We start from the raw sequence: 72,089 nt of genomic DNA on the forward strand, positions 1-72,089 counted from the left end.
TTTAATTTCTTTAGCGAATGAGAGTGATTCGCTCATTTAATGTATTTAATACATTTTATACTTAAATATAGATACAAATATTATTTCGGGGAAAATGAAGGTTTGGGACTAGCAAAAGGAGACTAATAATAAATAAATGACGTTTTAGAGAATTTGACGTCTTTTAATGCTGTAAAATTGACTCGATTTATTAATCAGTGATATGTGATCAACGTCATGAATGCAGAATGGTCTGGCCTAAACCACTGGTCCTATCAGGTTGAGCATATTTTATGAAATATACCTTTGTGTCAACTTGGAACTGACTCCATTGGATCTCCATGGGATCTCCATTTTACTCCATGGGATCAAATCAATTTGATGATCCAAGCTCCCATATAAATATTTGAAATTTACAACATCAAATCGATTGAAAGTGTCGTATTTGGTATATTAATTTTAAGGGGAGCTTAGTTTAAGTTTATGCGGGTGAGATAGCTATTCCCAACTCGTTCTATTTTCAACTCGGATAACATTGTTCAAAGTTGGCGTGAAGCTGCAGGAGATATTCGGCTTGGCTTGATGGAAATTTTTCCAGTCCACTCTGTCACTTCCTTATTACTCAATCAAACTCTACGTAAAATATTCTTTATACCAGTTAGCTACCTACATGGCCTAGAAGACATTTAAGGCTCAGTACGGCATGGAACAGTATCCCATTCTAGAATACTAGTGGTTTGCTATCATTAATTTTGACATTTGTGAATTTACGGTCGATGGCAGCTTCATCTTTCCTGTGAAATTCATTATTTTTCATCAATAGAGATCGCGCGGTTCGGGTTATATTTACTTGTTTGCATTTCGCTGCCGTAGAGCGCGTGATAATTAACAACAAGCAGTGGTTCCCATCGATGAACCTTCGTGTAATTGGCTCATCTCCAATACCACCCTTGAGTAAACAATCTGCCCCCGAGTGAGCCGATAAAAATTGTTTCGCATACAAGATTCATGACTTCAAACTCATGATGCCCATAAAGCCTTAATTAATTGGATAATTGGTGCTGAAACATTTGCAGTAATGTTTTGATATTACCTCTGGAATGCGTATGATTAATATTTTTTACTATTTAATAAAATGTTACCATTGTTCACCATAAAATAACATCTAATTTACTTTTATATGTGAATCAGGCTATTTTAATTCTACAACTATCGAGTTTTTATCATCTCCTTGAAACTCTCAATGGCTCGCTGGTAAGGAATTCGTCGCTTTTGAACTGGATGAAGTCTGCATATTAATCAGTATTCTGCATTGAACGTAATAGTATTTAAAAACGAAATGGGTTTAAGATGAAAGCCCATGAAGCTAAATTTATGGCCTTATTTACTTGATCATTAATTTCGATTTCTTAATCTACCCATTATTGAAATGGGAATATGATTTAGCTTCTATAATTACAGTATGGCCTCAAAAATTATTTTTTTTCTTCTAAAACCGTCACATCTACCGGGTAGTGTGCGTCTATAACGCGCGTATGTAATCTATAATGCGTGTTGTAGCTCACCCGGCTTTTTCTGTGATTTTATTTCATGGGTTGTGTAATCATCGATTATATTAAATTAAGTCTTCCAATCCAATTTAAGATAAAAAAAATATAATACCTTATCATACTCAGTGAGTTTACGGGTGGTTTTGAGCATCCACAAAATACTTTTCAGGCTGTATTATTATCTTTTATTTTCAATTATCTATTTTTTTACTACCCGCTGCGGGAATTCGAAAAACAATCCATCCATCATCCATTTCTCTGCTGTCGGCGTATGTATTTCCTACTCTGCTAAAATTGTCCCCATTTGAAATTGAAATATCTATTATTACCGAACTTTAATTTAGAGATGGATAACAACTTATGTTTTAAATATCGTTATCATTATGGAAGTTTCTCTGCACTTTTATTTGCATATTTTACCTTGTTTCAATTAATAAATACCATCAGCTCCTTATGTCTACTCTTATTGGACATTTTTTGATAGAGGGGAATATTCGCGTTACTTAGGCAACGTTTACATATTATGATTACGGATTGAATTGAAGTTTGGAAAAATGTAAATCGTTTTAAAAGAGTAATTGCAGCAAACAAGGATGATGATCAACTGATGTCTCCATGGTGATCTATAATATTTGTTTCCCTATGCGTTCAGTCCAAATTTCAAATCTAGTGGTTTTGATTGCCCCTGAGGCCCATTTTAATGCGTGCGTATTTGAAAAAAATACCTCAATAAAAATCATGCGGTTATTTCATGCGTATTCCAGCTCGATTAATTCCCGATTCAATTATTAACCGTAACAATTGGCTGTACTCCTTTTTTTCAGGTGCTGCGAATCATCCGTGTGCAAGAATGATATTTTTAAACAGTGAAATCCGATTGGCAAAAGTTGGAAAAACTCGAACGATGACATAGGAACGAAATTAATTGCATTTACAACCGCATATTACCACTCAATTTTTATCATCATCCACTTCAATTTCAATAATTTCTAGTCTGAAACATTATATTAAATTGACATCAAAGTAACGGAATAGCTAATATCGATGGCTAAGTTCTAACAACACATACCTCAAAAATAACAACTTTTCAAGAGAACAAAAAAACGAATTATTTTTTCTAATTGTATGCTAAAATTAAAGACCAAAAATTCATAAAAATGAAAAAGAAACATACATTAGCCAAAAAAGGGTTGTTTTTTGCTTGAATTTTATTTTTTAATGTCATTACACTTTATTCATGATACCTGTGTCAAGCCGGCCAAATTTTGACATACGTGTTGTAAGAACTTAGCCATCGATATATTAAATCCTGTCGATAAGGTATATTAGTACTTTCCGTTATTTTAGGAAGGAGTATATATTAAGACTGAATGGAGTTATGTTAGGAGTCTTTTCTTAAGATTACAATTTATATTTATTATCAGCAACTGAAAACCAATAATGGTCCGGAGAAATTCAGCGATAGTATGAAATATTTGTGTCAACGGACGTCCTTTTTAAATGACTAATAGTTTTAATTCTCGACCACCAAGATAATATGGCAAAAACTGCTTGTCATGGGCGAATATAGTTCAAAGATTTTGTATCGAGGAAAACCTCGTGCAAAATAAACGGTCCTCTTAAACCAGATTTTTGATTGTTAAGTGTGAGTACTCCCTTTAACCAGTAAGTCATTGAGTTCACCGAATAACTGGGAAAATATGGAAAATATCACTCCTCACTCCGTCATCGGATAGCTATAATCCATGTGAAAGAGATTCTTGATAAATAGTATAAATGCCAGCTTGATTTTATTTAAATTTTAAGATTTGCTGATATACTTTGCTATCTCAAATTCAGTTCAGAGAAATAGATGCCCATTTATAGTAACTTAAGGATTAAATCTTGCTCTGTGAATAGCAACAGCATTTTAAACCTTGGAAAAGTCATCAAAAATGTTCATGGTGGTGTCAGTAAATATGATCTGTATGCCAAATAAATATACTAGCCTTTCATTGGTAAGAAGTCAATTTAAGTTCGCTTGAATTTAAGTAATTTATCCGATAATTTAACAGCGTTTTAATACCTATGTAATTGATCCAAATAAAATATGCATATACTAATTTAAACAACTCATTTCATAAGATCACCTTATATAAGGCCTTTAGAATCCAAGGGGAACTCCAAGGGAGTGCATTTTTTTGTTTTTGGAAGGAAGTACAGATATTGATTGGTGGGTTACACAATATTGTGGTGGCACAGGAATACAGGTGATTCACCGATAAGCAGGTACACATAGATTCAGTGATTTAAATATTTCTCTTTAGTACAACAATATTGTGTACCTCACCAACCATAATCTCTACTTATCCCCAAATATAAAAAATGCACTTATTCGCCCTCGCATCTATGGCCCTCAAATGTAATTATCTGTGACCGAAATTTAAAAATTTAGTTCCTTCGTTTCTTTTACGAAATGGGGTAGTAAAAGTTGTTATTGAGGAGCTCGAATCACAGTATTTTTTTGGAAAACTATTAAAAGTATGCAGAGAATTTTTTTAATACTCATTTCATAATATTGTGTAAAATACAGTTATAGGTATTTTAAAGGTGGAACCCTTTTCTCTTTGTTTTTTTCATGGAACGGGGGTTTGTTAGTACTTGTTTGTTTGCGTTTTCGGCGCAAAATTGAAATTAAGGAGTTGTGGCAGCGTCGCATTTCTCCATCCAAAGGAATCATTTCTCAAGAAATCCTCGAACCAAGCTGCATAAATTACATGCCACATAATGTTTTGTCTTATCGGCCAAGAGTCTAGTAGAGACTGCTTGACTTTAGTAAATTTATTCAATCAGTTACCTGAAATTTAATGCCTAATGTTAATTATCCAAAATAAAATATGCAAACATTTAATTGACCACCCATTTCATAAGATTGCGTGAAATGTAATAATCTGTGACCGAAAGTTTAAAGTTTAGTTTCTTTGCTTCTTTTTCAGTTAGAGCTATGGAATATTTTTATCATTGAGGAGCTAGAATTATAGTTATTTATTGGAAAACTATATTGAGTATGCAGGAAATTATTTGACCGCTAACATAATGCAAAATATCTTTATCTTTGCGAAATTTTGAAGTCTCTTCTCTTTGCTTCTTTCACGGAAGGCAGGTTCAAAATATTCTGTTACTAAGAAGCTCGAATCATAGTTATTTCGTGGAAAACTATTTTCCTTGGTTTGGAATTTAAAAATTTAAATTTAACTAACATGGCTGATTGAAAGAAATATTGATGGGCGTTGAATTTTGTGAGTTTTGCTTGAGAGGAAGATCGACTTATCGAGGATATTACTTTACGTTTTTCAACGCAAAATTGAAAGTTAGGACCGGTGGCAGCGTCACATTTCTCCATCGAAAGAGTCATTTCTCACGGCATCTTCGATTCCGCATCGCATAAATTCGAGCGATTTTCCTCCCGACTATCTCTCCCTTTCCGCGTGCTCTCTCTTCGTCTCTCCGCCACCGAAGTCATGCGTCTCGAGCATTCATCTTATCCCTCAATTGGCAGGAATTTATATAGATTACTTCCGGGAATAGAAGGGACTCAACTCACTTTTCCTTTCTCCTTGCTGATGGCCTACAAAAGTATAAAATATATTTTGCGGAGGTTCCTATGAACCTTAAAACCTTAACGTTTCCTTTAGGGGAACGAATTTTTTAGCACTTTGCGTGCCATGGACGTAATATTACGTCCTGCTAATCCTTCTGAGGATTGCCATGGACGTCTTTCCATTTAATTGGCTTTGTATGCGTGAAGCCGTAATATTTCGCCCTTGGTACTTTTCCAGTTTACTGGGGGTTCTGTTTTTTTTCAAAAATCAACTGCTCGAAGGAAAAAGAGTTCACTTTTTGTCTTGAGGACAAAAAGTCCTCTGTAGCTACCGGTATCCTCATCTTAGGCCACTTAGTGTGAAAATTCTTTGGGCCAATGAACCGTTCGTTGAGAGTGCATTGACCCTTTTTGTCATCCAGGATTTATAATGCTTTGCTTGGAACAATGCTTTTTTATGATTTCCATGCTTAAAATAGTTCAAATTGAGCGTATTAAAAATTATTATGCATGTTACGGCGGTACAGCATTTGTTGCAACTATTTTATTTTCAAAAATAGTAGGTTTTCATTGTTAAATTATATATTTAAAAATTAGCAATAAATGTTATTCAACACATTCATAAAGAAGAGCAAAGTCCATTTTTACTGAAACGCACATCGATATAAATATATTTTTGATGCTGTTTTAAAAAATGTACGAATTTAGTAAAAATGGCTGGATTTTTCAGCAGGGCTTTAAATTTAGCAGCCAGCACTCAAAGTGTTAAGAGCTCAAATTATAGTTATGTTTGTGAAAACTACTTTTCTAGATTAAATTTAAAGCTTAAATTTAACTAACTGGGCTGATTGAAAGCAACACGAAATATAACATATTAATAGGCATTGAATTCACAAGATCACGTAAAGTATAGTTATTGGTGACCAAAAGTTAATTGTCTAGTCTCTTTGTTTCTTTCATGGAAGGGAGGTTTGGAAGTTTTTGTAATGGAGAGGCCCGAATCATATTTATTTTTAGAAAACAATTTTTCTCGCCAAGCAGCACGTTTTTCGTTGGATATCTGTGAATCTATCTATCGCTCTATTGAAAAATGAGGAAAATAAATCACGATGTTTGGGGCAGAAATAATTGTCAGTACTAAAATTAAACGATTTAATAAAGAAATTACTTTCCCAAGATGTGGAATTCATGTAGGGCGTAAATTAGAATTCTAATCTTGGTGATCGTCATTTTTTTTAGCTCAAGCCTTCTCTCGCTTTATCCTGCCGTTTCATTGATAACGCTGCGGTGGATTTCAGTACGGGTTATTTTAAGGTGTGAAAGTGACGGGTATAAGTTGGGTGGTCTTTAATTTGTCCTAGGTTCACTTGGTCAAGTGTCACCCACTGAGAGATTGTTACTTTACGCTTCTGAAACGGGCTAAACGTGGGGACGGTGACCATTTCTTTGGGATTTTACTATCACGATCACGTCTAGGTTCACTTGTGGTGATTAATTCGGCGGGTGCGTTTAATATTGTGAAACATGTGATCTACACTTGAATAATTAATTTAGCCATGACGATTAAACAAGCAGTTTCTGAAAAATCATTATTATCGGAATAAATAGTGGCCCGCCGAAAAATAAGTAAGTGGTTTATAACCATAATTAATAAAATGTTAAATGTGATATAATTGGTGAAGAATTATGTTTGAAGGCAAAAAAAGTTCCACTTAAAAAAGTCAGAAGGTTTTTATCCGTGTTTTAGAATAAAAATTATAGATTCAGAATTTAGTTTTTCTGAAATATTTCCTTTGAAGAAGCCTCAGGCCATGAATATAACTAAAAATATCCAAGTAACACAAATGATTTGTGCTGTTTAGCAACTACTTCACCTATTACTATTTCCTACTGATTTCGAATAATTCGTGCCATTGGCCTTATCTTTTTTCTAATTTTCCAGTGTTAGCATTGCCTGTGATTTATCTTATTATTCTTTTAATAACATCGGTAAACGTGGTCATAAATGAAGTGCTATACCCAGCTCTAAATTATTATTATTAGGCCTATGACAATGCGTAGAAATACCAGTGAGGCGATAAAAATGAGACACTTAAGGTACTTACCTATTTATGCAGTGAATTTAATTCAACTCAAACTATCCGTAGTTGTATTTTCAACTCCTCTGGTCAGGTTGATGACTTCAATAACTATCATCATTACTTTGATATTTATCGTAAATTTTTACTCTCGATAGAAGAAACAGCTGGAAAAGAAAATTTACCAATGGATGAATATATTTTACTTTCTTTTTTAGCTTCCGAGAAAGCAACCCAGTTCTTTTTTTGACTTTCTTAGCAATCATTAGAATAACCTCCTACGCTATTAAGTTGTTAACAATGCTATCATTTTTTTATAAATTTAAACCATATATTTTATCGCCGCTCAAAAACTTTCAACCTTTGTGGGAACTTAAAAAAAATCACTTAATTTTTTCCAAACTAACTATGGATAGGTATTTTACATTGAAATGAAAACTCTGTGACAAGTGTCATGCTGAGTGCATGTCTGTGCAAAACGGCTTTAGTCGTATTCCTGTTTTCTTCACCACAAGCGAGTTACGTTTTGGAGACGAAGAGAGAATTTTTCACACGGAGTCGTATTCGAGGATAGTACTGGAAAAATATCTCGTCAAGGAGCACTTTTAAAGCAATAAAACAAGTACTTTGTTTTAAAGCAAGCCTCTCGAGCCCAAGGATTGATGAGTGACTCCACTTGCAGCTAGTAGGTACATTTGAGTGGCATCATTTTAAATGAGATATTCATCATAATCTTTCTCGTGGCCTTGGCACTTCAAACAAGCACTATGCACTCAACCACGTTGAGATTTTGTAGCCGCGGCTCTAAGTTAACCTCCAGTGCCATTTTGGAGGAGAACGTGATTTTCTGCCTACCCAGTGTCACGATTCCCCTGGCGAGAGGGTCAACTCCCTAACCAAGGGCGGGAGATCGTTTAATATGAAAGAATTAACTTGTGTATGTTGCAATTATATTTAAAGGTAACATCTTATATCATAATATCTGCCTGAGGGCCTTTGCTGGAGGCTGGTGTGTTTTATTTCAATTAAGAAAAATATTCTTTAATTAAAACAATTGTTCCTTCTTTTTCAAAAGTCTTATCAAGGGTTTGTTGTTCTATTTCGCAGATAACCATCATAATTTTTTTATCCTCATAGTCATTTTTGTATTCTTTCAACTCAACACTGGGTAGTAGCTATTTTCATATCTGTCATTGGATTATTTTAAGAATTTATTTTCAAATATTTACTGAAGCATTTTGAAAAGCGGTGGTTGTAACTGGCGAACACACCTGACCGGCAAACGTTATATCCGGGTTCGAATCCCGGCTAAGTCAAATATTTCTTCGTGGCGACTTTACCCGTTGGTGTATTTAATTGAACTGACAGAGTCAATTTTTACTCGCCTTTGTGTTCAATAAAAAGATTTTTCATGAGAGTAAACCGATGGATCAATGTAAAATCCGTTTGAGACACATGAAGGCCTATTGAGAACCATTATGTGACGATATTAATCAAATGTTCCTCGGTTTTGTCAGTGGCATCATATGAAAATTTTCATTTCTTGTTTTGCTGATCATTAAAGAAAGTATCCATATATTTTCTGTGCGTGTGAATCCTTTCTAACTCTAGCGTGAGAGTAATTGATCTAAGAGAGCTAAAATGTATCGTTAAAGTTGTCAAAGATTGAGAATCAATAACATAATTGATGAAATTTAGCGCATATTTTTCATATTTTCTTCGTAATTGGCAATTCTTTATTCTTCGTAATTCGTAATTCTTTATTGGCAAGGTTTCTTTTTTGAAATTCTATTTGCGTTTTTCTTAAATCTGTGATTTGTGAGAAAAGTATTGCTTTGGTGACTAATTTGCTGGGGTGGCTGGCAATATGGATGTATATTATTGCGTAATGATGAAATAAAACGATCATTAACGTTTATGGTGGACAATGTATACCTTGCGACGACGCAGCTCAGGTACAGGTTGTAGCACATTATTTTGAGCGTATAACCACTGTAGCGTTGAGTGTTGAGTGTATGACAGAGTTTTTGTAGCTGCATAATATGACTTAATCTGTGAGGTAGTCCATCAGATTTTATGAAATAAACTTGGGGACTTGATGTGAATTCGTATTATTTTTCTCGTTAATTTGGCATAATTTTGCTGCGTCTTCCTCGATGAACTTAGAGAATAGGGTAGAGCCTAAATTATTTTTGAGCCTCTCCTGCCCTCTGTTGAAGAAATTCAATAACTCGTGCGTTAGCCTCCAGCGACAATGCCGGCTACGGCTCCGTTGCCATGGAAACGCCTGGATACCATTGGCGCATGCGTAGTCGCGCAATGACGCAATTTTCATCCGGGCAAATCGATGACAAACTTTCAAACGAAAGAAAGAAATGAGGGTAGTCGAAACTTTTGCCGTACGCAAATTTTATTCATTTATTTGTCTACTCACCTTTATTTACGTGTGAAATCATACATCATATGCGCAAAACTGCAATGCTATGTGAATTTTTATTCATATGTAGTAAGCAATTCATTCTCGTTTGGAAAGCGTGCCAAATCCGCTCCAGGATATATCTTTTTTGTGGATTTATAACTAAAGAATTATTTTTTTCTGCTTCGCCTGCGCCAGATAAAGGTATCTTTAGTTTTAAATTTTCATACTAATTAGCTTAAATTCATATTCCGAGAGAGTGTATTAAATTTGAAAAGCTGACGTTTTATTCCAGCTTCAATATAGCCAGCCAGCAATATTATAATTATTTGACAAATTAAGAGGAAGCAGGTATAATTTTAGTTTACGAAGGTAAAATTAGTTTTGTGCCTTCCTTTTCCTTGCGTTAAAATAAAATGTAGGCAGTCTTTCTTACAAATTAGGCGTTTTTATCCTTTTCAGTTCCATGTGTAATATTTATCCGTAGCACGTAACATATTGTTGATGACGTAAAAGTCCAAAACGGAATGACTCATGTTTTGTGCACCCACGGAATTTTTGTGAACAATGGTCATTAATGATGAAATCAGATTGCCGTTATTGAATAAAATTTTAAAATACTTTATTTAGATAAATCGAACTGAAATATATCAGTCGAGCGGTACCTCTTACTTTTGACTGAAGCATGTTTTGTCTATTCATTTACAAAAATGTGGAAAATTATTAATGGTACCCTACGTTATTGCATTGGAAATAGTTATATTGCACATGTGCCGATCTCGTTATTAATTATCTGCTCTCCGTTTAAATAAGAAAATTTATTCAAGAGCCAGAAAATGTTTGTCTCAGTTTCGGGGTTATAAACTCTTCATTGAATTTTTACGATTGGAACTGTAATGATACGGAAAAAAACTCTTGTAAATCTTTGAAAATTGGCATCAGTGCTTTGAAAGTAGCCTTTTACGTCACATAAGTATTGGTCCATATTTTTTAATTGAATATTATTTGCGCCAATTTACATTAAGTTCCAGATATTATAACGTCACGTCATGCGCTTTCAATAAGCTGCTATTTCTATGACATGGAGATGCTAGGTTTTCCTTTTCTTCTCCTGGTGTTAGACAAGAATATCTGTATTATTATTTCGTATTTTCTGGAATTAGGAGTCTCTTAGATAGGAAATTGAAGCAATAGTAATGGATGGATCATTAAAGATGCTTCTTTCCCTTGGGGTTGGTTGTTCTTCTTATCTAATCAATCAGTCAAGTTTTCTAATCCATGCATGGGTTGGTAATCACTTCTCACTTAATATCCATTTCATCGAGTATTGTTATTCTTATATCACTAGTATTTTGATTATACATATTTTAACAAATATTTTCAAGTTTGAGTTTTTGAGATTATAATGTGGTAAGTGATATAATATATGTGCTATTTTTGGTCGCATGCTGCTCAAATAATTTAAACATATTTCGAACGTTTTGGTTATTAAATATGGATTTTTTTAGTACTTTTTTCTGAATGTAATATTGTAACGCCCCCTCTGGTCTCTATCAATAGTTCACTTCTCTCTGTGGAGCTCTGTAGCGTAAATACATTTATAACTCTTATAAAGGGCGCATAAAAGATGTGATACAGTTTAAAGTCAGTCATCCATTGAAAAGTAAAAGTGAGGAGGTAATGACATGGAATATTTGATTAAAACCTTATTTTTGCTGCTTAAAGCCTTGAGTGGTGCCTCAAGAAACGACATGGGTTAACTGTACTCAGCATTTTAGTTCCACGTTTTGGTTTTGAGTCGATATATACTGCGTACAATGTGGTGATACTCCGTGCCACAATCATGTGCGGATGATATGATTTTTTCCCAAGGTAAAACTTCTGCGACCCTTCCAGTCTCTATCGTTTCCCAACTCGTTTAATCCCGCAATTCAAATCGTGCTCACCTTCTGCATTGAGAATTTGCATTTCTGCTGCATACATAATTTCAGCATGTTCCACATCAAATTCAACGTGCGCAGTACTTCTATAAAAGTCATCTGTTCTGTCTGGGGAAAATACTCATCTCTCTGAATAGATAGGCTGGAATTGTCTTATTCATTCATACCATATCCAGTGAATGTAGCATGTTGATGGAATATTTCCATGCTTTGAAATACGATCGTCTAATACTCAAGAGCTTTTCAGTATTTGATGATGCATTGAGAGACTCTTGTGTATTTGGAGAAACTGTGAAAATAACTGTAAATTCTAATGTTATTTTTATTCTGTGAGTGATGTTTCATCTAAAAGTTCGAATATCCTTCGTAGAAGTGAGTCAAATATTCATCAAATTTATTTGAAAATATGTGGCGTCCTTAATTTTATATATATCACATACAACACTTTTCCTTCTCATAATTTCATGAATTTTCATTACTTTTTGAGGTAAAAAAATGTGTAAGCTTTCCAATCAATTCTCCTATCAGCCAACCCTTTCAAACTAGGAATTTCTCCTCTCTCACATCCTACTTTACTTGTCCCATATAATTTATTCATATATTTTATTCGAAGTAGTCCTTTTCCATCCTTGCCATCCACTCGTCCGTCGACGATTATCTTCATCAGGCCATCATGTCTCAAGTTATGGTATGTGAGGCTGTTCCGTCTTCTTGACAAGGTTTTTATGAGGCTTCTCTTCTTTCCTACTCTTCTTAGTACTTCCTCATTACTTGCTCGGTCGTTGTATTAAGCTTCAGGTATGCTTTACTTCTCTCGGTTGTAGCAGCAGGCAGAATTTTCGTTTGGCATATTAATTAATGCAATATTCGTAAAATTAAGGTATATAATTTCTATATGCTATAAAAAATGCACGCTGGCAATGTGATGATGAGTTTCAATGCGATTTTAGGCTACCAAATATTTTTTGTAAAGTGATATTTTATGTATGCTACAAAAGCTTCTCTACCAGTTAACTATATTCATTTGAGTTTGAGAGGTTAATGATTTTCACGAATACAGCGAGACACTGGGATTCGCTTTCATAAATAGGGGCATTGTGGCAAAATGGTGATTTTCAATGAGATTTTCAGTCACAAAATTTATTCTAAAAGTCTTACACATAGCACAAAAAATTCTGAACCAGTATTATGTATTCATTTGAGTACTCAAGTAAGCGTTTGGGTGTCATTTCTATTGTAACGCCTTTACTCACCCTACCTGGGTACAGGTACCCGTGTAAAGCGTGGATGGGCTAATATTGTGTTTCAGTCGACGAGGAGCGGACAGGGGACTGCGAGTTGGAATGGATGCCCCCCCGTGGACGGAACAGGGCCGGTGGAGGAAGTGATGGCTCGCTGCCACCCACTAAATTGCAGGAAGCCTCGTAAATATGAATAACGGTGAAGGGGAAATGGTGTGAGGACTCGCCGAGGTGATCAGATTATTAAATTGGAACGAAAATTTCACCAGGAAGAATGAAAATTGCGCACTGCCGAATTTACGGGTCACAAATATGGATTTTATTTCATTTGGGTTCCCATATTTTTATGTGGCTGAGTCGGGGCTATCTCATCTATAATTAATGAAATTCCGCGCAGTATTATAGCTATATTTTACGCAATTTATTTTCAGAAAATGCGTTCTTATTCTTTTCTCATTCGTACTTTTTCTGTAATTTATGATTTGATTCGGCTAAATTCCAGCGAGATATTTTATGTGCGATGGATTTAATTTAATTTATAATTTTATAACAAAGAAGAAAATATACAATTCCAGGAAACATCATGAAATGCCAATATCGGCAAATATTATTTCCTAGAGCAAGAAAATGTTTTTTTTTATATTAAACACGGTAAATATCATTCACGGCATGCTGAATCACTGAAAATAAGGTGTTTGGAAGCCTATCATACCTCTGGGGTGAATATTAAAATTTTAATTGTCAAGTAAGACATAAATATTTGCTTCTATGTTTTTTTCAGTAATTTATCATTTATCCAAATACCTCGAGTATAATTGGTATACATCACACTCTGAATATTTTTAAGTAGGCGAAAATTGTGGGGAATAATAAAGCACTGCAGTGTACCTGATGGTGACGCAATAGCGTTGAAATACAATGTACTCAATTGAAAGTCTAAAGGGACATTGCAAATTTTTTTCTTTATCATTCCGCGTAACATGTTCCAGTATGCCTCATCTGACACCTTTTAATCTAATCATCTCTAGGCATCAGCTCTAAGTTTGCATATAATAGCCATCATCTGTTGACATCGGAAGCTGGAAATGAAGTTGTCGCGGCCGCACTGAATACGTGGCAGCACGATTGAAATACGTTGCATTTCTTGAGATATTTTCTTCGGGTATTATATTTATCACTACTGCACCGGATTACTTATTACTGCGAATTCATTGGTCGTTAAAATTAAACTTTAAACTTTATCTATGTGGGGCATTGCATATCAAAATAAATCATTATCACCTTGGTAGGTTTTTTGGAATATTTAAACCGAAGCTTGGAAAAATCGGTAGGCTTAAATTTTTAGTTTTTACAGGTAGTGATTTATCAGTTGGGATTCGTATCTGTAGTCTGCGAACCAATATTCTGAACTGCTATGGTGAAATTTCTAAACGATGTGATTTCTTACTTATGAATTTACAAATTCTTTCGGAGATTATGGACTACAAATAATCAACATTTCTTTTTCGTTTTATGCCATCATTGAACTCTCTATTTTATAAACGGCGTTCACGACCCTGGATTTTATCTTCTAGTCTATAATACTTTTCCACAATACTTAACGTCCCACATCGTTGTAAATGACCTAATTACTGTAATTTACTAGGAAGTAAATACTAATTCCTCTAAATTGGAAGACGTTCGCTTATGAATAACAGTAAAAAAAATAGATGTATTTTAAATGACAGAAGTACATGTAGTGAGCATCGGGTTTTCTAAGGACGCTGATCTTTCCACAATAATTCATCTGAGCTAGGATGACCTCTAATATTCGTTCCACCCTCTTCTACACGGGATACACCAACTGCCAATTGAGTATTGCCAAAGTGGCTTGCTTTGTTTTTCGAGTCCTTGCGTCCTTAAATTCACCTGAGGTGCTCATAATCACGAGAGGCAAATTATGTCTCCATTACCACCCTGTCTCTTCCCTCCCTCTCTACCGTATTATTTGTAATGACGATCTGCGATATTTATTTTTCTCCTTGAGCGAAGACAACACTTTCCCTTCATCTCATTCTTCGCGAGAAATCTCCTTTGAAACCCGAGTCCTTTGTTCGGAAAATTCCTCCTTCTAGCCTTTCAAAAATCCCTCTTCTTGCTCCCCTGCTAACTTCCTTACCCACTCACGTCACCTCTTCAGCCCTCTCCTGCTTCGTATACCCCCTCCAATTCTCGCTCATTCTCCCAATTCCATTGTCACCTGATTCTTCTCCATGTTCCCTCATTTTCTCGCTCTTAATACCCTCTCTCTCTTCTCTCTTAATATTACCAGCCCCTTTTCCTATAATTCCCTTTCACTTTCTCAGCCAGCTCTCTTTCTCGCTTCACCTTCCGGCTCTCCTGATCTTTAGCCTCATTCATCTCACTCCCAAATGGATGCCAAGTACGTCGAAAATATTAGGGCTAATTAGTGATCAAAGGGACAGTTACATACTGTACGACCGTTGGAAGAATGGGTTTGTTGTTTCAGACCGGATGACGGATTTTATTGAAATAATTCAGTCGACGGAAGTGTAAAGATATGTTAAGATGGAAAATGAAATATTCCTCTTTCAGCCATTTTCTCGTAGCTTCTTAAATTTTAGACGTTTAGAATATATTTATGTATTTATTAAAGCATTCTACGGATTCAGGTAGGTTTGCATGGAGCATTTACTAAGCATTCCGGCAATTCCTCCTCCCCTCATGGACTTCCTTCGTCAAATTATGATAAGGCCTAGTCTCTTTCACTCATTATAAAAATCCTATTCTTTTCCTTCCTCTCCCTCGTTTACCCAACATTCTACCCTCTAACACTGTTTTAAACATCCCTTTTCCGGTAAGCTATCACTCTCTCCATACCTCCTGTCTCCTTCGTATCTCGTCTTAAAAGCTGCCCCTTCTCACCCACCACGTCCAGCACTTCGTCGTTTCTCTCCGTTCACTTCATCCTCTCTCACCCTCTTCACCCTCTCCTTTCCATACCCAAATTTTGATCGCTTTCAGTTTTTTTAAGAAAAAAAGATGAAATTGCTAGCCTCTTTTCACGACTTAGTGACGTTGCAATTCCGGTTCGTTTATCCGTTCAGAGAAAAAAGCTCATTGAGAGAAGGAATCGCTGTCAATAATACGAGCAACAACAAAATTGTGGCTGATGATAGTGTCAAATTTATTATTTTAAAAGCTGTTTCAGCACAACGCCAATTTGTATCTAGAAACACCACGAACCCACATATTGAATGATGCCAGAAGCACCTCCAACTGAATAAAGGAGTAAATGAGAATCGGTGATCCGCTCTGTAGGAGCATGTTGCCATAAATAACGAAAAACTCTAGCTAATCTACGAAAGTGTTAATCCATCAATTTTTCGCCAAATAACTACGAGTAGCAGGCGGCACTATGGATTAAAAAACGGGAAGTACGTCTCTCTGAATTTTTAAAATTCTCTCACAATCAACAAATCATCAACAAATTGTGCGTTGCAAAAGGTTGTCGCAATATAATTTCGAAATTCGATTTTGCATTTGCGTTGTATTTTCAAGAATGATTTGGTTATATGCCTTTATGTATTTATCATTCATCTTAGTACTAAGAAATGACTTCAGATGCTAATAGTTCATTTTATAATTGGGGGTTAATGGTCTACTTTTTGCGGCTATGTCAGATATCGTTGTCATACAGAAAAGTGGACTGTGGAAATTAGTTATCTTGTTGAAATTACTTCAATTTTTCTTGAAATTACTGCCTTTCAGTAGCAAAACCGTCTCTAAAGCATGCTAAATAGTTAGAAATAGTCAGTCATAAGTACAATGAATTTATTATAATGCCAGAATTTATGACCCTATAACGTAACCAAGGATATTTGCCCTTCATGAAAATGATTCATATTTTATCAGCCCTAGAGCCTCTGCTGTTAAACTTACTGGTGCACCAATACCGCAACTATGTTCTAGTGATTTATTACCTCTACTGATACCGTAACCAACCCCTGAATTAAGTTGTGCTCATATCAATTCCTTTCCGCTTTCAACTCTTCGTACACGCTTATAATCGAGTCAATATACACTGTCACCATGGGATGAAGGCGGAGACCTAGGACACGACGGAGTCTTCTTTCATTGAATGGAAAAAATTAATTGTTTCATGAGACGCTCAAATACTTACATTTGGTAAGCCACTCTCCTCCTCCCCAGGGATTTAAGGAATAACTAACAACGGAGAGAGATGAGCGGTCAACGCGCTTGTATCCGTATGACCAAAGAAGGCGTCTTTTAGGAACATAATCGTATGAGAACATAATGTGCATTGCTGGTCGCTAAAGTTTATTTCTTCTTTTTCTGGTGTGGCTATTGCCTACAATTTATGTGTACGTTTTAGTGGAGCGAAATGTGTCAGTAGTGACTCGGGTAATCGACCCTATAGTCATTTTCTGACGGTAATAGCATAAAATAGATCTGGGCACAGCAGAAACCGAAAACTAGTCCGCACTGCAGCGCCAACGCCGAGTCAGCTGACAATAAGGTCTTGAATCTCTCAGAATATATTCAATTCTTGGATGTATGAACTTTTTTACTCCTATTTTTACTATCCTAATTCTTGGAACTCAGTTCTAAATCCTTAATGGACGCCGCGCCGAAACGTACCGCAAGCAGCAAAGATATACGCCCAGACGCTTCCATTTAGTATGAGGTCTTTTCAACGGACATTTTTACTTGGCTCAAATTATGAACTTATATTTCCATGATTTATGATTTTGGACAGTACGCTAGGAAGTAATAAGCTATGAATACGCTAATAGTAATACGCTAGGAAGTAATTAGAATATTATGCGTGCTGTTGTTAATGAAGAATATTTTTCATTATTTAAAAAATTTTATTCTTGATAAAAGTTTCCACTAATGTAAAGCTTCGTTTTTTCTCGATGAATTATATTAATAAATAATTCTCGTGATTCTATCCGAGTAAGAAAAGTTGGCTTACTTTTAAATGGAACACACTTCCATCGTCCTCAGAGCAGCAAAGCAGTTAAGAATGATGGAAGAGTGTTTCAATGGAACATCAGTCAAGCATTATCTTACTCGGTCTACAATAATGCTTATAATTAATCATGAATTTTCTTGAAGTAAAATTTATTTTATTAATTGATCTTATTTCTTAATAAGTCATTCCTTTTTAGTATCAAATACTAAAATTGGAAAGACTGACTGTTCGGAATTCAATTTGCCTCTTTCAGTGAACAATTATTTTCTGTAACGTAATGTACGATTAAACTCAGGTGACGTGCTGAGATCCATTGATTGACATTAGTAAACATGTGCCCGTAAAAGGTGAAATTGTGCAAGGTCTTTCGTTTACTGCTCGTAGGTCATCTTTTAACCATAATTTTCTTTCTTCCTTTTTCGTAAGTTTCTCCGATGACTTCAATTACGCGGATCTCAATATTTACTATTGATCGTAAAACTTAGCTGTTACACACCTTTGATTTCTAAATTTTGACTAATTTAAATGTTTGCAATATGCTTCGTATTTTTGATAAAAATTATTGCTGGGACCATTCAGTCTTTTAGACCATGCGTGACCTTTAAACGGTTTACTAAGCGTATAAATTAATTCTTGTTATAGTAATAGACTATTTCTGAAGCATGCTAACTATCTCATTTGTCAAAGAAAATAGGTTCACAATTTTTAACTTCAATCCGAATAAATACTCGTAACGAAATAAATGTTACAAAGGAAAGCCTATCATTTATTTAATTATGTTGACCCAATTATGATCATCAGTAGCTAAATGGCCATGAATAACATACTCTTCCTAGACCAAGAACTTCAAACGGTTGATCACTCAGAAAAATTAAACGGCCATAAAATATACTCTACTGCAAACAGAGACAATAAAGCCTACCTACCTATAATTATTTTCAAACTTAAAAATTCTGTCCCGAAACTCTCCATGTGTGTAACGTACTATGTACGTCTGTGTGCACAATATTTACCAAAGATTTTTTGTGATGAAATAATTGTTACAACAGAATGCCAGCTATATCTTTATCTTGACACAATTGTGAACAGCGTTGGGGTTTGCAAGACGTTTTTTGTTTTTAGAAATTGTACTCAACGGGACTGAAAATCATATCCGGTCTTCAAATGGTTGATCACTCCAGTAAATTAAGTGGCCAGAACTATTCAACTACAAATAGCAGAATAAGTCTATAAAGCCTTCCAACTTGTTGTTATTTTCAAGAAACTAAAAAAAATTATCCCGAAATTCTCCATGAGTGTAACGCACGATGCGAGATGTTCGTCCGAGTGCCGTCGGCAAGGTTTTTTTCTCCTCGTCGCAACGGAGAGCGTCCGGAGTTATCCTCCACCCAAACCCCCGTTGGGCGGTTCGCTTTGCCACTCTCATTTGTCAGGACTCCATCTGTGCGAAAGGCCTCATCCAGCCACCTACTTCCCACCCGCGCGGTCATCACGCGGCGCGGGGTGTCCGGGTTAGCCAAGGACGACGCCAAATGGGTTTCTTCATTTGGAGGGCAGCAGCGCAGAGACATCTATGAGCGGTCCATCTTAATTTGTTCGCGAGCGCGGAATGAAGATGGCGGGTGTGGATGACTGGTGGGCTGGTGTTGGGTGGGGCAGTGGAATGTGATGAATAGAGAAATGTAGAATGAACTCCTAGGTACGCAAGAGATTTAAGATTTCAATAAATATATATAATTTTTTAAATAATTCTCCGTTTTCATAATTGAGAAGAAGCGTAGGTTTTCTATTTTGGAAAAATAAAACAGAGCAAACACTAGGCATCAAGAGGTCACTATGGGTTTTGCTATTATGCATTTTTGGTTCTTATTGTTGCAGTTTTCATCATAGGTTAAAGTTAATGTAGCTACCGTTCTGAATTACTCGTTAGATGGCGAATAATACCAATTAATTTTAACATCTACATCATTTTTCAGCGAAGTAATTATAAAATATCTCTAATGTAAATAAGTTTCATTCCATATCGATCTAGGACTAAAACGACGTTTATTTATCCATGTTTTTCCTGAAATATTTTTCGTTTGAACAGTTGAGAGGTCTACAATCAGTCTACAAAGGTACCACAATTCCTTCTCTACTTTGTCATTTTTCCGATGTTACTCGTTATCTAGTTTTTTACTATCTCTATCCTTTGGCTGTTGTTTGAATGGTGTTAAATGAATATAAATTCATACTGATATTTCCTATCTATGTGTCTATCAAAAGTTTCTGTTGATACATCAATTCGGCCAAAATTGGTCTTTGCACTTTCATATCCTGTCGTGGAACCTGGTGATAACGTGTATGTCAAGCTATCCAATCATTCCTTTCCGCTGTGGTCAAAGAATATAGATATCCTATCGTTCTTCCGTCTCCTTCCTAGTCAAATGCCGGCTCTGGGTAAACTAGTAAATACCAAATCTGGATAAACTCTTCTCTCTAAATGCCTCATCTGGGTAAAAAATTAAATTATGCATATTAGCCAACATTTTGTGCTCCTACTCGGGGCTCATCTCAGGAAGGCTGAATGTCGTATTTGTTCATGGTAAATACAATATTATGCCATTGTATTTTTTAAGGTATTTACTATAAACATATCCAACGAAATTCAGCAACCCTGACGATGAGCCCCGAGACGGAGTTCGAAACGTTGGATAATATGGATAATTTGACCCGGTGGTAATCTTAAGAAGAGTTTACCCACATCATTCGCCGGGAGAGAATCAAATCATATTTCATCATCTACCATATATCTTTAATTGTAATTGAAGTATTCAATGCACATAGTGCCTTAAAGTGAAATAATTTGAATATATGCTGAAAATAATTTGAAGATATTAATAAATCAATATTTTTGTGGTGAATTTAAAGAAAAATACTCAGCAAATTTTCATAAATTGGCCCATTTCAAATTGGAATCTAATCGTTGAGCAATGAGGAAATAGAATTCGTGATAGGATCAGTGTCAGTGAAAATATTACGTAGCTTAGCTTTCATACATTATTCCGTAGAGAAAATATAGATGAAGTACAAGAGTGAGGATTAGCTTCTACGTTTGGAACCAGGATTGAAATTAAATCCGAGTTCGCGTCACGCGTCTGAATGGCTGGCCTGGGAGATATCGTTTTTTATGTTTTTTTTTGTAGATGGGAATTTCATATCTATTCAATTAATATTACTCAGTAAGCAGATGAACCAATAGGAAAATGGTGTAATATGTTTCATTTTCACCGATCATGGTTTCGGCAACTTGTGCCTTGACAATGGCACAAGTTGCCGAAACCATGGTCGGTGAAAATAAAATAGTGTAGAAACAGACAAGTTGTTTTAATAAGCTGAATTTAATAAGCTTAATATGTTTAGATATAATTTACTTAATAGCCGTTTCCTTTAACAATACGAAAGCTGGAGTTTCCATGTTCAATTCTATTTTTTTGAAACGAAACCACCATGCGCTTTCTGTTTAATAATTCCTCTAAGATCTTAATGGTATCTCCTTATGAGAGAAAAAGAGTGATAGACGATAGGGCAGTGGTTGGGCTTGAGGTTTGGTGACCAGTTGCGATGTGCGATGTGCGATGGAGGGGAGCTGGAGAAAGGACACGTCAACATTCCGCGGAGGAACGGACTCGCTGAGACGGAAAATTACAGTGGCGAAGTAAGAGGAGTGTGAAGGAGTGCGGGAGAATGGGGAGGTGAGATGAGGGAGCGAAATGACTGACATCGGACAAAGAGAAAGGGAAAGGAGGTAGATGACTGATGGGTATTAGGAATGGGAGGAAAAGAGGAAAAACGAGTCTGGAGAAAGATGGGATGATAAGAAAAAAATTGTGACATGATTAGGTTGTCCTCATGGTGAACTTCTTGTGCATAGAGTTGTTCATCAATCTGGTTGGCGGTGGTGATGCATTCAAGTTACATCATCTTCGAAGAATACGTCAAAATCGAGAAAATGGGGGCGCTTCCTACGAATTCGGGATAGGGCAGGGAAACTAACCATTCGGAGATGCAATTTCTTATGTTTTTAGTATGGCTTATTTGGGTGTATTTGGTCTTTCTTTTAATATTTACAGTTATATAATAATTGTATGCCAAAACTTTCATGTTAAAACGGGTCATTAATGCATTTTTGTGGCAAGGCAAACATGAATGGTTTACTGCGATGTTACGTAGTATGATCTATGTACGAATTGTATTTTAATGTAAATGGTATCCATAAAGGCACAAAAATAGCGTTTTTTTAGGTATTAAAAGTTGCTAAATTTAAACGATCAAATCGATAATATTAGCTAATCATTTTTCGTTTATTTATTATTCATCCGCAATAAATAGGTCACTCTTTGCCTTGTATGATTTTTTCCTTAGGAAACACATTTTCCTATTACTATAGTTTTGACGCTAACGTCCTCGTCACTCCCATTGAAAAGTCAGAATTGTCGAATAGCATCTACATCTACGTCAATGAGGGACCGTACAAGCCACCACCAGAGTGTGTGATACGGGATGATTCAACACCAGGCATGCAGCACCATCCTAGCGTTAATAGCATTAATAGCGCTCTTTTACCGGACCCAGGACAAGAACTAAGAATAAGGACACCCGGTCAGACAAGGAACAAGAACTAGAGTGCCATGGACTCGAGTATACTATCATGCAGATAAAATTGCTAGGTAGAAAAACTACTCAAGATATCGCGTTTACTTGAAAGTGTCCTTCTCCATGAGAAAAAATGTCATGCAGGTAGGTAGAGAACTAGCTGAGCCTCGCACTACCTTTGTTTTCAGAATCCATGCTGATTTTGATTTAACAAGTTTTCACCATCTAAATACCTCGTTACTAAGCTAACGTATATGCGTGTCATTATTTTGCATGAGATAGACGTGGGGTAGATATGACTATAGTTAATATGATCTTGCTTATCACCACTCCTACAGATAGGGGTAACGTTCCCTATTTTCCAATCATAGGATACTTAATCTTAAGATTGGAAATTTAAGAGGCAATGCTCCATGAGAAAATTGTCGAATATTTGTTTAAAAAATGTTGCTATTTCATGTGCTAGATATTTATAAACTCTAGCGGGGATTTGATCGGAATCTGGGAATTTTTATTTTGGATTTGATTGATTAAAGATGACTTTCTATTCCGTGATATAAGATGTGAATTGACTGCATACGTTATATACAGGCTAGGTAGGTAGCGGCGTTTTTCTGAGGACAGGTGGTGAACACGCCTTGAAAGAAGGAGTTAAGAATATTCGCTTATACTAAGTTGTCGCTAGCTCTTTTATATGGCCTTGTATGAGTTACATTACCGTAGAGTTATTGCATTGAACCTCACTCACGGAGGACAAGAATACCTTCGGATTATCTTCCTAACTTTCACCAAATTTTGTACGGCTAAATTTTATGAATGCCTTTCTTAAAGCCGATTTTGTTAACTTTGCTTTCCTATATTTCTCAGATCATTACTTATGTTCTTCTTCGGAGAGATCCTGATTGGTGTTCTTAATTTTTGAATTCATGATTCTTTGTCTCCTCAGACTCTTACGGACATAACCATTGTACAACCTAGGTTCTGCATTAATTTCATTCTGTTCACTAAAAAATGCGTTATCTTCGTCTAGCTGAGTTGAACTACGAAGTGTCTCAGTGTTATGGTTTTCCCTAAAATCTTTAAACTTTTCATAATACTTTGCTAATTCTTGCCTTAAACCATCGAAATCTCTATTATGGCATAAACTCACTTTTCTCCCACTGACTACCTTTTTATGAGATTTTCTTTTTAAAATATCGCTCACAGCTTTCTGATCACTAATGCCATTTATAGTTGATATATTATGGACGCATTCAGGTATATCTGCCGGTACAAAATCTATAACTTTTTCCACTTGTCGGTGTTGCTCCAAATTCGGTGCAGATGATTTTTCATTGAATGCTTACATTTAACATTATTATAACAGACCAATTTATGTGCGCTTTTTCCTCGATGCCATATAAAATTTGGTACCAAAATAGCTTTGAGATTTGCTTTAATTCGAGTTTCCGCTATGGCATTTCAAGAATTCCTCCATTCTTTGGGTAACCCCATATGATCTCTTTGTATTCTGCGTATTCCTGGTGCCACTGCGTATATTTGTTTTTGTTTGGAGGCTATTCGCTGTTGTATCCGAATACACGGAGAAATGCGAGAGTGGCTTTTTCCTTCTTCTCTTTAGTCATGTCACTCCTTTGTACCTCTAACACAACGTTTCCTTTCGGAGAACCTGAGGCTATTGGATTACGTCCCGCTACTTTGGAAATGGAGACGTGCTGGAATTTACAAAGAGGTGTAAATCAACGTAAATATTAATTAGGGACGGGAAAAGTGGGATAGCGCTGGAAAGACATGCTTCCCTAATCCGCTTTATGAGTAAATATTACACATGCATGCAAATGAGATGAGCTCAGTGGACTAACAGTACCTACTTGCTTTAACGATAAACCTACGAATGTGGAATTGACAACCTCTCTTTTTACATTGCATGTTGATTTCTTTCATGCTTCTAAGTCCACAGCTATTAGCTTATCAACTTCCCAGAAGTCGATGATCATGGTCATCATCAATTCTCTTGCTGAAAATGTTTTAAATAAGGTTATAATTTTTTTCAATTACAGCAAGTACGTAAGTTATAGTATACTCACAAATATTTAGCTGCATAAAATTTAATTCAATAAAAAACAAGGAATTAGGCTTTCCATAGGTTGAAATCTGTTTGGCACCAACCGACTCTGGGAACAGGCAGCTACACTCAAGTATAAAAAAAATGCACAATTAAGAAGCAACAAATATCGGTTCAAATATTGCAAATACCACATCATATCAAATGTCGAATATTTGTATGCACGAAAGGATAATTATCTGCGTATATAAATTTTAATATATGTAAACAAAAGAAGCATATTGTGAAAATTATTGCCTAAAAAAATTATTAACATTAGCACAATATATGACACTCCTGGAAACATATCCTTTCAAACGGGGGAAAAAGCCATCACACAGTCTTTCCGAGGTAATACTTCACATCCTATATTCTAAATAACCAACCCATCATTAGCTTGCGGAATTTTCTTTCCTCCAAAGTACTAGATATCTAAGAAAGTAGGGTAATATTCATTTTTGAGACCTAGCACTGAAATTATCTCAGAAATATTTCATTTCATTAGAATTTTCATTATCATATGAGCGGACGTGAGCTTCTTCTCATACGAAATAGCAGATTTTGAGGTTGAAATGTCTTTATTAGTTGAATGGAACATGTGCGTATGGAATGTGAGTGTATTATTGGTTATCACGTTTTCTCTGAAGACACTTAACAAGTCCTATTAATATAATAGACCCATTTAGGTGGGGATCATTGAATTTCTCTTTCATATTGAAAGTATAATTGCTGAACCAAGGAATTCTATACTTTATTTTATGAGTTAAATTGGTCTCTACGTTGCAGCTGTCCAAGGATTGTGGTAGTCAAATGTATTTTCGACAATAACCAAAAATGGTTAAAAATGTTATTTCTAAATTAACTGAGCCAGAGTATCTTCACGCTCCATTGAGAAAAACACTTGGCTTTGTCGTAGCAGTTTAAAAATTCCTTAATAATAGAGAAATATATGCGTTGATGTCAAATTACTTTTTTCTTCTTCATTATATTATGAATTTGCCGTATCACCAATTTAATATAGATTTTACGTTCAAATAAAAAAAAATTCCAGAAACTGTGCGCATATTTATAATTTTCTGGTTGGTTTATAAAATAATATATATTATAAGACACGGTCTCAGGTGTTACTTTGTGGAACTGCTTCATCATAAAATCAATTAAATAAATTTATTAGTTCCATTCCACACTTTATTTTAAATAGCACGACCCGGGTTTCAGCATCTTATGCTATCATCAGGTATGTCCTGATTCTGATGATAGCATAAGATGCTGAAACCCGGGTCGTGATTATTAAAATAAAGTGTCAAATAGAACCAAGTAATTTATTTTATTTATTTTATGATAATATATATTGACTAAGGTGATCAGAATCATCAAGTAAAATTAAAACAATTATAGAAGATAATTGGGTATATTTGAATCCTTGATGTCTGATATATATAACCCGTTTTAGTGATTCACTGAGATTTTTTACCTGGCCAACAACTTCTTCACTCTCTTCACCTGTCATTCTGTGCATGACATAATCATTTACTCGTTAAATTTGGCTTTATACGTAATTAGATTGGAAATTGATTTACTAAAAAAATTCATTTGCATCGAACTTAAATGAGCTTTGAGGTAGACCTGAGACAGTTTATTTCTGAAATAATTGTTTTCATGGAACGGTTTGCTAAATAATTGAGCGGGGTATAATTTTGATGAAGGTTTTTTAATAGTGGAAGCTCGTAAGTTATAATCTGAATCCGGATGAAATACAGCGAGAGGCTACAAAGAGAGGCCATATATAGAGGTGCGAGAGAAACATATTCCGCCTCCTCTCAAAATTTCGAACTTGAGGTGAGTCCCGTGACGCCCTTTATAAGAGATTGAAGGAGAAGTTTTTGTAACTAGACTAGCTCCTTAGAAAGCCATTACTTATGAATGGGTAAGTTACACAAATTCAAATATGTGATTAAAAAGCTACTACCAGCAGCTATTTATCATTAAAAGTAAAATATTTATAATTTTATTTAGTTTATTTGGTTGTTTATTTTGTTATTACTTAAAATCGTTTACATGAGTAGCATGTTCGATTACTCTCTTTGGTTAGTCCTTCCCTCACAAGGTCATTATTGACTACTTTCATTGAACAGGGGTAAATCGATTGGAAGTCGTATTATGTACCACACGATGCTGTCTCCCTATCATAAATTGACTTAAAAGCGTTATTCGCTATTTAATTATTATTACATTTCAAATCACTTTTATACCCTAAATTTTGTGTAGTGGCTGATAATGGATTTTTTCCCATTTGAGGTAATTTGCTCCATGAAATCTTCTAAATAGCATTGTTTAAATAGGTTATTAAACAAGTTTCCTCTTAATTAAAGGTGCAATAACTCAGCACGGTAATATATATTTGAAAAATAGATTTTTAATGAATTCAATTGGATTTCCCACCACTTTATGCCACAAACTATGTATAAAAACTCAGTCACAAGGTTTCAAAACTTGCAGAATTTACTGGAACCTTTTTTCAGCTACATAGGAAAACATAGGTTAAGATTGGACGCTTGTGTTCAAGGGAGCCAAAAGCAGCGTGATAGATGAAGAAATATGAGCAGAGGGTAATACGAGTTCTAGTAACCCTGTGCACTTTAATATTTTTTTTATATTATATGATTAAAATATACCCAATTATGATGCAAATATTCTGATACAAATTATGCCAGATCTATGTGCTTGTAGTATAAAAAACGAAACTATTTCATACAGACTAAAATGCTCTTCTATTCACCTAAGCCCCGGGAAAAATCGATATAGAGTCCTACATTAAAATTAAAATAATCTAAATAGGTTAAAGAAATTCTTGGATTTTTTAAATCAGAAACATCTGAATTAATTGCGCCTCCGAAAAGTTTCTAGTACTTCGATCCTTCATGAATTCTGATTGAAGCTGTTTTTTCAAACCGGAACTCACAGTTCGTGTCTCCTTGACTCTCTGAAAATAAAAGAAGATAAAGAATTAGTTCGCGGAGTGAATGTAAGATTATTTGTATGCGAAGGCTAAACGGGAATATGAGAGTTGGACAAGTGAGGGCAAGAGAGGGAAGCGAAGGCCTTTGAAGAACGAAGGAAAAGAGAGACTGGGGTGAGGGAGCTGAAGAGGTGCTGAAGAGAGGAGCCTTGAGAGGAAGGAGGAGGGTGGCAGGGGGTGTATTAGTCGGCGAGCGGTTAGAGGAGATTTCAAGTTGGTGTTGAGAGGGGTCCTGTATATAAGTAAAGCAGCTCTTGGTTTTTTATGAAGCACGTCCTCAGAGCCGGCATCTCAAGGGCGAGGGTGGGAGATGGATGGAAGGGGGAAACGGTTCTGCTTTAAAAAATAAGAGAGGGATAGGTGGAACGTGGACGTCATCCAATGCAAGGGGTGATGCGGGAGCACGGAGTTCGCTCTGGACAGGGCTCGAGGTCAGGAAAGGATATCTATGACGGAGTCAGGGCAGCCCATGAAGAAGTCTGCATTGATGAGTATTTAATTTTTTTTAAACCACTCTCTCGTTACATTTTTTCCTCGATGTCTAGTTTACACTAGTAAATCATATGGGAAGTTTCTAATATAATTATGAGAAACATCTTCCTTCGTCAAAATCTACTAATTATTGAAAAATATTACAAATTAGTTCGATGGCAAGCATTGATGAGGCACTGAATTTTTAAAATCTCTCTTTCATTATATCTTCGATGGCCATTTAATATAAGTAAATCTAATGGAATGGTTCCAATACTACCGTGAGAAACATCTCGATTTCTGAGAGTCTCTAACTTTGAATCTCTTGAGAAATATTTCAAATTAGTTCTACGGCAATCAATGTGTTCGAGAAGAACGGGAAAATATAGGCCTCAGTTAGAATGTGTGGAGAATGGAGATTTGGAGAATTGATATGGAGAATTTGGAAGAATCAAATTCCGTAGATAAGTAGGTTTTGAGCTTTTACTTCGTTCTGGATAAGCCAGGATACCTAAGGCAGAGTCAGGTCAGCCCATAAAGAAGGCTGCATTAATGAGATTATGTCTTTTTTTAAATCTCTTTTTCATTATATTTTCCCGCAATGACAGGTAAACGCCAGGATATCATATGAGATTATTCCAATATAATTATGAGAAACATCTTCATTTCTAAGTTTGACACTCTTGGAAAATATATCAAACTAGCTGACCCGGCGAACTTCGAACCCCCTAACAATCAATGAACTTACAGTTTACTTACACCATTTATAAATCAAGAGCGGCGGTATCGTTTTTAATCGTTTAATTTATTATAATAAAATAAGGATACAAATTCAATAAAACTACGTAAATGAGTACCAAAATTGCTTGTCAGAAAGACATTTTCTTTATTGAATCTACATGGGGTGGATCGGAGCACGTTTACGCGGATTTTTTTCAACAAATTTTCTTACGTTTTGGCTTAAGAAATTTTGGGCATTGTGGTTTAATAAAGCCGTTTATGAAATAAAAATTATACGCATTCAGTTGTTGGCTATTTGCGTTATTAGCTGTAAAAAAATGTTTTTAGGTCCAAGTCTGTTGCATACACTTGGCCCTTTCAGAGGGCAGGTTGACACAACCCCAGACCGACGCTTGACTGATGCTCAAAATCGTGCAAGAAAAGCCCCTATGAAGCAGCATTCGCATTAAATGACTTAAGGCGCGCCAGTTTTAGTATCTCTGTTTGGAAAAAATGCACTGCGTAAACGTACTGCATGCGTAAACGCACCACGGTGAGCCCTACACATTCGGGTTTAATGTCTTGCGTCAACCACCTTCTGATAAACAACAGTTTTTGTTTTGTATCAGGCGCAAGATGAAGCGGATGAAGCTAAATAAATATAGCGAAGCTAAGCAGTGACGCAGCGAGGGGAGGTTTTGGGGGATAAACCCCCCCCCCAAGAGCTTAGAGATTTTTTATGAAAGATTTTGTTATTAATATTAGGGGAACGGATGACTAACAAACAAAACATATTTAACTATTCACACAGCCACAAAACCCACTATTTTGAACCATTTATCTTAAAAAATGTCTGGGGGAAGTGTCCCCACACTTCCCGCTTACCTTAGCGAGTTTTCTATACCCTGCAGACCCGTGGTATTAGCTGGGCCCAAAACCCCCTATCCTACCTACGCACTTGAAGCGAAGGAAGAAATACAGAGGATGGTTTATCGACTCGTGAACATAGCACGCTAAATTGACCATGAGAAAATCATGGGTTTTCATTAGCACATGATCACAAACAACACAAAAACTGAAAGAATGACCATGCGATTTTTTAATCGTTATCACGAATGCATAACGAATTTGAAATTGGATACGTTTAAGCTCAAAAGGGCATATGAGTTGAGATCATGGAATCTACCAAATGAGGACTTCCTAACCTTTGAATTTTCCTTTGACAATGAGTAAAGTTGCGTGAATCACATTCATCACCAATTTTTTAATGATCACACACGTTTCGTTGGATAGTTATGGTTGGTTTAGGCTTCGAAAGACCATGAGCACAGAAACTACATTTTTATGTAAATCGTGCCTTGGTAAGCCAGGTACGTCCAAGGACTTAAAATATTCAGATAGATAGTTGGTGATTTCGTCTTCGTTTGTTACACATTTAAAAGATTCGAATCCATGCAGAGTACGAACTGTTTGAATTTTCCTCGTTTTAGTCATCCACATATTCGTTCTTGCTCGCTAAATCAACCATCTTTGATTCGGAACACGGAAATTACCGTTTGTCAACAATTGCTTGGAGATTTGTTTACAAACACGGTTGTGAAGAGTCAACTCGAGCTGGGATTACAATTAGCTCGAATCTAATTTTTTAAATACAATATCAATATTTTGAATATATTTAGTATTTTTAGTAATGAAAGTGTTATATTGCTACGAAGTTTAGTTAATAAATTGGTAAAAACAAAACAAATTATTTAATTTGTAGTTTTGACCGACTTATAAATTGTTGTGTTACTATAACTCCTAAAAGCATGTCCATAGGAAAGAGATGAATTTTTTTTGTGAAATTATCCTTTTTTTAATGGCCTATATGTTAACCCCGCCTGAGACGAATCCAAAGAACCAAATCTCATTGAAATCGGTGCAGCCGTTCTCGAGTTATAAGTGTTCTAACTAACACGATTTTCGACTTTCTTTTATATATATAGATTATATCTACGGTAAACAATTTTTTGACAAGTACGGAAAAAGATAGGCCTGAGATACATTGCGCGGCACGTGAAATGGACAATTGGGAAGATGTGAATTTTTAATATTAAATCGTTTTGGAGCAGGCAATAAGTGAAGACCTTGTCTTTTTAACATTGGAAATGTCGATGAATAGCAATGGTGGGTAGTTGTTATAGATAAACATATCATTGTGAATTTTTTTTGTCAATCGCTGGGTTTTTAGCTAAAAGATCCTGGGTTGATAATTGGAAAAAGCTTTTAAAAATTCGTAGACTAAAGTTTTGATGGTCCAACTTCAGGATATTGCGTATTTTCAGTCTCTCCAAGGAAAAGACTTGGAACTCATGTCTCGAATTTTTAAAGTTCACAGGCTGTCGTCCGAAAAAAAATTTAATGATGTGACTAGACAAGATTTTAACTTGTCCATCAAACACTATGGCATATAAATAAGTATTTTTATTCTCGTGGAGAAAAACTTCTGGTGGTAAGGGGAGGTCAATCGAAATTTCCTTATTTTAAGCTTATAATCTTCTATTTTTGGAGATTTTTAAGCTATATTCTTTCCTTGGATCAGGAAAACGGAAATTTTATATTTTCATTTCTGTTGCGAGGGCCTCAAAATTGGCTTCCGATATTTATAATTAAATTCTAATATGAATAGAAAAGTCATACGATATTTTGTACTTCTAGCTATTTTCACTCCAATCATCATCTAATCAAGCGAAAATTTAATTACCATAGCTTAATTATCGAGAAAATAACATTATGACTTCCATATGATAATAGACTCTCATTGGAGATGTGGCGTTATAAACAGCGGTGAGCTGATGAATTAATTTCAAATTTGTTATTAGAGCCAATTTATTTACATCATACTTATTTTGAAAACAATGTTTGATATCGCTATTGTACAAAATTTTAATTTATAAGTCGCTCAGTTCTCCGAAATCCCCTATGAATAAATTATTCTGATCCATAGGCAAATAACCTGCTTTCAGTGTGTAAATTGAATACAGGAATGCAAAAGTGTTTACCTAACACAGTGTTATTTAGCGATGTTTATAAAGGTTTGTTTTCGGATAGTATTGGTGAATAATATTTTGCTATGCGTCTACTTAAAAAATACTACATTTGGAATGGATTGAATTTTTCTAAATAAGTAATAAAAGAAGATATCTTCGCCAGTCACGACTGAAGGTTACATATAGCTGAAATATACATTATAGCTTCATTTTGTTACCACTCCGTGATTCAAATATAAAGTCGTAGAAAAGATATTAGAGCCCTTCTTAAATTAAGCGTGAATTAAGATGGGATTTCTAAAAATCAAGTCAGAAAATCTAAGGGATAGAGGACTTTTCTTGAGGTGTGCTAAAACTGACTTTCTTCTAAAATGTATAATTATTTCTTGAATAGAAATCATTATAGGGAGATATGAAGAAGTTAGGATTCGTGCTTGAGAGAGATTATTGGTTAGTAGCATGGAAAGGCGTCACTCTGAATTTGAACCACGCTCCAAGCTCTCAACTCAAGATGCTCATATGCAAGGCAAGCATGTTAGGCTACCCTCTATACTAAATTATATAAAATTTCCATCCTGTTTTGCTAGCCGACATCTATCTTGCCTCTTCCAATCTTATCTACAATAGCTACTTCTTTTGTCTTTGCCAGCTTCCCATCATTTTATGTTGTTGTTAAATCTGATCTCAACTTTCTTCGTTAAAAATTTCGCGGGTGCTCGTCATTATGATTAAAAACTTTTGGGCTATGTCGCCGCGTCAATGCTTTGGGTGGCCCCAACGTTTCCCGACCGATGCTGGTCGCTTTTTCAAGGGATGTTGACTTGAATCCCTTGAAAAAGCGACCAGCATCGGTCGGGAAACGTTGGGGCCACCCAAAGCATTGACGTGGCGACATAGCCCAAAAGTTTTCAATCATACTGATCTCAACTGTCTATGAATCTCAGTGTCTCCCTCTTATATGCACCCTGACTTCCTCATATCTCCCTATTCAAGCGAAAATTATAAATTCTAGGTGAAGACGCTAGGTGCATGCATTAATTTTAATAGGCCAGTTTTATCAGAATCTGGCAAGTATTTTTTTTTCGATTATTTGCTATGTGAAGATTCAGGGACGCAATGTTTTCACATGATGAAATTTTTCTATGATCAAGTGGATTGAGTGAGTTATTGGCATTCCTATAGAGCGAACTCATGAATATTTACATTATTGAATCCATTTTGTTATACAGCCAAAATACCATATCAGTTGATACACACATAATATCGCTTGAAACAGTAATATATATATAATTTTCTAAGACCTTCCCTCATTTTACAAATAATCTTTACCAAGTTTTGAATGTATCCTTAAGGAAAACACACAAAACTGTGAGGACACCACGAAGAAAATTCCCTTTGCCGCTTGATACCTTTTATAGTTATAAGGTGGTCTGTTGCCTTAAAAATAAAATGCTCATTCTAGACCCTCGCCCGAAACCCTGCACCAACCTTCCGCTGCATCCATTTCGCTATGTAGGCGTGACTTCGACGCGTTAAGGCAGGCACGGAGGTCAAGACGTATTCCCAAGGGATACTGACGATTGGGTTGCATAAGCGCCAGACCCAAGACGTCACCAGATAGATTCTATGGCGGCGGCGGCGGCTGCAGACCCTGCGCGGGAATGTAAAAGGATTTCAGTTGTGGGGCGGTGGGAATGGGTAATTATTCCTTGCACGATGGAAGGAGTGAGGCCTGGCGAAGGTTTCACACCGCGTCGTAGGGACGGGAATAAAAAAGGGTCTTTGTGAGGCTGGCCACTTGACCCCCTCGGGTTAAGGGCGCGAAAGGGTTAGCGAATGAAAAAAAAGGCAGTGAGAGACAGGAGGAATCCTGTGTTGAGTGGGGTAAGAGCCTTTGGAATATAGGGTGTGAGGGGCTGCTTAAGAAGCTGGGCGTGAGGAGGGGTGCTGTACCGGGACCAGCAGGGGTTCCAGGGTATACGGTCGGAGTCCGACGAGGGTCGGGCACGAGGGATACTTATTAGCAAGACCCTTAAAATAAGGCGACGGGGTGTGTACAACCTGCCTTGCACGTTAAAACCGCGGTCACTCCGCCCCTACCTATGCAGACTCGTGGTCTAGCCCCAGAATCTCATTTCTTTCGCAGGAGGAATAAAAGAGAAGAGGTTTGGTCAAGTTATTTCTTTTTTTCATTTTCAGGTGAATGTAAAAGATTTCGTACTGCTTCCTTTTATGTCTTGATGATATTCACGTTGCAAAAGTCTCACTCCAGTTTTTATTTTATTATTTCTTTAGTGAAAAATTGCTTCACTTTTATTCTAGTCCCCATTGTGGCTATGCCAGGTCCTTTTTGGGTACAGAGAGAAAGAGAAATAAAAGCTTTCCCCTTCCGTGATAAATTAAACCCTGAAAAAAATTTAAGTCCATCCACTACTTGTTTAATTTTCATAAATTTACTAGGCCCAGTTCCCGCAAAGAAATTCTTTCACATTCGGTGCACCGCGAGGAAGGTCCGCCTCTCGTCCGGCCCCGGTCTTGACCAGGTGGCTGGGTGATTACCATGACAGATTTTTTGAACCACAAAAGGGTGTTTACATTCGCACCTTACTTGGCATACGTTTGAGGGAAGCTTTTTTCCCCTTATCAGACAATGGAAAGAATTCATTATTGTCTTTTCTTTCAAGGCTTCCTTGTTTCAGTACTGCTGCTTCTATAGACTAATTTTTTACGGGATAAAAATCTTTTCGATCCTTTATTATCAATTACTGGACGTGCATATTTATTAGGGATGTGAGAGTAGCACTTTTTGATGTCGAGTCGACTTGTCCTATAAGGTAATTTCTGGACAAGGCAGTACAACAATGCATGCTTCAACATATTCTCATTTATCCAATTTCGTTGTGAATTTTCTACTCCGAATCCTTATCCTGATGTAATAAGAAAATGATTATGAGGAACGTTGATGGTGATTGTGTCAAAATCGGGAAAAACTAACATTGTTCACCAAAACCTTAAAGTTACATATATTCTTTCTTTAAGAAAACTTAACAAATTTTACCTATTTTCTCGGCTCTTGAATAAAAACAGAAGTATGGGTATAACAGTATCGCATAAGAAAGTTTGAGCAATGCAGCGGTCCACTCAGATTACTCCGAATACGCCGCCGGGGCGGAAGATGGTAGGCCGCCGCGGCTGACGAAAAGGCCCAAGTCTACGACTACATATAGTGGTTGATTGCTGCGCATATAGCAAGTTGAAATTCCTATGCCAGGGCATTAAAACGACGTATCGACTTGAAAAACGATGTTGTTACATGTATTTCGTGATACCGCTTCCTGCCGGTAAATTTTGGAACTTACTGGCCACGACAGCTCTGTAACCGAAACTACTCGACTCGACATCTGTAATGCAACTCGAAACTTTCGAGTCGAGTTCCAACTACTCGACTCGACTCGAATTTTCGAGTACTCGCACATCCCTAATATTTATATTTACCTCACACGAGATGTGTTCTCCATTCAGTGAGGCATCTATTCATTATGTATAGGAGTGTGACTTATGTTAAATCATAGAGATGCATCATAATCAATTTTTGCCATATGGGAAATTAATATTTGAAAACGCACTTACTCAACGTAAAGGCAAAGGCAGTGTAAGATAGAGGCTACTTAGCCTTGACTAAGAAAGTGGACAAAAAAGTTTCTTTTTCATTTTCCTTGGAAAGAATTCCTTCTTTTCATATTGAACAATGCCCTCAATTCCCTTGAAGGCTCATAAGTAAGACAGCATTTTTCAGTATGTCAATATTGAGAGTTAATATTTTCTCCAAGAGGCATTAAAGAATTCTTATGTATAGTTGATTCCATTGAATTCATATATTAACGCACAATCCTCCTTACTTGAAAAAATACCTTATTTTTCAGCCAAAGTGAGAAATGTTTCGTACAAAATAGCTACTGGCAATGATAAAACCTCAGCAACTATTTAAAATTTCCTTTTATAATCAGATGATTACGGAGTTTACATATCATATTTTACATATTATATATTAGGTATATTAATTTTTTATTTAGTTTACATATTATATTTATTCGCTACATGTTGAAACTATCTGTGGCAATTAATTGTTATTAAAATTAATTGACATTAATTTTCATTCAACAGCCCAATTTTACGTTATTTTAGAGGTGGAAAGATTAAGAAAAGTTATTACCAAAATGTAATATATAATGTAATGTAATGTAAATGTAATATATAAATAAAAAAAATTTTGTAATCCTTCGTCTTTCCGGCTCACTGAAAACAGGAATATTTTCAATGTAATTGCGTTGTTGACCAATTAATTGGACCTGTTGATAGAAAAATACTGGAAAAATTAATCTAGACGTCACATTTGTTTCTTAGAATTTTAATTTTTTTATAGGGATGAGAGAAAGAGGGACGCGTGGAAATGATTGCCTATCACTTTGATAACCAGATTCTCGCTGCAAGCTCACAGCCATCTCGAATGCTGACCACCTCCCGGCCGCGTTCACCCCCAGCGGGGCTACCCGTCTTCCCCCTTCGTCCCCAGACTAATTTTCCAGCCCTCATTTGCGTCCTTGATTTGCTAAATCTGTCCATATCTCATTTTTTCCATCAAATTTTCGAACCAATGAAATCTGAATTCTCATTTCCGCACCACCACTTCGTCTTCACGAAGATATTGAGGTTTTTATCCTGGAGCAGGATGAACGCCGGGATCGCTCGAGTACTGAAGGAAAGAGACGGCTTTAGCATTCATTTGCAATTATTTTTCACTCGAAGAAGGTTACTCTCGGAGAAGGATGATGTTATAATATACCCTGTGACTCAAGACTTCTCATCACAAAGCCTTAGTGACTTAATTTCCCGGCTCAGGAGTGACCATGATGTTACGCCTTTGGAAAATTATCAATGTATTCATAATCACTAAATATAATGCAATGTACAAATAACTAACCTAGGAAAGGTTTGACTCATTGGTTTCGTCTCTTAATATTTTCAGTATTAGGATTTTTTTTACTTGTATGACCTTTATTTGGCCAGCATTTTACTTTGCCGTTCTTCCATTCACTTATTTCTCCAAGATTGTGTTCATTTAGATTTCATTTATTTATTTATTTATTTATTTTTATTTATTTCTAAGCTAAACAGAATCATTGGCCTTTTACATCGGGGATTTTAACTTAATTGTTAAACGTACTCGAACGTTCATGTCTTGGATCGGGGCAACCTAACTAGGCGGGACTCGAACCTGCGGCCTCTTGTGTGATAAGCAATGACATTATCCCGCCGCTACCGAGGCCGGCATGCCTTATGTTACGGCTGATTTAGTTTTGCCATTCCTTTTTATAGTTTTCATGAGGCATCTGTTACCTCTCATTGTCCTAAACACCTATGTCTTCATTGCCATCCATTTAACTTTCGTAATTATTTTGTAGTCCCATATTTCAAACTTTCCGCTCTTTTTTTGCAGTTTACGTCGTCCAGGAACATCACTTCTATAGAAAAGCCTACTACTGTGGGTATAAGTTCGGCTAAAGAGTTTTCTTACCTCCATGTATTTCCTAATTTAAGGAATCACCTTTGCTTTGGCTAACTAATATATTATAAAGGCTAACCTGAGCCTTTATAATATATTGATAGTATTGCATAAACAAGTATGCTTTCGTTTCTCATGCTCTCTCGGTATGTATTTTTTACATCAATGTGCTTAAACCCTCAACAATTGCTCTTTCCGGTCTTACCTTCGAAAAACGCGTTGGTGTTTGCTCTGTAATAGATGCAGGTAATCTATATATACAATACTATATTTTATATATGATCGATCGATGACACTGATAAGGTTCATTTACTAAGCATCAATGTTTAGCAGATAAAGTTTTTCGATGGTAAATTTTTAAGTCAATAGAGCTTCGGAACTAAGGAATAATTTTTATGTTTTATTATTTTGACAAATGAGTTAATTTAGGCCAAGTTTTAAAAGTATCTTGGGCTTGATCTTGGGATCCCTTCATCGTAGAATTTCCTACCCACGCTGTATATAACACGCTTGCCCTGCTTTCATGAACGTATGTTTTCAATTAAATAAGTGCGTTCAAAACATTTATTCTTGAGTGGAAATGATAAACAAAAAAATAAATTTCTCAATTACCATTCTACAAATTATTTTTTTAATGATGACTACCAAAAAATAAATTACTTGCTTTTTCAGATAGGAGAATTTGATAAAAGCAAATTTCGGGATGAATATTTACTATTTTATATTATCTTGCGTGGATATAATAGGAGCGTTGAATAGTATGACATGCAGAAAAAAACCTTATGTGATTATATTGGAAAATATTTTAATTCCTACTTTCTCAAAATGCTATTAATTAAAACGCTATGCTAAACATTTTTAAGAGCATAGTTTTTACTGAATTCCTTCAAAGTTATCCAACCATAACTAATGAAAATATCGGAAAATTAAATAAATATTAGCGGTAATCATGAATAAATTTCAATCTTAGAAAATATTTTCGGTTGAAAAATGCGGATATTTTTCTTCATCTTTTAATTCGATTCCGAGGAATAATCCTTAAAATTTTGGAACACCCGTTTGAGTGACAAATATCTCTTTCCCGGAGCATAAACCGCTATCTCAATTATACAATCGCTACGTTTTAGCGGTGGGATGGCTTTTGTGATTTATCGATAACCAATAAGCACTCATTTGTCCGCACCTAAAAGACATTGTAAGGAATTAGGTGGCTTTTCCCAGGGAAGCGTTCAGCTGAAAAAAAAACCTACTTTCCTTAGGGTCAACTCAATGTGGCTTTTTATTCTTTCCCCCTACTGCAATTGCCGCACGGGATCAGGATTGCCAACTTTTGAGAGCCAAACTGGACATATTGAAAACGGACGACCGATTTGAACCAAAAATAAAAAGAATATAATGGAGGAAAATAAGGAAATTGAAGAATTAGAGGAAGGGTTTTCTTTTCTGGAATCATTTTTCTAGTTCACGGTCCTCGTGATTCACTGAGGGGGTAATGAAATTTGTTTGACCATTTTCCTTTTCAGCGTATATTTCCGATAACAGGGAAGACAAGGAATGACTGGATCATAGAGCGAACTTCGCCGTGCTGAAAATCGTGAAGGGGAGGGTATTGAGTGACGGGTGTTTTTCTGGGAAAACCTTGGTGAGATAGAAAGTGGTTATTTGAAAGGAGTACGAAGTAAGAAGAGAGCTGCCTTGGACTGTGACGTTTCTTTTGAAATTCGAAAGGAAGGAAAACATTCTTGCCAGTCGTGCGCTTTGTTTTAGGATAGGAGTAATCTTAATCATTCATTCAACCCGAAGTTTGTGTTTGATAGGCGAGGGTAGAGCTCACCCCAGACTAAGTCACAGGCGTGTTAAACTTACACATGAAAGGTAGGGGGGCGCTGTTTCTTTCACTGGGCCAGTTCGCACTTCAAAGCCATGCGCTCTATCTACTAGCCGACCATTCTCGCCTATCAAGAATTATAAAGCACGTAATGTTCTTAAATACTTGTTCATAAACTAGTGCATAATGGTACGAAATAACACATTCTGGTACACATCATTTTGTCCGTTATAGTAAAAAAAATCTTTTTAAAGATATTTGGCGTCTCGGTAGCTTAACTGGAAAAAGCACTCGGCTGGAAGTAATGGTATAAGGGTTCGAATACCGGAGAAATAGAATGATATTTCTTCTGTGGAATTTTATGCATAATTTTCAATCAACGGTTCATAGAAAATGAACATTTCACATTAGTAAGATATCTGTTTATAATTTATGTGGCTTTTTATTTTCCTGCGACTCTGTTCTGAATTTAGACCCATATATAATGTTACGCACCAACAAAATGAACCGTTATAATTAACCTTCCTCCACCCCCATCAAGCCTTCACTATTCTCTGGGAGATGTAATTACCATCTCCGCTGACTCTTTTGCTGGAAGAACAACCCATCTTTGCAAAGCCTTTCATTTACCCTACCAGTTGTGATGGTCCCAGTGGTGCAGAGCCCTCTGAAGCTCTGGACACAAAGCCCGATCGAGGCCAGCTACGATGATGACCTCGTGTCTTGCTGAATATATAGCTCCTCCTACGCACTGTACTCTCTGTAGACATGCTGAGCTGCTATCTTATTGTAGGTGCTGTAATAACCCTTTTGTTCCCATCTTATCGACGAACTGCGTCTTTGTGCTATAGCGTCTCTATCACGCTTCTTTTTATCAGGCGAAACCGATTAATTCATCGAATTCCAAAGAGTTGATAATCACTAAAAGTAGAACCATACTGTACAAGTAGGATTCTTACTATTGGGACAAAAAAATTGTTTCTTGATGGTCACCTTCCAATTGGTAGTTCAGCTTTATAACTTTTATGAAGATATCTTATTCCATGCTAAATTTAACTCCAGAAATATGTGTTGCAGGAATTTGTTAATTCATTGTTCCCAATAAGTTTGGAAATGTATTTACAACTTTACAAACTTCGGATGAATTCACCTTTTCAATACCACCGGCAAAATAATTTCTTGAAGGGACGATCAATAGCACTCGAAATATTTTACTTCTCTCTAAAAAAACGTGGCATAAATAATTATTATAATAATTATTAATCCATAATTATCAAATATAATCCACATAGTTTTGTTAAATGGATTTTTCAAAAGTAATTTGAAATTTACCTACCCTCTAAGAACACTTATGCCTTAAGTTATAGTGTTCAATGAACGCACAAAAATTTAATGAAAAGGTTTTGTTTTATGCGCTTCATCGTCATCACCAAGCTAATCTATCCTAGTTCCCAATCCAGAGTGAAATCTGTTTCCTTGTCTATCACTTATTTATATTTCCAAGATTCTCTGCGAAATTCCTATGGGATATGAATGCAGGATGTACACTAACATTGATATTTTGCCACCATTGGCATGGTAATTTTTTGGAAGGCTAAGAGGTAATGCTTTACTGTATCTTGGTTTTTATCGGGGATAAGCCCCTCCCCTCTTACTAGAAGTGTAAAATATTGCAAATGCTGCCTTATCATTCATATTAGACTCTTTCCAAAATTAAAGTGATGAAACGCCTTGTCGTTTCAAGTGTCCTCTTTTTTCCTAGTTTATACCCAGTCAATAATATTTATAAAATATTTCTTGTAATGTAGTAACCGTTTCATTCAAAAAGTAGAACATGCCTCTTTTAGTTACCCTAAAATAGCCAATAGGATATATCACTAATTTTTAAGGCGGAGGGTTTATCCAACCAGTTCTCCCCAGATGTGGCGCAATGTGGTGGTTAAGAGATGGCTCTGGGGATCGTTCTCGCCGCCAGAAAAGAAGTATACGGAAGAGGATATGAAATGAAAGACTGACACACTGACAAGACAGTAGGATAATAACAAATGCGTATTGGGGGACGCGATCCCAACAGAAGAAATTAACCATTCTGGTCCCGTGCATATCAAATTTACATTCACAAAGTTTGCCATAAGCGAGTATACAAACATGAATACAATTAGAAGAGGGAGCTGATGGATGGAAACATAAACTCATAACATTGACACGGTGGTGGTGGTGAGATAGATTTATAGCTGAAAACAGGGAAAAATTTCACCTCAAACGCAGTGTGCTAGAAATTATAAGGACCATTAATTGGACTCCTTTTGCTCTATCATCTCTAATTAATATATCAAATAGGTCCCGGGTTCAGATCTTGGCTAAAGCCTTCTGGCACTATGAAACAAACTATTTCAAGCATGAGGTGGTCCACGGAAGTAACTGGCCCGCCAACACTGAATGCGTAAAATTCATTATCCTGAGGCTTAGTTCGAGGTGAGCTCAAACTTGGCCTTTGTTGTTTTTATTTTGATAGATAAATATACTAAGGAAACGATACAATTATCCCCTGTCTATCAGTAGACTTTGAATTTTCACGGGGCTTGCTAAAAATCAATTGATACGGTAATTGCACTCTCTTTCCTCCAAGCGAGGCTATTTCACCTCTATTTAAAAAAATATCAAAAGATTTTAATTGCTTTCACACTTGATTAAACATGGATGTATGCATTGTCGTGGTGATTTATGACTAACGCATTTTATTAAACGATAAGTCTAAAATATTATACCTGTTCTCTGCAGAAGTTAATCAAAAACAGAATTCGAATTCTTTTTCCGTAACTTTAATGGCTATTTTGTTGCGTTGGTCGAGCTCGCTTCGATTCAGAAAGAAAATAACCCCGGCGGTGGCGGACGCATCAAATGAATTAATTGCTTGTATCAGCATGAATAATTGTAAATATTTGAGCGTTTATTGATTGTAAAAATAAAAAAAAGGTTGATGGCATTGATAAACTATCACAAGCCTCTGATTTATTCGTAAAAATTTTCGATACGGAACGTGACATTCGATAACGAATTATGACTCATGCGATGGACCCCATCCCTAAACTTGGATTTGAGATTATGGATTGCTTTCACTGAAATTGCACGTTCATTGCTGACAATAAATATGACCAGATATTATTTTAATGGAAGTTAAAGTAAAAATTATCCAATGATCGTTTAGGATATATGACCAAAAGAAAAAATATATATATATCCACGTATAGAGGTCCTGTATTTTTGGTAATATTGTGTCAGGGATGGCCCTGTTTTACGTCAAATGGAGGTTTGATACGAGAGTGACAGTAAATCGGACGCCTCCCTATTGCTCGAATGTAAACTAGTATAATGGACTTCTTTTCCATTACCTATGATTGTTTTCTCCTGCAGTTTACTGCGATGAACATTTACGAGGGCAAGTCAATTAATACCCACTATTTAGTTATATCTTTGTTTATCTTGATAGCACTGTCGTCTTACATTGATGACGCATGCTTTAATTATTTATTGTTGTGTCTTTCCAAGTTTCAAGCTGCTAGGTTACTTTCTTTATCGCTGTCGTGCTGTTAATCATGGCTGCTCCGCTTTCTTTTTGTACCAAAGAAGAACACGTTAATTGATCCGTTTATTGGGGTCGGAAGGCGTATCAGGGGCCGAAATTCATCGAAGACTTACAGTGCAGTACGGAAACAGTGTTTTTCCATTTGTCCAGATCTCCTTATTTGCCATAGCCAATGCATTCTTATTTCCTATTTCACAGTTGAAATTCGAAAACATGATTGGATGTAGGAAAAATTATCAAGGTTCCTAAAAGTATGTCCGCCTTGAATATCATCTGGAATTTCCACCCTTTTTTATGATATGATTTATGATGTACTGTGCCAAACGAGAAAGGTCACCCCTTTATGAGCATATAATTTTTTATCGTCTTACATAAAATTTAACACGGAAATAGTTACCGAGCTCATTGTAAAGAATCATGAATACGTGCTTCATTTACTGATTTTGCAGTAATTGTACAGAGGATTCCGATCTTGAATCGTGTAATTAATCTAAGTATTTGTAGTAATTTTGACGTTGGACTCCCGTATTGAAACCATTGTGTGAATCATTCATTTTCGCCACTCATTTTGTGTTGAGAAAACTTAATTGCTCCAAGAGAAAGTAACATTTTTTTTCCTCGCCGTGGTATTATATTAAGCAATCATATTCCATTCAATCATGGTTTAAACCCATGGTGCTGTTTCCACTTCATCATCTATGTGGACAGTACGAGTGCGTACTTAAAAAAATTCACCTTTTTGAAATTTGATGGTAATTGGAGCATGATAATTAATATTTATTGAGTATCATACAGTTTTAAGCTCTAAATTCATCACTTTTGATGGTTAAAAAAAGATATTTTTATTGTTTTAAATTGTATTTTGGAGAGGTTAAAGGGGCCGCATTGGTGAATGCTCGTCACCGCAATGCAAAGCTTGAAAAATTTTACCAGAGGATAATTTCCGTCACGGTGAAGCTCGAAAAAAACTTATACGGTATTTTTTTATTTTAGTGAAAATTTCGACGAGGTCACAGGACATGCGAGGCAAGCTATTTCAATGCATCAGAACATTATTTCGCGTACACTCGCTGAGCATTTAAAGCCGGCGTGGTTGCCTTGTCCACTAGGCTCCGTTAAAAACAGCGAATATTACCGTCGAGCAGCCAAATACCGAGAATGGCCATCCACTAAATAAAATAAAATTATCCTTTCATGTGAAACAAGAACACACACTCCCCAGCACAATTTTGGCCGGAAAAAGTTCTCATACTAATTTCGTCAGCAAAATAAATACGTTCTCCGGAAAGTTTAAGGAAATTAAAGCTGTGGGTCTTGTTTTTGCGTTGATTTTAGCGGACATGCGGTGGGATCAAGGGGGATGGGTGATTATAGGGGTAGGGTTCGGGTCAGGGTTTTGAGCTCCGTCCCTGAGCATCATGTTCCTTTTACCAATCACCATTTCCTCATCCCTTTGCACCCCTAGGGAATATTCTCTCCTTCACATGTGTTTCAGCGTCCCACCCCCACGCCGCCCATGAATTTCACAACACTGTCTTTCTCCAACCCCCTCATGCCCTTTTGGGGTTTTGGTTTTTTCGCCGAAAAATGGAAAAAAATAAGGAAAGAATGAAAAGGCATCTCCTCCCTCGAAAAACGTTTGTACGGCCTCTTTGATCAGCGAATGGGAATTAAAAGTGGAATGGACCGTCCGACCTTTTCCAATCAATCAAGTCATCGCTATGGGACAGATGGAAGGGACGCTGGATGTGGGGATTATTATTTTTTGGCTTTTTCCCACCCCCTTCCAAACTCCCCCAAAGCTAAAACCACCCCCTTCCTCTGATTTCCTCTCCCCTCCTCCAAACCTCCTCCAGATATTCATATCACCCTTTGCTCCCTAACCTTTCCCACCCTTACACAATTCCTTTCTTTTTTTTAAATACGCGTGTGTGATGATGGTGTGCGAAAATGTGGAGGTTATTTTGGGCATAGTTCCTCGGGTTTGGAACGAAAGCTCAGTGCAAAGGAAGGATTTCAAAATGGTATCCAAGGAAATCGATATTGGATGAGTATAATGTGTGATTTGCTGTCGTTTGTCTATAACTATCTTAAACTGAAAAACCACCAATTGCCAAAGGTTAATGCAGGAAAAATATCCCTGCATTAACCTTTGGTAACTGGTGCAACAAATGCTTCTGCATGATTGGCGACGCTGGTCGAGGGAGTACCTGCAGTCTCTACAGCAACGTCAGAGATGGGCAACATCAAATCTGGGAGTCATGTGATTATGGGCAACGACAGTACTCCCTTATTTCCTTATTCTTTTGTTGTCTAATTAAGCCAAATTTTGGCACTATTTCACGTGTTCCGGTGCTGTGGGCAGGCAATCAGCTTATATCTTATAGAATGGTTATATGGCAGAGTTATCCCTTTTTTCGTTATAAAGCATCAATCTGAAGTGTGTGTTTCAATTATCGTGGTCCTCCTGATCCTATGGATACGAATTTAGTATCTTTCACCTATAGAAGGATTTGATAAATGGGAGACTAGGAAATTGATGTTGGATGAGTGTAATACCGTAAAACAGCCTGACATTGCCCCAAATATTTTGACTCCTCACATTATTTTTTGTTTAAACTGCTTGAAATGTTTTTTAAAATTTTTTTATTTCTTTCAGGTTAGATTGTTGATACTTTACAGTTACTGAAAATCACCTTTTTAGATCAGTCAAGTATTCAAAATATTTTTTTTTGTTTTTCAATGTCGTTGGAGCAAAGTCAGGCGGAAATCGGGTGACTTTTCCCCAACATTTTATTCCTATTGTAACACACACAAGAAAAGGTTTTTGGAGAAATGAATCATCATAGGTGTATTTTTAGGAGTTTATATGTTAGAAAGTATCAACTTTAAGACTAGGCCACTAATACTCATAAATTTTTTGCAGCTGCTACAAATGACAAAATGTACAAATATCATAATGAAAAAATTACAAATACTTGAGTTTGAATTATAAGTCGAATTTGAGTGAACAAATATCACAAAAAAGAAGATTTAAGAACTTCACTATTTGGGATGATCATTGCCGCATTGAAAATGAAATTATTCAATTAATATTGAAACTAAAATTATTCTCCCCATCCTCCTTCCAATTCCTTGACCCTGAAGAATCCCCTTCTATTGATGGGCTTTGGAGGATCAATAGCCCAAATCACTTCCTCCCACTTATATGCAATGGCATCAGGGGGGCATGGCCATTTCCACGCTTTAAGACCTTTAGACATTGTTGAGACAATAACTCTATTTTAATAAATCTTTTTTACTGTCCCCGGAAACAATGACCCTTCATAGTTCACCAAAACGTGGTCCCCTGGAAGTTTTTGGAGTGGTTTGAATTTTTCTTCTCCCTCCTTATTTGAATCAATGACTTTTTCAAATGTTTCTTCTTTTCTATCCCGTTCATATGGTGCATCCATCTGCATTGTCTCGTCTTCATGTATGGGCTCATCCTCATCAACCTTTTCCTCACTCTCCAAATTTTGGGGGGGCTTGACTGTACCTCGCGTCTGCCTTTTTGCTTGAGACGATTGGGTGCTTGTGGCTCCGTTGCCGTCTTCTATGAATAAATGATTACCATCTTTAGTATGTGCTTTGCTGCCGTTCAGCAACGAGTCCTTTCACAGGGTCCAAATTAACATGTGGTAATCTCACACCCCGCCTGATAAATTTTCATATACTGTTAATTTTTCATAATATATATAAATTTGGTATAGTTAGTAATGCGCGCTCAACTTTGGCCTATGTTTAAAGTCGAGATTTATTTGGAAAGGCTTAAAAAAACCCGGTACTTTTTTAGTCCCAGGAGGCGTCGTCGGGCTCCTATCGCGGCGGCGCCTCCTTCCTTGTTCCTTCCTGTCCTTCCCCTCCTGCGGGCAGAGGAAAAAAGCTAGCGCTTAGAATCCCTGCCCCAGGAGTGTAACCCGCGAGCCCGCCCTAGGTGTCTCGTTTCCACTGTAGATTTTAACCCTTCGTTGGTTGCGTGGCGTCTATCAGACGCCAAACCATTTTACTTTCTCTACCCACTTCGTGTTTTCAAAGTGAGGTAACTCTCCTTACTTTTATCTCATTATTTTATGTCTCTGAATTAATCACCAATATGATTTTATGTTTCGTCACATTTCTGGAATTAATACGAATATTTCGATGCTTTTTGCGTCCGTTAGACGCCGCGTGACAACTTGAGGTACAATACATTATATGCTATTTCCTTCGCGATATTCATAGCAAAGTTTTTAAATGCGTTTAATAATTTAAGAAAACATTATTAACAACTATTTAAAGCAGTAAATTTGGGTTACGCGACTATTTGCCCCCCTCAGTCGAATTGGTAGCTTACGCCATTATATACAGCTACTAGCGATGAATTGCATTTCGCGGAGGATGGAGTCCGCGTTACATAGAGGAAATGTTTTGGTAACTGCGTGGGTGCAACACCAAATGTACTTTCTCCTTGAATACGATTGCGGCATTCCCCCTTGTTCATGCATCACAACTAATATATCACTTCTTAATACTTTAAAGAAATACTTGGAATGTCTTGCTCCAGTCCTCGAAAAATTTATTATGATAAGAATATCTTTTTCTCCATTTTTTCTCAACTTTACCTTAATAAACTGATGAATACGGTCGTGTTCTGGTGAATTCATAACACAGTTATATTTTAGCTGAGATGATCTTAATTTTGTGTTTCATTCGATGCATAAGGAGTACGATTATCTTTGCGGTGATCGATGAAATAAAATGTATGATATAGAAAAAAGGGCATTGTCAACATATGATTTTGTTATTTTACATTTACCACTCTTATTCCTTGACGAATACTTAAAGAAAATATAAGTTGCAGAGGTACAAATAATAAATTTTCCGTATTGTAGTAATATTTGTGCATTTTAGACGTTTATTTATGTTCTGGCACTAAAATTGTGGATGGTGAAATAATAAGCGCAAATTAACTATCGTTGGTCATTTCCTAAATTGATTGAATTGATGTGAAATAATTTTTATGCTATAGTAATCACCAGTCGGAGTTACTGCTTTCCCTGAGCCATCCTTTCCGGAGGGAATTATATCGTGACTCACTTTGCAAATAGAAGCTGAGGTTATTGAAATTTATGGTAAGTAATATTTATTGATCTATTTCTCACATTAATGGATATCAATTCAACCCGCTCTCTTGCGCTCTACGAAAACATTGTGCATGTAATATACCTAACTTTGCAAATGTCTGCCTGAATAATTATTAAGTTTAAGTTCTGATTATTATATAAAAAAACGTGATTTAAGAAAATGGATACTTGTGAGAAATCTGCTAAGATTCTATATGATGGCAGGATGGTGTGGCATCTCCTTTAAAATGATGGTGCCAGTGAAAGTTAAACGTATCTGAAATAATAAATGAAAATACAAAATCCGTACACTACCCTTCTTTTGAGCAAGAAGAATTTTAATTGAATCAAATGATAATATGATTATATAAGGCTGAATTCGGCGGTGAATTTAACCAAAATAAGGAATAAATAAGCTATATACTATAAATAAGCACCAAAACCTGTCATTTAAGTATTTTCTGATTAAAGGAATGAAGAATTTATTTTTATCCCTACCGTAGTTAGGGAAATTATTTGAATGCCCTTAGTGTTTACAATGGTATCTTCGAAAATGGAGTGGTGAAATGCTATTCTAAAAAAAGGAATGTTTTTTCTGGAGAAGTTAGTTCCGTGCACAAGAACGTGAAGGAATATGCCCTGTTTAGCAAGATTTGGCATTGAAGCGATGGGTCTTTTATATTTATTAGAAAATAATTGGATTATCCAAAGATTTAGTCCAAGTAATTGTATCTGATTGTATATTTTTAATAGATGTATAAAATTTTCTTGATGGTTTCACGTAATTCGTCCATTACGTTTCTAATGTTAAACATAGGATGCGCTCTTTGGAATGATGAATTATGTGTTGCGTATGTCTCAGGAAGTTTGATAATATATGCAATGAGATGGCTAAATTTTTGCAAATTTTCTTTTTTTCAATTTTCAGCATTTGAAAGTAGACCAGTCGGACGTTATTCGCAAAGTTCACCATTATTAATTGATAAAGTTTTTATAATTGAACTTAGGCACCACACCGATTATTTTTCTCAGCATAACCGAGGAGGTGACTTTATCAGAAGACTAGATATTATGATTTTTCATGTGACATTTGGCATTATGCGTTGGTTTATTTTGCATCCCGATTGATAAATTAGCCTAATGTAAAAATCAGTGTATCAAAATGCTGGTTGTAATTCAAGTGGTTTGGTATAGTTATTGCGAATGAGTTAGCTAGCCCAATGCTCAAGCCTGAATTGCTTCATCTTGCAGGCTCAAATGTAATGAAGAAATTCTTCATCTGTCAAACATAGTTGTACGGGGGAGTCTCAAAAATATGTATGGAAATTGCTTAATCTTTTCGGACTCTGGCAATGTTTTTTTAAAGGTGCACGAGCAACTCTTGCTCTGATTAGCACCCTTAAATGTCACCTTTTCTCCCAGCCAAGAGTCAGGCGAGCGCGTGTGGTGTTGCCATATCAAAGCATTCCCTCATTTTTAACCTTCTTTCTCTCTTATTTTTTATCCGCCTAAGAATCAAGAAGTGGTAACGGACGCTTCCTCGAAGTGGCAAACCCTTGTACCGAGTGTATTTTCCGCGGGGACGCGTCTTATATTACAGGAAGCAAACACGGAAAACACAACGTTGTTTAGTCGGAGTCGAGGACTTGGAAGAGGGGCATAGCACAGCGTCGGAAGGTGGTGTGGGACATCCCTTACTTGCACTATGGACGCAGAAGATCTCAGCAAGTAGGAAGGATTGGCAGCAGGACAAGGGGAACGGGGAAGGGTGAAGTGGTTGCAGACGGACTCTGAATAAAATATGTCCCGGGACAGAGGAGGAGGTTTGGTGTAGTAAGATGGAAAAGCGCTGATAAGGATGCTTGCGAAATTGAGCGAGCCTGTTTTTAAGGGGACGCGAGGGTACGGTGGAGTGGGGATCTGGTTGAGGATAGGGAGGGTAAGGGAACTGTACGGGTCGCCAGGGTATCTGAGAGAGAGTGGGGTCGCGGGTAAAAGGGATACTGTGTCTCCGGGCATGGCAGAGTGGGCTGGGGATGCTGGTTGGGCTGGAAATTGCCTGAGCCATGTGGGATGAGAATGTTTGGTGGGGTGGGAGAGCGCGGATGCCTCCAGAAAGCCGATAGGAGAACGGAGAGTTGGACGGTACAGAGGGGGTGGACATTGAAGAAGGTTAGCTCCGATATAGGAAGCTGGAAACGATATTTAGATTGACATGGCCGAAATGGCCCCGGACGACGTACTCAACAGACTGAAGGGATAACTCTCCCCTATTCTCTATTCCGCCCCCAGCTCCGTTCACTGCTTCTACTAGATTCGCTGGAGATAAGGCTTTTGGAAGGAAGGACGGGGATGGGATGGAATGAGTTCTCTTTAAGTCACAATAAGTCTCTTGGACGAGGGAAATAATGTATAAATATATATTTAAAAGACGATGTCTGTTTGTCTGTCCGCTATACATATCCAAACAACTTCTCGGATTGCAAAAAAAATCAGTACTTATGTGCATCCTATGTTCCCAAAGCCCCCAGTGCTAATTTCGGTTGCGTCTGACGCGTCCTTTGCATCTTTTTCTAATATCCGAACTCCGAAAGTGAACTCAGCATCACCTAGCACCCATTACTTACCCCCTGCTTACTCTTCTATCTTCCGATAACACCCCCAATCAATCCGCCATGTTTTTATATCTTTGTGCAAGTGAAGGCCGATTTGGCGAATTCCAGTTCCAATACCGTCTTTTTTCGCAACTTCACCGTTCAGAGGTAAATGGTACACGAATAACCTCACCGTCCTTTTAATCGTGCAATCCGACAAATCGTGCCTCCTCTCACGTTCTTTCATATTTTTCTATCGAGAGTTCAATAGGACCATGATTTCCAAGTTCTAAGTTCTTCCCTCTCCGGGTACTATCCTTCCCGAGCAACTCCGGGTGGCCTGCTAATAAATTATAAGCCTGTTCCTCCCCTTCTATTGAGGTCTTCTGGCCGCGTTGTGCTGTGATGAGTCATCAGTTCCCTATTTACTCGTCCCCGAAACAGATGTGATGTCCTTTTTCATCGGGATTCGATGTGTTAAGTTCGTTAACCCGGCGAATTTATTGCTCTCGCATTAGCTTGGTTTTCCTTTCTTGTTTATCTATGAAAGTGGGGTGAAGTAATTGAATGCTTGCATCCATGAAAACCGACGGGCCCCAAAAGAGGGTCCGAAATCCTTTTGTATTCGTGGGCTGGAGGGAATACGTTCATACAACCATCCACACATTGGGAACCAGGGCATGAATCATTTTGTGGGGAAACAGAAATGGAGAAAATGGCGTTTGATGTTTTACATCGCTTAAGGTTCAGCTGAATAGAATCAATAGTTTGTTACTTTCACACATGTTCGCCTTAAAATGTTGATATTTTGATAAATGTCATGAATGAATGTGCAGTCATAGTTTAACACTATTGTGCATGGGTACTACATCTTAGGCTTAAAATGTTGTTGTCATACGTTTTCCCAGAAATGTTTCATGTAGGTTAAAACGTTCGTCTACTTGTCATCTTCTCAAAGTGCGTCTTCCTTCTTATGGCCTCATATCTTTGTTACAATAAATGATTGACGAAATCAATTTATTGTATACTTGCATTCGATGAGGAAAGTATATTTTAAAACTTTATGTTTCATATGTCACCTTAAAAATATTTTTATCTGCTTTTGAATTTCGAAATAATAATATTTACGCTATTGTATGCTAAAGGACCAAATGAAAGAGACATAAAAAAATAATATTCAAGCAGATGCCTCAGATAATTTATTTAATTTTTCAATATCATTCCTCCTTCTACTTTAAAAGAAATCACCAGTATATTGACAGTATATTGGCATTGGCGTAAATTGGCCGTCGGGGACATCATGTCACTTGTATGAATACGCATATAATGAGAAGAATTTATTAAGCATACGATTAAGCCACCGCACATTGGGTGGAAAAGACACCTGGCTTCCAAAAATTGATTTTCTAAAAAAATTGAATTTCGGCCTTTGATGCTTCCATAGTGAAAAAAATGTTTGATTTATTTTGAATCAAACAAATTTTTACCTTATGCCCACCGATAGCTGTATGAATAATTTATTTTGTGCACGATTATAGCAATAAAAATAATAATGAGTTTTAATGAAAACTGTCACAAATTATATTGAAAAATTGGTTTTCAGTTACACTTAATTCCACTTTTTCATGTTTATTTTCATATTTCTCTTGTTTTTTTGGCGTAAACATCTTATATGTATATCTACTGACCTCTAGTTTACCTTTTCAATATATTAAAAAAATATATTTTGGTGCTTATGAAAAAAAAAATGCTGTATACCATTATCACAATTCTTTAGTATCATGAGATCGTAAAGTAAGGATCTAAAGTGAAGATGATGACGGGTGGAACTTCCCGATGAAATAGAACAATACCGTTGCATTCATGGTAAAGCCATCAGTGTTTCGCCAACTCCTTCATAATGGAATCTCGTTCCCAATTCTGCTAATTCGTACGGCCCACATTGGAAACGTTTTACGCACCACGATCCAACCATGTCCATTTCTCCCATCCCTCACGAGATAGATATATATGTGTGGAACCCTGAGTGCAAATTAATTGATGCGCCACTTAGCTGGCTTTCAACTCCGTTCCCTCGCTCATAGATAGGTGTGCCCATAGATAAACGCGAACGGCAATCCGTCTCCTTCACACACCGAAAATGCTTCAGTCGTTTCCGAGGCGAAAACCATATCGTATTCCCCGTGACATTTTCCTCTTCAATAAAGCTTTTTGTGCGCGAAGAAGACGCAGATGCTATGATTCCCAGGGTATCGCTCGAAACGCGGGAAGGTATCCCTCTCAACGGTTGGACGAAGAAGGACGACTCTTTTTCAAGTGTTGGGAGAAGCACTCCAACCTTATAGGTCCTCTCCAGCAAGGCGAGGCGTAGTTCGCCGAGGGTGATGCTGCTTCAGAACTTACCGTTCGTTTTTTGCGGCCGCTAACGTTTGTTTCAGGAGAGTGAAGTACTTCTATTTCTCTCTCTCTCGTGGATGGGATCGATTTATTGGGTTATTAGAGGAAAGAACCTTGGTGATTCGAGCATTTTCCAAGTCAAAAACGGCATTTTTCACCAGAAGTTTTCCCGCTTACACGGTGTTCATTTTTCCAATAGTTGGATGTGAATCTTGCTGGAAGAAAAGTATCGCAATCCATGAATCGCATGTCACCCGTGATATGACCTAATTTATTTCCTGCACGTGTATCAAGGTAAAGCCTTATTTATCATCAGAGTGTAAAGTTAAATATTCGTATTTATATGGTTCAAAACACGTGTGAAGATTTTTTTCCAGTGTAATACTTTACTCGATCCGATAATAAAACAGGTAATTAGACTTTAAAATATTCCTTGTGAACATTTTCATTTTTTTCAGCTGCATATTGAAAAAAATCAGTTATAATTATAACAATGGTTATAACAAATTATGAGCAAGAGCCACAAAAATGCCACTGTTTTTGTCCTTCTTTCATATGCACGTATTAATGTAGTTTATAGTGGTAATTAAAAGAATAAAGAGGTACCTAATTTACTTAGGAATGAAAGGAAAATAATTATCTTGAACTTTGTTGAATCCTTTTTCGATGGAATAAAATGCTTTCGTCTTAGTGTGATTCAGGCGATTTTTGTTTTAGAATGAGCATTTATTGCAATTTTATTATTATTTTCCAGTTCATTATTGGACATATGAATTTAAAATGTTCACCCTATCTTAATCTCGACCGTGTTCCCAATTCAAAGCTGCCTCGTGCAGAATCCGTCATAACCTGCATCCTCGCTTCCAGGACCTTCTCATTAAGCGTAGCCTAGAATGCCAATTATGAAGGCCACGTTTGTCTCTCCTTTGCCTTGCTTCTGCATCTGACTTTCACTCCGTCCCTTATTATCTGGAGTACTCATCACCCAACTCGAATGATAATTCTTTCACTCAGAGACGAACACCCATGATCTACAATATTGCATTTGGAGGGCTGAGGCAACGTTTCTCATTGTCCGTGGTTCCATCTTGTGTTCTCACACGTAATTGGAGCTTCCTAATCGCATCTAAATTGTGCATCACGAATTTTTATCGCTTAGATTGGTGGCTCTGAAGTCGATAATTGTGAGTGCACTTGACACTCGAATTAGTTAACGCACGGCACAGATAAACTAAACTAGCGAACTCAGTTGTATTCATGCGTATTTTTTCCTTTTATCAAATAGCTTTCGCAAGCAATAAAAATGAGGCAACTTTAAAATTAAAATTTTTCAACCTTGATCAAAATTTAATTTTTTATTGCTATAGTTAGGTATGCAAATTTTCTTAAGCTATTTATTCAACATTATATGTGCTTTGAAAAATCTGGTAAAGGAGCGTAGCTGGCTGCTGGATAGAGTGACTGCTCTTGGAGTACGAGGTGGCCCAGGGAGAGATCGGCCTCTCCATTCTGATACGTGACACTCACACACTCAGGGATTAGTAAGTATTTGTATCTAATCTCCCGTTGCCTAACAAACCAACCTTTGGGTTGGATCACTGAGCGAGTAAAACAAAAATATTCCTACATGAATCAATACATCATGCAGAACCAAAGCGGAACAAAATATTTGAACTATATCGATATATAAACATTTATTCGCTTCTAAAATCTATATTTCGTGGTGTTATTGATTGCCAAAGCGATTCTTCAAGGCACTATTTGCGAACTCCGAGAACGATTCTAAATATTCTAAATCATACGAGCAGCCCTGCATAAATTATATCGAATTAACTAATCCAAAAACTCAGAATGTGTACAAGCGCAATTTTTACAAAATAATATCGCTAGTATTATCCTGAGTTTTCTCATTGATGTTTAATTTTATTTATTAAGTATTCTACCGATTAAGCTAGGTTTCCATGGAGTACTTAAGAAGAATTCCGGGAGCCTCCTCTCCCTTCAGGCACTACCCTCTTAAATTCACTATAAGGCCTACTCCCTTTCATTCTATCTAAAAATCCTATTCTTTTCCTTCCTCACCCTCGTTGACCTAGCATTCTACCTTATAACACTGTTTTCAACACCCCTCCCCGCTAAGTACTCGCACCATCCATACCTTGTATCTCCTCCGCATCTCATCTAAAAACTGCCTCTCCTCACCCACCATATCCAACACCTCGTCGTACCTCCTCTTCTCCGTCTACTTCACCTTCTACATTCTTTGCCTCACCCACATCTCCTATACCTCCAGTGTTCCCTCGTCCTCCTTCCTCCTGCACCGTAAAGCGCTACACTCCAGATCAGACTCTTCACTAAAGTTTTCTTTAAATTCTTAAACGATCGGGATAAAATGGACTCACGATTTTATATTTTCTGGATCTTGCAAATAGCGTGCTGGCAAAATTTAAGGTTTCCACTGGAAGTGGACCATCCTTATCACCTATTTAAACACTATATTAAATGGGATAAAATATTAAAATACGCCGTAATGTGACAAGATTCTTTGACTTAATTTCCTCATCCGCAATATTTATTGCTGCATTCGGGTTCTTTAAACGAGGCAAAAGAAGATCATCAATGTTATTGATATGGTTTTCACAAATGAAAGAAAAATAAGGACCTCACAATTTGTGAGTATTTCTTCAACTTTGAATTCAGATTCAATTCGGATATGTTTACGGACAAAAATGAAACAAAAAGTGAACGAAACTCATGAAAATTTGACACCTCATAGGAGTAATGGGTTTTTTAACCGTCACATGTGCAGTTAAAGTAATTGAATAGGGAAGTGTGGAATTCTTTAGGGGAAAGGTCATTGACAGTCTTTAGAGGTTGCTAAAAAAATTAAACTCATGGAAATTTGACACCGTATAAGAGTAAAAAAGATGTATTATTAAATCGTCACATGTACAGTTAAAGTAATTGAAAATGGAAATGTGGAATTCTTTAGAGGAAAGGTCATTGACAGTCTTTATAGGTTGCTGCTGTTACATGAAAGGTTGGTAATGGACTCATCACATTCTGTATAAATATTCATGCTTCAAGCATTCTTTCCCATAACTGTAGTTCATCAACCATCGTTTCGATAAATGTTCATACCAATCTCACTGAGATCCAGTGACATCACAATATATACTATCATATTATGTGATTTTCCCCTCATTTCCTCAATTTATTTTTTCCTCAATTTTGCCCCCATTTCTCAACGATTTTTCTAATAAGGCTCCATCTTAAAATGGCGGGTTGGTATGACATTAAGGAATGTGTTAATTTCTATGACAGTTTTTCTTTTTCAGGATATCTTCATTTGTAGGATACATATCCATTTTTCCACAATTTCCTTGTGTGCAGGCGTCTGAGAATCTCCACATAAACGTGAAATCCCTGAACCCTAACAATCTGTACGATAATTTTATATCCCTATCTTATAATAATAACATGAGTCGAGCTCGCCGAAATCATGTATTCATCAATAATATCAATAACACTCAAAACGTATGCTTGATGTAGAAAGTGATGAAGGCGGTGTGGATGTCCACTGTCGATGAGAAGCATATCTGAAATGATTTATGGATTCATGCATAAAATATTATCTAATAACTCAGGCTTAATCTCCCCGGAATTAGGGATAGCTGACTTCAAAACAGTACGCGATTTCAATTCATATATCGAGATTCTGTGAATCCATTTTGATGCTTTGAAGAATTTTTTTAACGTTACAATGTATGTATTGCATGATTTACGCTGTTGAAAACTAACATTAAATAAACACTCTCGAGATGGCTTGTATAGCCTTACCAAGGAACTATACTTTCTGTAAACGACCAAAAGTATCACAATGTATTCTTAATATCATCAGCATTTTCACTTAGACTAGATATATATAGATACACGGTTCACGGTAGCGAAAACAGCTTTTATATATATTTAGACTTGATGCTTTGATTGTCAATTTCAGGCAGTAAAGCCTTATATTTTGATGGTTGATCGTCTACCGGCCCTCTGCATCTGCACAATGCTACTTTGCAAGATACCTCAGGGTGTCTGGTTTATTTATCAACAGCAAATTTACGCAGACATACCCAGATAATGACAAAAATCTGCTGTAGATTTTGGTTTCTGAAAAAGAAAAAATGCTATAGATGTAATGCTTGCCGTTAGCTTTCCCCGGGAGATAATCAAAGAAAAGGATTAGAAAAATATAATAGGTAGCTAATATTTGTTACACACGGCTTTTCAAGGTATGGATAACTTTAAATACTCTGGATGCTCCATGGTGCGATATATAAATAGAGGAGAATAACCTTACTGACTAGGTGGAATAGATCAAAATATGACGAATTTAGGTTAAAATTGAGTTTATAAGAAATTATCCAAGAAGATTTTTGTGTGTTTTTCGGTCTACCATTACGTCTGTGTGATTAGTGGAATTGGTGTGTGATGCTGATAAACTTTTAGTGTGCATGTGCAAGGGGATGACGCCAAATTTTCACTCTCCACTGAATGTACGGCGTAGATTTCACACTAAAAAAGAAGTTTGGACGATGCTCGTATGCCTATTTAATTGATGAGGTACCACTTGCATGTTGAGAAACATGAAAGTAAAGTCACCCAGAAAGTTTCAGTTAAAGATTTTGCACAATGCGTATCCAATAAGATGATTCAATTTAATTTTGAGAAAAAGTATTTATTTACTATGTTTCCAGTTAACGCATATATCTTAAAGTTTCTTTCGTGTAGTTTATGAAAATACGGGAATGGATTTCTCGTTCAGAAAATAGTTCTTATTATAATTTTTCCAAAATGTGCAATGCTTAAGCCGTTCTTAAGGTTGTAGCGGCGATTGCGGAAAGGTATGCACTCGCCTGAGCCTTAAGTGAAACCGCGAAAACCCGACGAAGCCTGCTGTGTATGTAAGAGTGGTGGGATGATGGTGAGCCTATTGAAATGTCGTCCTTTGTTATCCTTCTCCTTCCATTTCGTCTTCATTACACAAACACGATCACGCCAAGGGCTATTTTGCGAGAAACGACTGGATTGGCGTGCTCTTCTGTGTCCCGCTTCATCGAAAGCGATTGATTCGTGCGATTTCATCAGCAAGATAGACATAGCAGTGTTGAACCTGGCTTTGGCTGTAGCCACCCTGGCTACCATTGTCAACGCCCAAAATTACTGGTGTATATGATGCGAGAGAGCTTCAAAATTTTCAACCGTAGAATCGTAATTTGATAAAGATGGTAAACTTGTCACCAAAAATATTGACAAAGATAACACGCTAAATTCCTACTTTTAACGTGTATACATTATAGGCAATACCGAATTTAATTTATACATCCCAAATAGTGAGGAATAGATGGAAGAAAGATAACTTATTGTTAGAAGCTAAAATCGATAAAGCATAGTAAATCTCTGGGTCCGGAGGGAATACCCGCTCGTGTCCTCAAGGAGTTAGCTCCACAGATCGCACCTTACTTAGAGTTAATATTTAAGAAGTCACAATGCGAAGGTAAGTTACCACTAGACTGGAAAATTGTAAGCGTTACACCGATATTCAAAAAGGGAAACAGACATGACCCAGGCAACTATCTTCCAATCTCATTAACATCGATTATAGGCAAGATACTTAATCATCTCAGCAAGTCGTCACCAATATCATGACTTTTTAGGACAGTCGTAATTTCCTCCATGGCTGTAACCACGGATTCCGAAAAGGTGAAACAAATCTCGCGCTCATTCTTCACGGCGTTCTCAAATCGAAAAGACAATTTGACGCATTATTTCTACATTTTAGGTAAGCTCTCTACACGGCACCTCATAACAAAATTTTATACAAATTTCAGTCATGCGGGTTAAACGAAACATTGGTAAAATGGATAAACGACTTTCTGAATGATCGTAAAAAAAAGAGTAGTTCTTGACGGAATTAGCTATAATGTAGCTAAAGTGATCAAGGAAGCGTGATCGGCCCCCATTACATTAATGACCTCTGCTCCCGAATTAGCAATAAAATATGTTTATTGCTGACCACGTTGTCATCTATCGCGAAATTGGTGATGATTCTGACTATGAAATTCTATCATCGGATTTAAACTAGTTTATTTGTGGAGCCAAGAGTGGGGGGCTCGAACTTAATCTGAGCAAATGCATATCGGGACATTTTTTTATTGTTCATCACACTATACTTAACCACGTTTATTCTGTGGATGGTATTAGCATAAAGGAAACCGACGAAGTCCAGTGCCTCGGAGTTACGATAACCTCGAACCTCTCGTAGGTGTACACATGTAAGGAATATTTGCAGTATAGCCCTGCAGAAATTAGGACTCGTCAAGCGTATTGTGGGAAGATTATCGGATGAGATATAAATGAAAGGTGCTATTTCGCATTCGTCTGACCGCACGTTGAATATGCAGCAAGCGTATGGGATCCGATGCAGAAGATTCAATCCGCGAACTGAATAAAGTACAAAGGAAGGCTGCACGGTTCGTCAAAAACTGCTACGGGGGTACATACAGCGTTACCCATAAGTTAAGCGAATTAGACTGGGAGCCGCTGGAGACTCGGAGGCTGCACGCTAGGTTTAGATTGCTTGAACAATTGAGTATAGTTATCTTTAAGAGCGATACCGAAAACATAATATCAGAGCCCCACTATATTTCCAGGTCCGACAGAAGCGATAAATTAAGAGAGATGTTTTGCCGAACGGATAGATATGGGAATTCGTTTTTCCCCCGAACAATAAGGGACTTTTATAAATGCTAGTCGTAATTTCTCTAGAGCGTTTCCTTTTTATGTATAAATGGCTTGTGTCCTAAAACCTCCTGCCACACGCCTTTCATGCGGCTTATGGAGCAGTATGTAGATACATTGGCGGCAGTACTATGACATCAATATTTTGTAAATTATCCTTATGATTAGTTTTATTTTACCCATTTCCTCAATAACATAGTCTAAGGGTAAAGTTGATTGTAGGAGGGGGAAGATACCGTGGTAATTAGTATATTGCTGGAAATTGGATCGTTATTAATCTTTGGGAGTATCCTTCAAGTAACTCAAGGTAAAAGGGGATATGTAATGAATAGTATCCTAGAACAGTGGAAACGAGACTCCAGAGCGGGCTCGCAAGGATACGCTCCTGGGGCAGGGACTGTAAGCGCGAGCTCTTCTCCTCTGCACCCAGAAGGGGAAGGACGGGAAGGAAAAAGGAAGGAGGCGCCGCACAGTGGGCTGAAATCGAAAAAAGCTGGACAAAACCTCGAAAATGATTTTTTTGAGTATGGAAGTTGAAACTTTGCACAGTTGTTGCCAACACATTAGTGCATTTTTTGACGCAAAATATTTTTCTTAGGCTAATTTTTTATATAAAATACATAGCCTCAAAGTTGAACAATTTTGGCGCATATTGCCCGCATTGAATTTTTTTCGAAATTCAGCATGTTTAAACTAATGTCACACCTTTAGTAGTAATTCAATAGCAACAAAAATTTAAAAAATTGTTAAACGGTTTGTTATCATTGATTACCATCAACTTTCACGACTTAGTTGTTGTATTTGCGACCAATACGATACAAAATGGCGGACCCTGTTTTTCGTCGAATTTTTGTGTTTATGTAGGATTTTCAAAAAAGGATCACCGAGTTACCTCGAGATATTTACACCACATATACAGCAAAGTATATAGATTATGATTATCGGAAGTACAGCTGCGACCACCTGCGACGCCGAAATCGATTTTTCGAACGTGCGGCACCGCCCGGAGCTGGCTGCTGGCCACGGGAATTGCCGTACTCGACGGATGTTGGATAGTGAATCATTTTAAGCAAATTTATTGTATAAGAGCTATGATATATTATTGCTACATTTATTTTCCTTTTGTTGTAACCTGATTTTTTTACTATCTTGTAATATTTATCGTCGATGCAGTACAAAATGGCGGACGCTAATTTCATTAACATTTTTGCCCGTGTGTGGCTGTATAAAAAGGAGGACACCGAGTTGCTCTCAGATATTTACATCGTAATTGCATCAAGCCTTTTAGAGTCTTCATCCACGGAAATAATCTGCGACCGCTCGCAACAAACTAAATAAAATCGATGTTTTTACCGTGCCGCGCAGTCCGTGGCTGCTCCCTGGGCTCATGGAATGTCGTGACGCAGCGTACATCATAAAGCGCTATGAAGTGTTTGCTGTGGATATGTTTTATTCCAACATAATTATTCCCATTTCATTTCAAGTTGGTTTTTTGTCACTTTATGTAAATGAATTCATTCCTCTGTCCATGTTTACTGACTAGTGACTATATACCAAATCCCGAATGCAAACTAGCTGACTTGAAACTCTGACAATTCCGCTCGTGCATTTTACCCCTTGGATGGGTAAAACGGCTCTATTAGCCTGCTTCTAACCTCAAGGACAAAATAGATTTTACAACCAACCGACCAGCCTGCAGCTGGTTGGTATTTGCCCGTCCACCCCATGCGGTAGTTGCGAAAAGGGTCTTTTTATTACCCCACGTTGCTCGTGTGCGGTCCCTTTTACCTTTTTTCGGAAGTTCCGTTTCCAGAAAGAAATGCATATATGAATTTAGTTTTGAATATACAGTGAAAGGGTTAGTTTTGCTGTGGTGACTTTGAGTGCACTCGGATACACGCGCTTTGGATATTGAGAACTCCGGGGAATCTCATCGGTTTTCTGCTTTAACTGCATTGGCGGTGTCAATCTCTCATTCACCAAGCATCTATCATCCAAACCGGTAAGAGATTTTCATTTGTAGTTCTTTATATTTTCCTCGTGCCATAAGCAATTTCTCCTTTTTTATTTACCATTAACGCCTCTAGAATTGACCCTTTCTTTAATTTTCATGTATGTTACTTTTTATTGGTAACTCATTTGCCTGAAATAGAACGTGTTGAATTGAACAACAAATTTGGAGCAATTTAAAAAATGTCTGGTCTCGAGGTAACTCGTCTATTGCTTCATAAAAAATTTGTCAAATGCGGATGTAAATCCTTTGCGGAGAGATATGAATTTTTAATGTACCTAATATCTGACGAAAATATTTCACGCGCAAGGTAATATTGAAGCTACAAAGGGCCTTAGTGACTCTCTTAAACGATATTTTTTGATTCGCTACCAAAGGAAATGAGAAGCCTGCAGTAGAAACGATGAAAGATTTTTGAGGAGAAATATTGAGTGGATGAAAGCACCTATATATGTACCAGAAAACGTTCAAGAATTGACAACAGCTTCTAATTCTTTGGGTAAGTATATGCGATTAAAAAGTGACTTGAGTTGTTGCATTATCTCAATGGATTTAAGGGCGATTTTTTACTCATTTTGATCCCATTATAATCTGGTGGACGCCCGGAAAAATGATAAAGTAAGCGAAAGAACTAAGAGGAGGAGGACTGAAAGTCTTAGATCTTCTCACTCGGCGGCAACTTTATCATTCGCAGCATCGATGACATTAAGAGAGGAAGGAGATGAGGCGGCCTCCAAATTAGTGAAGGAAATTACAACGACCATTCTAAGCAGAGCAAGGAGAGTCCTAGCTAAATGGAAGACACCCATCTCAGGTTCCTCCATGATGTCAGAAGATGAGGCTCTTTCTGTTATCATATCGATGCACCTAACAAAATACCAGTACAAGGGTCTTCGGAAAATAGCTGAAAGCCATTGTCATAAATTATACCCGAACTATGAAAGAGTGAGGTTTGCTAAAAATGCTGCGTACCCGGATGGCATAGAGATTATAGAAATATCGTGCGAAGTCAATCAACAAACTCTCCTCTCGCACACTGCCTCACGGATTCTAGCTTGCGTGGCAACTGTTCCTGATGCCAGAAGTGAATTGAAGTGCACTCTGATTTGTAAATATGGTTTCGACGGCAGTTCTGGGCATTCACAGTATAAGCAAGTTTGGTAAAAAGAGCCTAGGTCGGAGGAGTATTTGTTTATGAGTTCTATGGTGCCCCCGACCGTTCATAAGGTCCTAATACACGGAGCAGGTATAGCTTCAGAGATGATTCTTCCTCTAGGGAAATTATCTGAAGAAGCAATTGAAGCATGCAATAAAGATAGCAGAAAATATCGAGAAAGCTTTAGCAGGAAGCACTTTAGAATATCCACCAACGATGACTTTTTTCGTCGGCTCCTCCTGACCTCGGATCTAGTAATATCCAACACCGCACCCCTAATTACGAAGAAATCCCGAAGAATGCCGATAGAAGTGAGGAATTTACTGTTACTAAATGACGATGACCCAGAAATCGTGCAGCCTCGAAGTGAAAGCGACAGGTTATCAACCGACTCGGAGTGATGCTATTACATGTACATAGGGTTCATTTAAATATTCATTAATAACCTGTTATCAAAATGGAAGAACTGAGAAAGAAGCCTAAAAGACTATATCGTTAATAATAACATTAAATACATCCTCAGCAAAGGCTATGCATTCATAGCGCTTTATAATGTACGCTGCGCCACGACATTCCAGGAGCCCAGGGAGCAGCCACGGACTGCGCGGCACGGTAAAAACATCGATTTTATTTAGTTTGTTGCGAGCGGTCGCAGATTATTTCCGTGGATGAAGACTCTAAAAGGCTTGATGCAATTACGATGTAAATATCTGAGAGCAACTCGGTGTCCTCCTTTTTATACAGCCACACACGGGCAAAAATGTTAATGAAATTAGCGTCCGCCATTTTGTACTGCATCGACGATAAATATTACAAGATAGTAAAAAAATCAGGTTACAACAAAAGGAAAATAAATGTAGCAATAATATATCATAGCTCTTATACAATAAATTTGCTTAAAATGATTCACTATCCAACATCCGTCGAGTACGGCAATTCCCGTGGCCAGCAGCCAGCTCCGGGCGGTGCCGCACATTCGAAAAATCGATTTCGGCGTCGCAGGTGGTCGCAGCTGTACTTCCGATAATCATAATCTATATACTTTGCTGTATATGTGGTGTAAATATCTCGAGGTAACTCGGTGATCCTTTTTTGAAAATCCTACATAAACACAAAAATTCGACGAAAAACAGGGTCCGCCATTTTGTATCGTATTGGTCGCAAATACAACAACTAAGTCGTGAAAGTTGATGGTAATCAATGATAACAAACCGTTTAACAATTTTTTAAATTTTTGTTGCTATTGAATTACTACTAAAGGTGTGACATTAGTTTAAACATGCTGAATTTCGAAAAAAATTCAATGCGGGCAATATGCGCCAAAATTGTTCAACTTTGAGGCTATGTATTTTATATAAAAAATTAGCCTAAGAAAAATATTTTGCGTCAAAAAATGCACTAATGTGTTGGCAACAACTGTGCAAAGTTTCAACTTCCATACTCAAAAAAATCATTTTCGAGGTTTTGTCCAGCTTTTTTCGATTTCAGCCCACTGTGCGCCGCCGCGATAAGAGCCCGACGACGCCTCCTCGGAGGGGATAGGGAAGGAAGGGAAGGGACAAGGAATCCCACACCGTCACAAAGGCGGGCGGGTCCTACTATTAGCGAAACCAAGGTTACGCAATTAATATGCCAGCGATTTTTGTGCATTTTCCTATGAGGAAGAAAAATCCATCGATAAAATCGCTAGATGGTATCCTAGAACAGTCTGAAATGTAAATTTTTATAATTTCATGTGTTCAACATGTTTAAATGGAGAGGTTAATATTAAACTACACTAATTTCTCCCACCTTTCCCCTTATTTCACTGAGTTTTTCTATCAAGTTAAAGCCCTCCACTTTTCGGTCTCTCAATGAACGTAGATCTCTTCCACTACCTCCCTCGTTTCCTAAATATTCTTCCTTCTATTAGGGTTATTAGCACTTCTTTTCCTTCTTTGTGTATGCATAGCTCCGTGTAATTTAATTTTTGAAGTTTACTCAAACGTTATAACAATGCATCCTTTTCGTAAAAGAACCCTTCATCAAATATAGGTATAATAATACTCATGCATCTTATGGGTAAAGGCATTAACTGTGGCGAAAAACACTTAATTTCATCTAAATCAGGCAAACCGTGATTGGTCGTACATTTTCGCTGTTTTTGACTTACGTTTCACAACTTATATCCACTATGCATTCTAGGTTGAATATTTCCCATGGTCTCAATGAAGCCAATACCAAAATTATTATGTAAATATGTGGTCATCGACCAATGGGTAAAATGCATGGTTTGGGTATTTTAAACCAATTTTTTTGAAAATACCTATACGTAGCTAAACAAATAAATAAACCATGAGAAAGATTCCTAGAAGAGAGAAGTTTCCTAACCCCGACCCGCAGGCTGCATGCCTTTAGCGTATTTCCGCCTCAATAGATTCATCATATTCTTCCGAAATATATTTATTTCATAGTGGCCAATTTAATGAAAACCAATGCATTAAAAACATTTTTTACGGATTCAATTTTTAAATAATTAACGGAAGAAATTTTTCATTCAACACGCTGATCAGTGATACACTTAGGGAGTAGTCCGGTAGGCTATTTTGGTTGGCCACCCCTGCTCTGAGGGGTGGCGATCTTTTGAAAATGGCGCGGGATCTGCGCCGTCTCTCCCGATTTCGTGATTCTTAGAAGCGGCCGTCAGTATTCCGGCCCCCATTGCTCCTCGGCCCTTCCCCCGAGACCACCGCGGCCGCTGCCGTCTCCTCCGCCTCCTTGGGTTTCCCCTCCTTCACCCCCGGCGCCATCTGCATCCCATACCCAGGCCGCCAGACTTCTGAGTTTCTCCGCCTCACGCTAGAGGACGCCACCGTACGGGAGACACTATTGGGTGCCAATACCATCATCCTCCTGGGATTCTTTGGGTCCGTTGATAAATAATTAGGGAGTGTATTTTTTTTAAATCTTTCGTATTTAGCGTTCGAGGATTAAGGAATGTGAATGACTCTGCTGGTGATATTCCGACCAAATACGGGTATTATCGCTCAATCATTTTGCGAAGTGAACTATGAACTAAAGTTATTTTAGTATTGACTTGAAGAATGTTCTTGCAATTTTTAAATATATACTCGGCACTTGAAATATTGACTCTAACAATCATTTGAGAAATCCACAAAATAGTTATGCTTCTCTTCGAGTTATCGGGTTAAGTTAAAAGATACGAAAATAAAGTTTTGCTTAGTGCGATTTTGAAATTATTTTAAGTTTGCGCACTCATCGTTATTTCGAAAAACATTTAATTACATGCACATTAGTTAATAATTAAAACATACCATAAAGGTTTCAGAGAATGGTGTTATTGCTTTCTTTCAGTGGCTGTTATATGGTAGAGACATTGACTCTTTCGGAAACCCGTAGGTATTGTCCTAAACTGCCGAGTTAGACACCTATGCAGGGCAGAATTATGAAATGGGTCAGTTTGGTTAAAGATCTTCATTAATTTTGTCTTTTCATACTTAAAAGTTGAACTTTCTTCGATAAATACAGGATACTTAAGAATATCACACGAATCAGGAATTAGGTCCTATATTTCATTGCTAAACAGTCCTCATATCAGTTGTTCCCGAAAGAGCGCATTTAAGACTAGGGGCCGTATTCTTAGTCGACCGTACATATCCGTCCCTACATAACGAAAGGCCCCTACATGCGTTTCTCAGTCGACCCTACATAAGTGGTGGGGGTGATTCCGTCGTCAGTTCTCTGAGATGACGTAGATGATGGCACACGCCAATTTTCCACGGTGGTGGCGTAATGGGAACTAACTATGAAACTAAGAAAAGACGTCCGATAATTTTCGAGCGTATTGTTAGGGCAACGGCTCAAGATAAATAAACAATCGGTGTCGTCCGCCAAGTCGTGTTGGTAACTTAATTATTGCTACAAATACTCTCATATCGAGCCAAAAGCGGAACCTTATTGTCTTTAAATTACTTCAAAAGCTGTATGTACAAGATAGTTATAAGTACGGAGCAAATATGATCATTGACGTGGGAATTTACGTTGCATCATCAAGGTTCGTCATTCGCTTTCACCTTCCGTAGTTAAGTTTATTATGTGGCAAATAGTGGCATGAAAATACGTTTTCTATGGTTATACGTAAACGACGTATTGGTTTCCCAAAAGTAATTCAAGTGCCAAACGTGAAAAATATTATTATATATTCGTAGAAACAAGGTGTATGTATACCGCTATATCGTTCTTATTATGTCAGTCAATTTTATAATTTATTTAGCTTGGCTTTTAAGTGGTAGTATTATTACATTTCCGCTGTATTGCTGTACATTCTAAAATAGTTTTTGTACGCTCGTCTCCCTTAATATCCATTGTAACGTAGATTATTTAATCGAAGTGATCAGCAGACGATATACGGCCGCCATGTTATTGTATGGTGTAGGGTTGGTTCGGATACCGTACATCAAGTAGAGCCTGTTTAGTTCCAAAAACGGCCATATGTAGGGCGAGATCGGTTTATGTAGGGGCTGATGACGTATCCAGGGTCGGTTGGCCCTACAGGGTCGACTATGAATACGGGCCTAGGTATTCAAAACATCTAATAGCAATGCGTCACGAGAAAATATGTGACTATTAAGAGAGAGGTAGCTCTTAATTAACTGTTACACCGTTAATTATGAACTGGTACTATTAATACTTGTTGCGATTCAAATTTCATATAATATTTCGTAACTATAGATATTGTACGGGGAACGTAATCACTGAAATCTTTGCATTATTTGATCTTTATTAATCATATTTTGGACAAAAATGTCCTGTTTCAAATGAACCGTATTTGCACGTAGTACCCCTAATAATATGTAGCTGGGTAGGATCATAGAGTAAGTATATACTTACTCTATGGTAGGATATGGTGAGAAAATACAACTATCTCGAGAAAGGCTATTTTGTTTTAAATTCCAGTTAGCACTGAGCAAACGTTATCTTTTTTATTTATTTTTAAGTTTTGTGCTTTAGTGTGAGTCACGGCTATTGAGCGTGTCTCCGTGTTGTGTTGTAAATAGGTGACGACAGTTTCTTCAGCCATCCTGCTGGCGTCTTCAGGTCAGAAGTAGTGATGAACAAACTTGGCCGCCTTATTTAGGTACTTGGAGGATCGGAGGTCGGTTCTTATTGGTTGGTTCTCAGGTGAGCTCTGATTGGTCAATTATCTTAAAGACCTTTTTCATGTGTTGGCTAATGTGTATACGGCTTCTCAGTTGCAGTTCAAGATGCTTATTTATCTCTATAGCCTCTCGGATTAGCCTGTGATAGTAGCGTTTCATCACACAGGCTTATCGAAGTTCACATGTGGCCAGGTTCCGATCACACGTGCTCCCAGACGGCGGAAAGGCAAAACTGCTTCTTCTTCGGAAATTGTTTCAGGGAACGAAACAATTGAAATTTTAGTGGTTTTGAATTTCGTTTAGTTTCTATTCCCATCCCTGGTTAAAACATTTTATGGGTTCGCTATTATTCGCGACTCCTACCAGGTAGAAAATATGTACTTATTCCCATTTTGCTTCAAGAGGTTTACTGTCTTACTGTCTAATTTCCCAATCGAAATATATATTGCCGATGATATTTAATTGAGCCTAATGCTTCCCATTGACCTCATGTTATAAATTACAGGCAAAACTAGGGAGCATGGGGGAGGTTGGGGTCCATATTTTCTAATGAATAATGAACATTTAACTCACCAAAAAAGAGATATTTTACAGCCTGTAACTTACGGGTATGAGACAATGAGACATCCCCTGCACACAGGAATGCATTTTCGTGAAATATATTTCTTGGAAGCTGAAGTTGAATGCGATCGGTGAAAAGAGACAGGGGCATCGCTTTTTACTGCCCCAAATTGCATCTCAAACCCCCTCCCTTGGAAACTCGAAGGCGTACGTCATGGGCGCAGTCAAGCGTCGAAAAACCGTCGTCCGTAACTTTTATTCCCCATCCGCGTATCTTTTTTGAAAGGACTCTTCCTATCCCATCTCGGTCTGTTCCTTGAACTTGAAGGCCATCGTACCCCATCCACCCGCACGTAACTAAACCTACCCCCTCTCCTTCCTGGATACAAATGTCTGAGAGAGGGGAGGTTCAGCGATGAAATCTTTACTGGACTTTGTGGTGAAGAGGGAAGGATGAATAGGGGGAAACCAGGTGGGTTATGGGGGTGTAGGGAGGGAGTCCTTTGCCATCAAATACAGGAATGTCTATCCCACCCGCTTCAAAAAATCTCCCCCGCCCTGTCTCTTCTTTTCTTTCCGTGAGTTTTGGTGTGGCGAGGTCGTCCTACGGACCCTATTACGTCTGGTCGTAGTGGGGATGTCTTTGAAAATTTCGCCGGCGGTCTTCGGCTTCCCAGCCTGCGACCGCGTGCGTCCCCTTCCCCGCCTTCGCCTAGCCCCTTTACTTCTGCCAAAAGGGGAAAGGCCACTCGAAGTCAAGCATAAAGCAAACGCTGTCAGAACGTTGTGGAGTGCCGGCAGTTTTTTTTCCTCTCTGCGTCCGCCGAACGTTCCAGGGTGCCTCCGTGGGGTTATTTTAAAGGCGCAGGATGATCAAAAGTTTGTGAAAATGGGACAAGCGTAGCGGTGTGTTGGTTGGGAGTCTTGCTGGGTAAGCGGTGGGTGAAAAGGTGAAAGAAATGCCTTTTCTTCATTGTTGTTTGGACTTGCCTGTCCTTTTTCGGGGTTTTCCTCTTCCCATAACCTCTTCGCGGGCGTGTTCGTGAAAAATGTTTTTTTTTCTGGCAGGTAGAATGTGGTATGTGTGCTGGAAAAATTACAGCAGCAGGAAGGCTTTATTATGTGACTAATATGCTGAAAACCAAAGGGCTCCCATACCTCAATGGTTTACGGGGGCGTTTTCTGTGGAAGATGGGCTTCCAGCGAGTTTTGGGTCTGGGTTGTGTCGTGCTTCAAGGATTTCCTGATGTTTCCTTTCTGCCAACACTCCCACCCATTGTTGCCGAGAGACCCGGGCAAGAGTGATGGCATGGGTTGTGACCGTTTTTGCTTCCCGCTTGAAAGAAACAGGAAGGACCCTTTTAAAATCCTCCAGGGGATCCCTCGCGACTGGGAGTCAGACGAAAGATTGCGGTGAATTCCTGTAGTGCGTGCCGGCGGGTTCCCTCGGGAGCATCAAGGGACAAGGTCGCTTGCGTTTTTTTTGTGTGTGCTCACACGATGGCGAGTGTGGCTATTTTATTCATTGCCTTTTTTTTGACGAAAAAAATCACAGGAGCAAATCTGGTATCACTTCCGCGAATGATAGGCGTGTTTCAAGGTGGAATAACGTTGTATTTTCTTTGGAGTAGCTGTGCCGGTTAAATTGTAAATGTGGCGAGTAAAAAATAAATTCAGTAAATAAAGGATAATAGCAGCGGTAGGAACATTAGGCAGCATGTTTTTTGCTCCCATACTAATTTAATAATTCGTCGGTGTCTAACTAGGAGTTATTTCCGTTCGCAGTCGGCTTCGGGAGCGGCGGCGGTAAGTCCTCGCTTATCACACTGAAGGTCACGGGTTCGTGTCCCGCCTGGATAGGTTACTCCTTCCAGGACATGGGTGTGAGTGATCGTGTTGAATGTTTAAACTCCCGATGTAAAGGCCTCATTGTGCTGTTTTCGGGGGTAATTGATTTTATAAAAGTTGGCGGCAAGAAATGGATGACGTTAACATTTTCGGACTACGTCCGCGTATGTTGTTGAATAATCCTACACAGTTCCTTTACTTAAGGACGCCAGCAGGATAGCTGGCTAAAATATTGTGTATTATTCAACAACACTCGCGGACGCAGCCCGAAAATATTGACATCAAGGAGTTTTTATCTCAAGTTGAAACAAATATACTTTTTGTTTCTGTTGCATCAATATCATCGGTCATCAATCCTGTAGTTGGATATATTCTTCTCTTATCTGACCCGGTGTAATACCCGAGAAGATTTCATCCAGGCCATCCGCCGTGAAAGTCTGATATATTTCATTCCTGAGATTGATTTTACTCATCTTTCCTCTCGACTCTCTTCCTCTACTCAAACAAAGCTAGCATATAAACACGTGTTTTCTCCTTCTATTCCTTCATTTATTTTACCGTATTTCTCATGCGAGGTCTTCCTTTACTTTTATCCCCGGTTTTGCAGTATTTTCATCATACCAACATGTCTCATGAAGTGACTGATGAAGTTGTCCCTTCTTCCTGTAAGTCTTTCGATAACATCTGTCACCGCTCACTTCTCACAGCCTGCAGTTTTTCTAGTTTATCGCCTCTCAATGATAAATGGCGAATCACTTCGTGGTCCACTGTTTTTCCACCATGTTTTCGATCGATGGGACGATGCTCCTCTTAAGGAAATAGTTTTGAATGGATATTTTAGAATCTGAATATTCATTTTTTCCTAAATATTCCCCTCATTGTGAAATTCATAGGAACACATGATGGGAATATTATTTCTTAGTCAGTAGATATTGCAATATAGGGTTACCCGTCTGCAGAAGATATGCTAAATTTTTATGCGGAACGTAAGTAATGAATTCAATATTTTTCAAGAAAAAACGGTAATATTTTTATGGAAAAATGGTGATGTAAAGTTAAAGCTTATAAGTACGTGCTCATTGTTTATGTTATCGATCAGTGTAGGCCTTCCCATCAATTAGAAGTTGCCTTATTCAACATAAAATCAGAATAACTAAGCGTGATGAATATTCCCTTTTTCTAGTAAGGGACTTTGATGGAAAACAGTATGTAAATTAGAGGAAGGATTTATGTTTATTCATAACAACATCGTCTTAACATGGGATTTTTCTGTTAAACATGGCCGCACTATTTTGATATTAATCTGTACATACAAGGATATCCATAAAACAAAGGCAAAGGAGCGGTACAAAAAAATAGGATTGCAGACGTTTCATTTGTAATATATAATTTTATTTTAACTGTTGGGCATGATATAATTTACAAAGTTGTCAACAGCTTTACCCGTAGCTGGAAAAATTGAAGCTGACTCACATGAATTATTTCTTTTGATTCTATGTCATCTCTCGATTTATATTTACGAAACCGTTACCCTCTTGTGTAAGTTTTATTTTCTTTGTAATGCATCAGAGGGAAGCAGTTCAGACAATCCTTTCTATTCCGTTATCGCAGTGCTACTGTATACCTATCACTGAGTTTTGTCTCAGGCACAAATATTGTGTACTTGAAGTTCGTGGTGTGTAGATTTTA

The sequence above is a fragment of the Ischnura elegans genome, chromosome 10, assembly GCF_921293095.1.
Source record: "Ischnura elegans chromosome 10, ioIscEleg1.1, whole genome shotgun sequence".
Classification (NCBI taxonomy): Eukaryota; Metazoa; Arthropoda; class Insecta; order Odonata; family Coenagrionidae; genus Ischnura; species Ischnura elegans.